General features: G+C 49.3%; 1 protein-coding gene and 1 non-coding gene across 2 annotated transcripts; both read right to left on the bottom strand.

Annotated features, from left to right (window-relative positions):
• Window positions 1-22,948: 22,948 nt before the first annotated feature.
• TRNAT-CGU (transfer RNA threonine (anticodon CGU)) lies at window positions 22,949-23,023 on the bottom strand. Its single transcript has one exon. It is a non-coding gene; the product is annotated as a tRNA-Thr (tRNA).
• A 16,116-nt stretch (window positions 23,024-39,139) lies between these two features.
• Window positions 39,140-64,969, bottom strand: LOC132567829 (zinc finger protein 420-like). Its single transcript, XM_060233512.1, has 7 exons — window positions 64,951-64,969; window positions 60,859-61,112; window positions 59,965-60,094; window positions 59,345-59,535; window positions 57,255-57,384; window positions 54,809-56,610; window positions 39,140-40,174 (listed from the first exon to the last, which is right to left on the bottom strand). Exons 1-7 carry the CDS (start codon window positions 64,967-64,969, stop codon window positions 39,140-39,142), a joined length of 3,561 nt encoding a protein of 1,186 aa, XP_060089495.1.
• Window positions 64,970-71,219: the final 6,250 nt, after the last annotated feature.

Raw genomic sequence — 71,219 nt, 5'->3', positions numbered from 1 at the left:
CTGGCTCCACCCCTAAAGTCTCCTGGCTCCACCCCCAAAGTCCCCAGATATTTTCTGAGTCAGACCTGGCAACACTCGCTCCGAGCTGAGCTGGTTTTTTTTGCGAAGAGCAGGAAGCCCTACAAACGGCCTTAAGTTTTGTGAAAGTTTGTGGAAAATCTTCAGCTTGCAAACATTGCTTCATGAACCAACTGAAATTCATCAGGAACTTTCATTTGTGGCTTGGCCCATGCCCACCCCAGTCAGTCAGCTTCCTGGCAGGGTGAAACTTTAGATCTGGTTCTCTGGCATCTGAGTCCAACACAACGTCTGATAGAAGAAGAAGAAGAAGAAGAAGAAGAAGAAGAAGAAGAAGAAGAAGAAGAAGAAGAAGAAGAAGAAGAAGAAGAAGAATGCAGATATATACCCCACCCTTCTTTCTGAATCAGAGACTCAGAGTGGCTTACAATCTTTCAGGGGTGGCTAACGGTAGCTCTCCAGATGTTTTTTGCCTACAACTCCCATCATCCCCAGACAGCATGGCCAATGGCTGGGGCCAATGGGAGTTGTAGGGAAAAAACATCTGGAGAGCTACCGTTGGCCACCCCTGTTCTATATCTTCTTCCCCCCACAACAGACACCCTGAGGTGGGTGGGGCTGAGAGGGATCTCACAGCAGTTCCCCTTTCAAGGACAACCTCTGTGAGACCTATGGCTGACGCAAGGCCATTCCAGCAGCTGCAAGTGGAGGAGTGGGGAATCAGACCTGGTTCTCCCAGATAAGAAGAAGAAGAATTGCAGATTTATACCCCGCCCTTCTCTCTGAATCAGAGACTCAGAGTGGCTCACTATCTCCTTTCCCTTCCTCCCCCACAACAGACACCCTGTGAGGTGGGTGGGCCTGAGAGGGCTCTCACAACAGCTGCCCTTTCAAGGACAACCTCTGCCAGAGCTCTGGCTGACCCAAGGCCATTCCAGCAGCTGCAAGTGGAGGAAGTGGGGAATCAAACTCGGTTCTCCCAGATAAGAGTCTGCGCACTTAACCACTGCACCAGACCGGCTCCCATCAACACCATGCTGGACAGGCTGCTAAGAGAAAAACCCACCAGGTGTTCTGCAGCTGGCCAGCATGGCTCCCCTGGGGAACTCTCCATGGCTCCGTCTCCCTCTCCTTCCTCTGAGGGTCTGGAGGTCACCTGTGGGGGGCAGGAGGGGGAATCCTACTGGGCATGCAGTGCCAAGGGCTCGTGGGCGGGGTCTCTGCTCAGGTCTCTTTGGAGAAACCTGACCTGATTATCCTGGGGGCCCCTCTGCATTGGGCCAAAAGAGATGCCCACCCCAACTTGCAGGTGTGTCCAGGTGGGGTTTAGGAGAAGCCTCCCTGCTGGATGAGGGACTGTCTGGGCTGTTCTGGAATGAAGAGGTCTTTGGAGAAAGGGGATGCTGGCTGGATGAGAGGGGGGCAGTCCCTAAAAGGGGTAGGGGGACTGGGATGGTCTGCAGTTGCAGCCCCAGGGGAGTGGGGCTGGGCTAGTGGCATGGGGAGTTCAGGAGATCCTCCTGGGTGCCAAAGCCCATGGGAACTGCCCGACATCTGCTCAGTTGGTGGGTGAACCGGGAATCGATAGACTGGCTTATGAATGGGAGCAATATGCATGGGTTTGCCAACCCCCTGCTTTCTGCTCCCCACCGCTTTTGGCGGGGAGCAGAAAGCAGGGGGTTAAAGGGTTCCAGGCAGGGCTTCTCTTCCCAGAAAGTGTCTCTGGGCCATGAAGTTGTTCTGTGTTGCAGAAAGGCCTGGAAGATGTCCCAAAGCACCGCCAGATGTCGTCACCACATGCATCTCCAACTGCGACACAGACTCACAGTGCGCTGAGCCTCGCAAGTGCTGCACCTGGGGGTGCAAGAGAGACTGCCTCATGCCCGTCTATGGTGAGTCACCCCATTGCTGCTGGAAGCCCTGGGGCAGGGGGAGGGGGCACTCTAAGAACAGAAGAGAAGCCCTGTTGGGTCAGGCCAGTGGCCCCTCCAGTCCAACACTCTGTGTCACATAAGAACATAAGAGAAGCCCTGTTGGATCAGGCCAGTGGCCCCTCCAGTCCAACACTCTGTGTCACATAAGAACATAAGAGAAGCCATGTTTGATCAGGCCAGTGGCCCCTCCAGTCCAACACTCTGTGTCACATAAGAACCTAAGAGAAACCATGTTGGATCAGGCCAGTGGCCCATCCAGTCCAACACTCTGCGTCACATAAGAACATAAGAGAAGCCCTGTTGGATCAGGCCAATGGCCCCTCCAGTCCAACACTCTGTGTCACATAAGAACATAAGAGAAGCCATGTTGGATCAGGCCAGTGGCCCCTCCAGTCCAACACTCTGTGTCACATAAGAACATAAGAGAAGCCATGTTGGATCAGGCCAATGGCCCCTCCAGTCCAACACTCTGTGTCACATAAGAACATAAGAGAAGCCATGTTGGATCAGGCCAGTGGCCCCTCCAGTCCAACACTCTGTGTCACATAAGAACATAAGAGAAGCCCTGTTGGATCAGGCCAATGGCCCATCCAGTCCAGCACTCTGTGTCACATAAGAGAAGCCCTGTTGGATCAGGACAAAGGCCCATCCAGTCCAACACTCTGTGTCACATAAGAACATAAGAGAAGCCCTGTTGGATCAGGCCAGTGGCCCCTCCAGTCCAACACTCTGTGTCACATAAGAACATAAGAGAAGCCAGGTTGGATCAGGCCAGTGGCCCATCCAGTCCAACACTCTGTGTCACATAAGAACCTAAGAGAAGCCCTGTTGGATCAGGCCAGTGGCCCCTCCAGTCCAACACTCTGTGTCACATAAGAACCTAAGAGAAGCCCTGTTGGATCAGGCCAGTGGCCCCTCCAGTCCAACACTCTGTGTCACATAAGAACATAAGAGAAGCCATGTTGGATCAGGCCAGTGGCCCCTCCAGTCCAACACTCTGTGTCACATAAGAACATAAGAGAAGCCATGTTGGATCAGGCCAGTGGCCCCTCCAGTCCAACACTCTGTGTCACATAAGAACATAAGAGAAGCCCTGTTGGATCAGGCCAGTGGCCCCTCCAGTCCAACACTCTGTGTCACATAAGAACATAAGAGAAGCCCTGTTGGATCAGGCCAGTGGCCCCTCCAGTCCAACACTCTGTGTCACATAAGAACATAAGAGAAGCCCTGTTGGATCAGGCCAGTGGCCCCTCCAGTCCAACACTCTGTCACGTAAGAACACAAGAGAAGCCCTGTTGGATCAGGCCAGTGGCCCCTCCAGTCCAACACTCTGTGTCTCATAAGAGCATAAGAGAAGCCCTGTTGGATCAGGCCAGTGGCCCCTCCAGTCCAACACTCTGTGTCTCATAAGAGCATAAGAGAAGCCCTGTTGGATCAGGCCAGTGGCCCCTCCAGTCCAACACTCTGTGTCTCATAAGAGCATAAGAGAAGCCCTGTTGGATCAGGCCAGTGGCCCCTCCAGTCCAACACTCTGTGTCACATAAGAACATAAGAGAAGCCCTGTTGGATCAGGCCAGTGGCCCCTCCAGTCCAACACTCTGTGTCACATAAGAACATAAGAGAAGCCATGTTGGATCAGGCCAATGGCCCCTCCAGTCCAACACTCTGTGTCACATAAGAACATAAGGGAAGCCCTGTTGGATCAGGCCAGTGGCCCCTCCAGTCCAACACTCTGTGTCACATAAGAACATAAGGGAAGCCCTGTTGGATCAGGCCAGTGGCCCCTCCAGTCCAACACTCTGTGTCACATAAGAACATAAGATAAGCCCTGTTGGATCAGGCCAGTGGCCCCTCCAGTCCAACACTCTGTGTCACATAAGAACATAAGAGAAGCCCTGTTGGATCAGGCCAGTGGCCCCTCCAGTCCAACACTCTGTCACGTAAGAACACAAGAGAAGCCCTGTTGGATCAGGCCAGTGGCCCCTCCAGTCCAACACTCTGTGTCACATAAGAACCTAAGAGAAGCCCTGTTGGATCAGGCCAGTGGCCCCTCCAGTCCAACACTCTGTGTCACATAAGAACATAAGAGAAGCCATGTTGGATCAGGCCAGTAGCCCCTCCAGTCCAACACTCTGTGTCACATAAGAACATAAGAGAAGCCATGTTGGATCAGGCCAGTGGCCCCTCCAGTCCAACACTCTGTGTCACATAAGAACATAAGAGAAGCCCTGTTGGATCAGGCCAGTGGCCCCTCCAGTCCAACACTCTGTGTCACATAAGAACATAAGAGTAGCCCTGTTGGATCAGGCCAGTGGCCCCTCCTGTCCAACACTCTGTGTCACATAAGAACATAAGAGAAGCCCTGTTGGATCAGGCCAGTGGCCCCTCCAGTCCAACACTCTGTCACGTAAGAACACAAGAGAAGCCCTGTTGGATCAGGCCAGTGGCCCCTCCAGTCCAACACTCTGTGTCTCATAAGAGCATAAGAGAAGCCCTGTTGGATCAGGCCAGTGGCCCCTCCAGTCCAACACTCTGTGTCTCATAAGAGCATAAGAGAAGCCCTGTTGGATCAGGCCAGTGGCCCCTCCAGTCCAACACTCTGTGTCTCATAAGAGCATAAGAGAAGCCCTGTTGGATCAGGCCAGTGGCCCCTCCAGTCCAACACTCTGTGTCACATAAGAACATAAGAGAAGCCCTGTTGGATCAGGCCAGTGGCCCCTCCAGTCCAACACTCTGTGTCACATAAGAACATAAGAGAAGCCATGTTGGATCAGGCCAATGGCCCCTCCAGTCCAACACTCTGTGTCACATAAGAACATAAGGGAAGCCCTGTTGGATCAGGCCAGTGGCCCCTCCAGTCCAACACTCTGTGTCACATAAGAACATAAGGGAAGCCCTGTTGGATCAGGCCAGTGGCCCCTCCAGTCCAACACTCTGTGTCACATAAGAACATAAGAGAAGCCCTGTTGGATCAGGCCAGTGGCCCCTCCAGTCCAACACTCTGTGTCACATAAGAACATAAAAGAAGCCCTGTTGGATCAGGCCAGTGGCCCATCCAGTCCAACACTCTGTGTCACATAAGAACATAAGAGAAGCCCTGTTGGATCAGGCCAGTGGCCCCTCCAGTCCAACACTCTGTCACGTAAGAACACAAGAGAAGCCCTGTTGGATCAGGCCAGTGGCCCCTCCAGTCCAACACTCTGTGTCACATAAGAACCTAAGAGAAGCCCTGTTGGATCAGGCCAGTGGCCCCTCCAGTCCAACACTCTGTGTCACATAAGAACATAAGAGAAGCCATGTTGGATCAGGCCAGTAGCCCCTCCAGTCCAACACTCTGTGTCACATAAGAACATAAGAGAAGCCATGTTGGATCAGGCCAGTGGCCCCTCCAGTCCAACACTCTGTGTCACATAAGAACATAAGAGAAGCCCTGTTGGATCAGGCCAGTGGCCCCTCCAGTCCAACACTCTGTGTCACATAAGAACATAAGAGAAGCCCTGTTGGATCAGGCCAGTGGCCCCTCCTGTCCAACACTCTGTGTCACATAAGAACATAAGAGAAGCCCTGTTGGATCAGGCCAGTGGCCCCTCCAGTCCAACACTCTGTCACGTAAGAACACAAGAGAAGCCCTGTTGGATCAGGCCAGTGGCCCCTCCAGTCCAACACTCTGTGTCTCATAAGAGCATAAGAGAAGCCCTGTTGGATCAGGCCAGTGGCCCCTCCAGTCCAACACTCTGTGTCTCATAAGAGCATAAGAGAAGCCCTGTTGGATCAGGCCAGTGGCCCCTCCAGTCCAACACTCTGTGTCTCATAAGAGCATAAGAGAAGCCCTGTTGGATCAGGCCAGTGGCCCCTCCAGTCCAACACTCTGTGTCACATAAGAACATAAAAGAAGCCCTGTTGGATCAGGCCAGTGGCCCATCCAGTCCAACACTCTGAGTCACATAAGAACATAAGAGAAGCCCTGTGGGATCAGGCCAGTGGCCCCTCCAGTCCAACACTCTGTGTCACATAAGAACATAAGAGAAGCCCTGTTGGATCAGGCCAGTGGCCCCTCCAGTCCAACACTCTGTGTCACATAAGAACATAAAAGAAGCCCTGTTGGATCAGGCCAGTGGCCCCTCCAGTCCAACACTCTGTGTCACATAAGAACATAAGAGAAGCCCTGTTGGATCAGGCCAGTGGCCCCTCCAGTCCAACACTCTGTGTCACATAAGAACATAAGAGAAGCCCTGTTGGATCAGGCCAGTGGCCCCTCCAGTCCAACACTCTGTGTCACATAAGAACATCAGAGAAGCCCTGTTGGATCAGGCCAGTGGCCCCTCCAGTCCAACACTCTGTGTCACATAAGAACATCAGAGAAGCCCTGTTGGATCAGGCCAGTGGCCCCTCCAGTCCAACACTCTGTGTCACATAAGAACATAAGAGAAGCCCTGTTGGATCAGGCCAGTGGCCCCTCCAGTCCAACACTCTGAGTCACATAAGAACATCAGAGAAGCCCTGTTGGATCAGGCCAGTGGCCCCTCCAGTCCAACACTCTGTGTCACATAAGAACATCAGAGAAGCCCTGTTGGATCAGGCTATTGGCCCCTCCAGTCCAATACTCTGTGTCACATAAGAACATCAGAGAAGCCCTGTTGGATCAGGCCAGTGGCCCCTCCAGTCCAACACTCTGAGTCACATAAGAACATAAGAGAAGCCCTGTTGGATCAGGCCAGTGGCCCCTCCAGTCCAACACTCTGTGTCACATAAGAACATAAGAGAAGCCCTGTTGGATCAGGCCAGTGGCCCCTCCAGTCCAACACTCTGTGTCACATAAGAACATAAGAGAAGCCCTGTTGGATCAGGCCAGTGGCCCCTCCAGTCCAACATTCTGTGTCACATAAGAACATAAGAGAAGCCCTGTTGGATCAGGCCAGTGGCCCCTCCAGTCCAACACTCTGTGTCACATAAGAACATAAGAGAAGCCCTGTTGGATCAGGCCAGTGGCCCCTCCAGTCCAACACTCTGTGTCACATAAGAACATAAGAGAAGCCCTGTTGGATCAGGCCAGTGGCCCCTCCAGTCCAACACTCTGTGTCACATAAGAACATAAAAGAAGCCCTGTTGGATCAGGCCAGTGGCCCCTCCAGTCCAACACTCTGTGTCACATAAGAACATAAGAGAAGCCCTGTTGGATCAGGCCAGTGGCCCCTCCAGTCCAACACTCTGTGTCACATAAGAACATAAGAGAAGCCCTGTTGGATCAGGCCAGTGGCCCCTCCAGTCCAACACTCTGTGTCACATAAGAACATAAGAGAAGCCCTGTTGGATCAGGCCAGTGGCCCCTCCAGTCCAACACTCTGTGTCACATAAGAACATAAGAGAAGCCCTGTTGGGTCAGGCCAGTGGCCCCTCCAGTCCAACACTGTGTGTCACATAAGAACATAAGAGAAGCCCTGTTGGGTCAGGCCAGTGGCCCCTCCAGTCCAACACTGTGTGTCACATAAGAACATAAGAGAAGCCCTGTTGGATCAGGCCAGTGGCCCCTCCAGTCCAACACTCTGTGTCACATAAGAACATCAGAGAAGCCCTGTTGGGTCAGGCCAGTGGCCCCTCCAGTCCAACACTGTGTGTCACATAAGAACATAAGAGAAGCCCTGTTGGGTCAGGCCAGTGGCCCCTCCAGTCCAACACTGTGTGTCACATAAGAACATAAGAGAAGCCCTGTTGGATCAGGCCAGTGGCCCCTCCAGTCCAACACTCTGTGTCACATAAGAACATAAGAGAAGCCATGTTGGATCAGGCCAATGGCCCATCCAGTCCAACACTCTGTGTCACATAAGAACATAAGAGAAGCCATGTTGGATCAGGCCATTGGCCCATCCAGTCCAACACTCTGTGTCACATAAGAACAAAAGAGAAGCCCTGTTGGATCAGGCCATTGGCCCATCCAGTCCAACACTCTGTGTCACATAAGAACATAAGAGAAGCCCTGTTGGATCAGGCCATTGGCCCATCCAGTCCAACACTCTGTGTCACATAAGAACATAAGAGAAGCCCTGTTGGATCCGGCCAGTGGCCCATCCAGTCCAACACTCTGTGTCACATAAGAACATAAGAGAAGCCCTGTTGGATCAGGCCAACACTCTGTGTCACATAAGAACATAAGAGAAGCCCTGTTGGATCAGGCCAGTGGCCCATCCAGTCCAACACTCTGTGTCACATAAGAACATAAGAGAAGCCCTGTTGGATCAGGCCAGTGACCCCTCCAGTCCAACACTGTGTGTCACATAAGAACATAAGAGAAGCCCTGTTGGATCAGGCCAGTGGCCCCTCCAGTCCAACACTCTGTGTCACATAAGAACATAAGAGAAGCCCTGTTGGATCAGGCCATTGGCCCATCCAGTCCAACACTCTGTGTCACATAAGAACATAAGAGAAGCCCTGTTGGATCAGGCCATTGGCCCATCCAGTCCAACACTCTGTGTCACATAAGAACATAAGAGAAGCCCTGTTGGATGAGGCCAGTGGCCCCTCCAGTCCAACACTCTGTGTCACATAAGAACATAAGAGAAGCCCTGTTGGATCAGGCCAACACTCTGTGTCACATAAGAACATAAGAGAAGCCCTGTTGGATCAGGCCAGTGGCCCATCCAGTCCAACACTCTGTGTCACATAAGAACATAAGAGAAGCCATGTTGGACCAGGCCAGTGGCCCCTCCAGTCCAACACTCTGTGTCACATAAGAACATAAGAGAAGCCCTGTTGGATCAGACCAGTGGCACATCCAGTCCAACACTCTGTGTCACATAAGAACATAAGAGAAGCCCTGTTGGATCAGGCCAGTGGCCCCTCCAGTCCAACACTCTGTGCCACATAAGAACATAAGAGAAGCCCTGTTGGATCAGACCAGTGGCCCCTCCAGTCCAACACTCTGTGTCACATAAGAACATAAGTGAAGCCCTGTTGGATCAGGCCAATGGCCCCTCCAGTCCAACACTCTGTGTCACATAAGAACATAAGGGAAGCCATGTTGGATCAGGCCAGTGGCCCCTCCAGTCCAACACTCTGTGTCACATAAGAGAAGCCATTTTGGATCAGGCCAGTGGCCCATCCAGTCCAACACTCTGTGTCACATAAGAGAAGCCATTTTGGATCAGGCCAGTGGCCCCTCCAGTCCAACACTCTGTGTCACATAAGAACAGAAGAGAAGCCCTGTTGGATCAGGCCAGTGGCCCCTCCAGTCCAGCACTCTGTGTCACATAAGAGAAGCCCTGTTGGATCAGGCCAGTGGCCCATCCAGTCCAACACTCTGTGTCACACAGTGGCCCAAACACCAGGGACAACCAGGAGTTCCACTAGTGGGGCAGGACACTAGAAGTCCCTCCTACTGTTGCCCCCCAAGCACCAAGAATACAGACCATCACTGCCCTAGACATAAGAACATAAGAGAAGCCATTTTGGATCAGGCCAATGGCCCCTCCAGTCCAACCCTCTGTGTCACATAAGAGAAGCCATCTTGGATCAGGCCAGTGGCCCATCCAGTCCAACACTCTGTGTCACATAAGAGAAGCCATTTTGGATCAGGCCAATGGCCCATCCAGTCCAACATTCTGTATAGAGTTGCCAATCTCCAGGTGGGGGCAGCGGATCCCCCCGTTTGGAGGCCCTCCCCCCACTTCAGGGTAATCAGAAGGTGGGGGGAGTGGAGGGAAATATCTGCTGGGTACTCATGATTCCCTATGGAGACTTCTTCCCATAGAAAATAATGAAGTATTGATCTGTGGGTATCTGGGGCTCTGAGGTAGAGGCACCACATTTTCAGTATAGCATCCAGTGGCTTCCCCAAAAATAATCCCTAAGTTTCAAAAAGATTGGACCAGGGGGTCCAATTCTATGAGCCCCCAAAGAAGGTGCCCCTATACTTCATTATATCCTATGGAAGGAAGGCATTTAAAAGGTGTGCCGTCCCTTGATATGTGATGGCCAGAACTCCCTTTGGAGTTCAGTTATGCTTGTTACACCCTTGCCCAATGTCTCCTGTCTCCACCCCTAAAATCTCCTGGCTCCACCCCCAAAGTCCCCAGATATTTCTTGAATTGGACTTGGCAACCCTAACTCTGTCACACAGTGGCCAAAAAAACCAGGTGCCATCAGGAGGTCCGCCAGTGGGGCTAGGTGCCCTCCCTCTGTGGCCCCCAAGCACCAAGAATACAAACCATCGCTTTCCCGAGACAAAGAGTTCCATCTAGACCAGGGGTGTCGAACCCATTTGTTATTAGGGCCAGATCTGACACGAGACCTTGCTGGGCCGAGCCATGTTGGGCCAGGCCATGTGTGTATCTATTTAAGATTAGGTAGCAGAGATATAAACGAAAATGGCCGCAGAGCACAATAATTTATGCAGTGGCCTGCGCTGTCCACATAAGAACCCGTGGGAAGGCACTCAACCATCTCATCCTCCACTGTTGCTAACAGGGTTGCCAACTCCCACTTGGGATATCCCTGGAGATTTGGGTGCGGGGGGTGGGTGGAGTTTGGGGAAGGGAGGGGGCTCAGAAGGGACATGATCCCGTAAGCGTCCATCCCCTCAAGCTTCCGTTTCCATCAGAGGAAATGATCTCTGCGACCGAGAGGCCAGTCGCAGTTGCTGGAGAGCTCTAGTTCCCCTCTACAGCTTCGCAGCATGAGCTCAGAGCAAAGAAGAACTTCCTTTCAGCAAGGAAGATATTTTGCGTAGGAAACTAACACCCTGGTTTTGCATCAAAGAGGTTTACGAGATCACATTAGCAATGGTTTAAAAGGGCTTTGAGGGACTGTTTATGTCATAGAACGTACACGTGGAGTGTTTCGACGGTCAGCGGAGACGTTGGTGGGAGGGGAGGGAGTAGGGTTGCCAATCCCCAGGTGGGGGCAGGGGATCCCCCGGTTTGGAGGCCCTCCCCCCGCTTAAGGGTCATCAGAAAGCGGGGGGAGGGGAGGGAAATGTCTGCTGCGAACTCTGTTATTCCCTATGGAGATTTATTCCCCTAGAAAATCATGGAGAATTGATCTGCAGGTATCTGGGGCTCTGGGGGGGCCTGTTTTTGGGGGTAGAGGCACCAAATTTTCAGTATAGCATCTAGTGCCCCTTCCCAAAATACCCCCCCCAAGTTTCAAAAATATTGGACCAGGGGGTCCAATTCTATGAGCCCCAAAAGAAGGTGCCCCTATCCTTCATTATTTCCTATGGAAGGAAGGAATTGAAAAGGTGTGCAGTGGTCCCTTTAAATGTGATGGCCAGAACTCCCTTTGGAGTTCAATGATACTTGATCTTGGCTCCACCCCTAATGTCTCCCGGCTCCACCCCCAAAGTCCCAGATATTTCTTGAATTGGACTTGGCAACCCTAGGAGGGAGGGGTCAACGGTAGCTACACAAAGAGGGTCCCGTATCTCGATAAGCTGATTTCACTGCCAGGCAACTGTGTGCTCCTGGATCTCTCACTCTCGCTTCTTTTTTTGTAGAATAACCTGCTCTGAAACCCAGAATCCGTGCAGAAGAACTGCTTCTGTCAAGACTCCATGCACCAGCTTGGGCCCTGAACCTCTCCCACTGAGCCGTAATTCCTTCTTCCTTCTCTCATCTTCCCGCTCTCCGCCCCCCCGCCCCCAAGGCCCACCAAGATGACTTCATTCTCTCCTTACTCCGACGGGCCATGCTGGAGGGGCGCCGTGATTAAAGCAACCCTTGCAAGTTCCAAACGTGTCGAGATCATTTCATAGAGTCCAAGAAGGACCCAATTGACCATTCTAGAGTCTCCCCCGGTTTCCAAGTAGCCCCACACTGTTTCTGGCATCAAAGTGGTAGCCCCTCTCAGGGGCAATAATACCTTTTTTGAGAATCAGGACCTGCCTAGGCCCTAGAGCAGGGGTAGGGAACGTTGCCTCTCCAGATGTTTTTTTTGCCTACAACTCCCATCAGCTCTAGCCATTGGCCGTGCTGGATAGGGGTTGATGGGAGTTGTAGGCAAAAAAAACCTGGAGAGCCAACGTTCCCTACCCCTGCCCTAGAGCGTCCCTGACAAGTGCCTGTACAGCTGCTGCTTGGAGACTGCCAATGAAGGGGCGCTCCCCACCTCCCCAGGGAGCTGATTCCACTGTTGAACATCTCTTAATGTAAAAAAGTTCTTCCTAGTATCCAGCTGGTACCTTCCTCCCCATAATTTAGGCCCATTGTGAGTCCTCCCCTCTGCCTCCTCTTCTCCAGACTGAACATTCCCAAGTCCCTCAGCCAGTGCAGAAAAGGGCAACGAGAATGATTAAAGGTTTGGAACACTTTCCCTATGAAGAAAGGTTAAAACGCTTGGGGCTCTTTAGCTTGGAGAAACATCGACTGCGGGGTGACATGATAGAGGTTTACAAGATTATGCATAGGATGGAGAAGGTAGAGAAAGAAGTCCCTTTCTCGCAATACAAGAACTCGTGGGCATTCGATGAAATTGCTGAGCAGTCGGGTTAGAACGGATAAAAGGAAGTCCTTCTTCACCCAAAGAGTGATTAACATTTAGAATTCACCGCCACAGGAGGTGGTGGCGGCTACAAGCATAGCCAGCTTTAAGAGGGGATTGGATAAAAATATGGAGCAGAGGTCCATCAGTGGCTATTAGCCACAGTATGTATATCAGTGGCTAGTAGCCACATATATATATATATATATGTGTGTGTGTGTGTGTGTGTGTGTGTGTGTACACACATATATATATATGTGTGTGTGTGTGTGTGTATGTGTACACACATATATTGGCCACTGTGTGATACAGAGTGTTGGACTGGATGGGCCATTGCCCTTTCAAGGACAACTCCTGCAACAGCTATGGCTGACCCAAGGCCATTCCAACAGGTGCAAGTGGGGGAGGGGGGAATCAAACCAGGCACTCCCAGATAAAAGTCCGCACACTTCACCACTACACCAAACTGGCTGAACTTTGAGCTCTGTTGAGCCATTTTGATTTTTGTTTAATGATTGCCTTTGTTTAGTTCCAATGAATTGGCTATATAAAGTGTTTATGTGCATTTGCTTCAAAGTTTCTTAATTTCACAGTGTTATTTTCCTAGTTGACCTAAATTGTACACTGTGGTTTCCTGTTTGCTCTCAATCCCCAGGTGGGGGCAGGGGGATCCCCTGGTTTGGAGGCCGTCCCCCCGCTTCAGGGTCTTCAGAAAGCACAGGGAGGGGGGGATGTCTCTTGGGCACTCCATTATTCCCTATGAAGACTTATTTCCATAGGAAATAATGGAGAATTGATTCGCAGGTATCTGGGGTTTGGGGGGAGCTGTTTTTTGAGGTAGAGGCACCACATTTTCAGCATAGTATCTGGTGCCTCTCCCCAACCCCCCCCCCCAAAAAAAAGTTTCAAAAATATTGGACCAGGGGATCCAATTCTATGAGCCTCCAAAGAGGGTGCCCCTATCCTTTCATTATTTCCAATGGAAGGAAGGCATTTTAAAAGGTGTGCCGTCCCTTTAAATGTGATGGCCAGAACTCCCTTTGGAATTCAATTATGCTTGTCTCAACCTTGCTCCTGGCTCCACCCCCAATGTCTCTTGGCTCCACCCCCAAAGTCTCCTGGCTTCACCCCCAAAGTCCCCAGATATTTCTTGAATTGGACTTGGCAATCCTAAGCGTGGCACACCCGGATCCAACTCCCTCCTTAGCCCACCGTCTCTGGCCCAGTCGCTTTAGAAGAAGAGGCAGGATATCAATCAAAGGAGAAGGAAGGGAATGAGCAGGTGCCTGGTTTATTAAGACAGCATCCCCAGCAGAAGAAGGTCAGGCTGAAAGGAGCGCTCTGGCGCAGGAGGTCGGTGCCTCGGCCTTGTCAGAGGGCGGAACCAGGCATCCTTCAGGACGGCTCTCCTAGGCCATCTCTGCCTCCATGACCGGTGAATCTTGGGGGGTCGGGGAAGCTGTGGAAGAGCAAATGCAGAGGAGTTAGAAGAGAGGGAGCCACTCAGTTGTCTGCCTCCCAAGGGCTCACCTCTAATGCTGGCAATCTCTGAGGGGGAGAGAGCAGGCGAGCGAGACAGCAGTAGGAAGAAGAAGAACTGAATTGCAGATTTATGCCTCTGCTCAAAAACAGCCCCCCCACAGAGCCCCAGATACCTGCAGATCAGTTCTCTATTATGCCCTATGGGAATCAGTCTCCTTAGGGAATAATGGAGTGTGCAGCGGACATCTCCCACCCCCTGCGGGGGGAGGGCCTCCAAACCAGGGGATCCTCTGCTCCCACCTGGGGATTGGCAACCCTGGAACATATGAACATATGAAGCTGCCTTCTACTGAATCAGACCCTTGGTCCATCAAAGTCAGTATTGTCTTCTCAGACTGGCAGCGGCTCTCCAGGGTCTCAAGCTGAGGTTTTTCACACCTATTTGCCTGGACCCTTTTTTGGAGATGCCAGGAATTGAACCTGAGACCTTCTGCTTCCCAAGCAGATGCTCTACCACTGAGCCACCATCCACCATCCACCAATAGCTTTGGTTGTGCACAGCGTGGGCCCTGAGCCACTCAGCTGTCCTTGGCCTTTGTCACCGGTGGAGCGCCCTTTGTTTCCTGATGTTGTTGGTGCCGGGGACCCTGAGCAGGTGTGGCATCTGACAAAGAGAGCTGTGTGTCTCGAAAGTTTACATGACAATAAAATCGCTACTGGCCTCTTTACTATTTTGGAGCAACAGATGAGCACGGGTAACTTTCCTGCCTTGTGCAGGGGGCTGGACTAGATGACCCTGGAGATCCCTTCCAACTCTTTGATTGTAGGATTCCTCTGGATCTCTGAGGGAGATCAGTGAAATTGGGTTGATTCCTGTCTTTGTGCATTAGGTATTGGTCTCTGGCCCCCAGCAGCTGCCCACAGAACGGTGTTTGCAGCTAGGCTTCCCAATCCCCAGGTCCCAGAGAGGGATCCCCCGGTTTTACAGGCTTCCCCCCTCTCCCAGCCAGCTGGCCGGCGGGGGAAGCCCCGCTCCCACAACCATCATGCACCTCCATGAACGATTCCCATAGGGAATGATGGGGAATTGATCCGCGGGTATCAGGGGCTCTGGGGGGGGCGCTGTTTTTTGAGATAGAGGCACCAAATTTTCAGTATAGCATCTAGTGCCTCTCCCCAAAATACCTCCCAAGTTTCAAAAAGATTGGACGGGGGGTCCAATTCTATGAACCCCAAAAGAAGGTGCCCCAATCCTTCATTATTTCCTATGGAAGGAAGGCATTTTAAAAGGTGTGCTGTTCCTTTAAATGTGATGGCCAGAACTCCCTTGGAGTTCAATTATGCTTGTCACAGCCTTGCTTTTGGCTCCACCCCAATGTCTCCTGGCTCCACCCCCAAAGTCTCCTGGCTCCACCCCGAAAGTCCCCAGATATTTCCTGAATTGGACTTGGCAACCCTATTGCAGCAACTCTGCTTGGAGAACGAATGTGCAAAGGAGGAGAGATGGCAGCACAAATGAGGACCCAGTTGGAAAAGCTCTCAAAGGGGAGCTTCTAATTCCCCCACCTTTGCAATGTCTGATGGTAAAGGGTGTGTGTGTGTGTGTGTGTGTGTGATTTTTTTCCTCCACAAGTTTTGCTCCTGGATGTGCTTAATGATTCTCTCTTTAGCAACAATTTCTGCTAATATTCCCAGAGCAGATGTTGGGCCAGCTGGCCTGTAAACTCCTGGATCCCCTGTGGACCCCTTTATGAAGGCCGGAGTGATATTTGCAACCTTCCAGTCGTCTGGCCTGGAGGTCAGGTTAGTGACAGGTTATGTTGCCTAGTTAGTAGATGAAGAGCTTGCTCTGTATGGCGAACTTTCCACCGGCCATCGAAATAGAGGGGCACCAAAGAAGAGGTACAAGGACTCCTTGAAGAAATCCCTTGGCACCTGTCACATCAACCATCACCAGTGGTCTGACCTAGCCTCAGATCGCAAAGCATGGAGGCACACCATCCACCAGGCTGTCTCTTCTTTTGAGAACGCACACATAGCTGGTCTTGAGGATAAAAGGAGATTGAGGAAGAATCGCACTGCTACAGCACCAACCCCAAATCAGACTTTTCCCTGCAGCCACTGTGGCCGGATCTGCCTGTCCCGCATCGGTCTTGTCAGCCACCAGCGAGCCTGCAGCAGACGTGGACTATTGCACCCTTCTTAAATCTTCGTTCGCGAAGTCAAGCCGAGAGAGAGAGATGAAGAGCTTCATATTTCAGTTCTGCAAGAACCATCAAGCATATGGAGACTTACTAGTTTTCCATTTGCATAGTTGCCCGAGAGCAGAGATGGCCAAACTGCAGCTCTTTCATGCATATTGTGTGGCTCTCAAAGCCCCCACCGACCTGTTGACCAGCTTGGAGAAGACATTTCTCTCTTTCAATCACTTATCTAATTTTGGTGTACTGGTTAAGCCAGTTTGGTGTAGTGGTGAAGTGTGCGGACTCTTATCTGGGAGAACCGGGTTTGATTCCACACTCCTCCACTTGCAGCTGCTGGAATGGCCTTGGGTAAACCATAACTCTGGCAGAGGCTGTCCTTGAAAGGCCAGCTGCTGTGAGTGCCCTCTCAGCCCCACCCACCTCACAGGGTGTCTGTTGTGGGGAGGAAGGGAAAGGAGATTGTAGGCCGCTCTGAGACTCTGTCCTTGAAAGGGCAGCTGCTGTGAGAGCCCTCTCAGCCCACCCACCTCACAGGGTGTCTGTTGTGGGGGGAGAAGATATAGAAGATTGTGAGCTGCTCTGAGACTCTTCGGAGTGAATTGCAGGGATATAAATCCAATATCTTCATCTACCTCACAGGGTGTCTGTTGTGGGGGAAAAAGGTAAAGGAGATTGTAAGCCACTCTGAGACTCTGTCCTTGAAAGGGCAGCTGCTGTGAGAGCCCTCTCCAGCCCCACCCACCTCACAGGGTGTCTGTTGTGGGGGAGGAAGGGAAAGGAGATTGTGAGCCGCTCTGAGACTCTTCGGAGTGGAGGGCGGGATATAAATCCAATATCATCATCATCTTCTTCTTCTTATCTGAGCCAAGCCAGCCAGAAGCTTAGAGAACGCATTTAAAGCAAGGCTTTTTTGGGGGTAGAAAATATTAGACCATACCCCCTGACACCAACAGTGCTGGAACTGCATTCCTGCTCAAAAAGAGCCGTGATTTAAAGTTAAATTACTTTATGTCCACCTCCACTTCCCTCGTCCCTCCCCCACCTATTTTCCTTCCTTCCTTCCTTCCTTCCTTCCTTCCTTCCTTCCTTCCTTCCTTCCTTCCTTCCTTCCTTCCTTCCTTCCTTCCTTCCTTCCTTCCTTCCTTCCTTCCTTCCTTCCTTCCTGTCTTGCAGCTCCCAAACATCTGATGTTCTTGTCTTGTGGCTCTCAAACATCTGACATTTATTCTCTGTGTCTCTTGTGTTAGGCAGGTTTGGACACTGCTGGCCAAGCGCTTCATTTCTTGTCACCTAGGTTCGATTCAGTTCTTCAGACACTCCTAAAACCAGTGGCTGCGGCGGAGGTCTTTCTCCCACATCTACAATAGATTTCTTTCTTCCTTTTTTCAAAAAAAGAATCAGTTTCTCTGCCATCGCCCCATCTTCCTCAAACTGTTCTTCGTCATCCAAGAGGGAAATCCGCTTCCTTGACTTGGGTCCTTAGCCACGCAGGCGTCCTTTGTAGCCGTGGTACTACCTGAGGCAGGCATTCTGTCAGGGGCTCTGTTGTAGCTCCAGTTTTCCGTAATGAGCCCCACTTATGTGGGGCTATTATCAAACAACCACCTGGAAACTCTTTAGCAACACACAAACCCTTAAATGACAGGACTAGAGTGGTGAGCAAACACGCCCTCTAGATATGTTGTCGGTCGGAGTTCATGAGCTGTTGTAAATTTTCTGGGCTGCGTGGCCGTGGTCTTGGCATAGGAGTACCTGAAGTAGGGTTGCCAATCCCCAGGTGAGGGCAGGGGATCCCCTGGTTTGGAGACCCTCCCCCCGCTTCAGGGTTGTCAGAAAGAGGGGGGAGGGGAGGGAAATGTCTATTATTCTCTATGGAGATTTATTCCCATAGAAAATCATGGAGAATTGATCCGCGGGTATCTGGGGCTCTGGGGGGGGGGGTTTGGGGTAGAGGCACCAAATTTTCAGTATAGCATCTAGTGCCTCTCCCCAAAATACCCCCCCAAGTTTCAAAAAGGTTGGACCAGGGGGTCCAATTCTATGAGCCCCAAAAGAAGGTGCCCCTATCCTTCATTATTTCCTATGGAAGGAAGGAATTGAAAAGGTGTGCCGTCCCTTTAAATGTGATGGCCAGAACTCCCTTAGAGTTCATTTATGCTTGTCACACCCTTGCTCCTGGCTCCGCCCCTAATGTCTCCGGCCTCCACCCCCAAAGTCCCCAGATATTTCTTGAATTGGACTTGGCAACCCTAACCTGAAGTTTCTCCAGCAGCTGTAACCGGCATCCTCAGAGGTATAACACAGTGTTATCCCTCTGAGGATGCCAGTCACAGCTGCTGGCGAAACGTCAGGTACTATTATGCCAAGACTGCAGCCATACAGCCCAGAAAATCCACAATTCTCCCTCTGGAACTGACCACTTTCTACAGCTCAGTCCTCTGATTTTAAGGGAAATATAGATGTTTCTTTCATGACATTCCTGTTCTACATGAGCTCGAGCAAATGAATTGAAGTTCGATGTCTCTGACCTGCCCACCCCCCCACAAGCATTTGTGGAAAAGGAGACCCCTCACGGAATCCTGGCCTGTCTGAGGACTTCACCTGCTACAGAATGCTGAGGGCTCTGGTTGGAGTGAGGAAGGATGGGGAAGCCCTGGTGGAAATTGCTTTGGGAAACCTGCTGATGGCAAAGTTCTGCCTGAGATCCCAGCACCCTTACCTGGCGGTGCTGGAGGCATGCACTGGTACCCACAGCCGTTGCTGCAACACTTCATGTCTCCAGTGCAGTCAAAATCAGAAAAACAATCCATTATACAGTGGCCAAAAGAATCTGGAGTGGAGCACTGGCCCGGCTTCCCTGCAAGAGAAGAGCCACACATCTGACAGACAAAGATGACCTTTTGGCCCCAGGCTCCCATTCACCAGCCCCATCCCTGCCTTCCTCCACACGCTATGCCAGCAGGTGGCATCCTCGCGGCAAGGGAGACGGGGACGCTGGGCTCTGCTGCCATGTTTGGTGAATAGAGCAAAGTTCTGCCCAGCCATAGAACCGTGATCCTGAGTGTTGTCAATAAATCTCCTGAGAGGCATCTCGCAAAAGTATATTATCAAACAACCACATGGAAACTCAACACCAAATAAACCCTGAAGTCACTGGGCTGAGTGGTGAGCGAACACTCCCTCTAGGTATGTTGTTGAAGACTTTCATGGCCGGAGTTCATTAGTTGTGGTAGGTTTTCCGGGCTGTATGGCCTTGGCACAGTACAAACTTTCGCCAGCAGATGTGACCAGCATTTGGAGAGATTTAAAACAGAGAGGGCTGTATCTTTCTGTGCCACAACTCTGAGAGTGCCAATCAGGGCTGGATCTGAAGGGTGGGCAGAGAGGGGTGCTTGCCCCACGCGACCCCAGAGGGGGCACGCCAAATTGGGTATGGAGTCCATTATCTTTTATGGGAAAGAGGAACATAAGAGAAGCCCTTTTGGATCAGACCAATGGCCCCTCCAGTCCAACACTCTGTGTCACATAAGAACATAAGAGAAGCCCTGTTAGATCAGGCCAATGGCCCCTCCAGTCCAACACTCTGTGTCACATAAGAACATAAGAGAAGCCCTGTTGGATCAGGCCAATGGCCCCTCCAGTCCAACACTCTGTGTCACATAAGAACATAAGAGAAACCCTGTTGGATCAGGCCAATGGCCCCTCCAGTCCAACACTCTGTGTCACATAAGAACATAAGAGAAGCCCTGTTGGATCAGGCCAGTGGCCCCTCCAGTCCAACACTCTGTGTCACATAAGAACATAAGAGAAGCCCTGTTGGATCAGGCCAAAGGCCCCTCCAGTCCAACACTCTGTGTCACATAAGAGAAGCCCTGTTGGATCAGGCCAATGGCCCCTCCAGTCCAACACTCTGTGTCACATAAGAACATAAGAGAAGCCCTGTTGGATCAGGCCAAAGGCCCCTCCAGTCCAACACACTGTGTCACATAAGAGAAGCCCTGTTGGATCAGGCCAATGGCCCCTCCAGTCCAACACTCTGTGTCACATAAGAACATAAGAGAAGCCATGTTGGATCAGGCCAATGGCCCCTCCAGTCCAACACTCTGTGTCACGTAAGAGCATAAGAGAAGCCCTGTTGGATCAGGCCAATGGCCCCTCCAGTCCAACACTCTGTGTCACATAAGAACATAAGAGAAGCCCTGTTGGATCAGGCCAGTGGCCCATCCAGTCCAACACTCTGTGTCACATACGAACATAAGAGAAGCCCTGTTGGATCAGGCCAATGGCCCCTCCAGTCCAACACTCTGTGTCACATAAGAACACAGGAGAAGCCCAGACTGCACAAACACCCCATGATAAGAACGTAAGAGAAGCCCTGTTGGATCAGGCCAATGGCCCCTCCAGTCTAACACTCTGTGTCACATAAGAACACAGGAGAAGCCCGGTTGGATCAGGCCAATAGCCCCTCCAGTCCAACACTCTGTGTCACAGAAGAACATAAGAGAAGCCATGTTGGATCAGGCCAATGGCCCCTCCAGTCCAGCACTCTGTGTCACATAAGAACATAAGAGAAGCCATGTTGGATCAGGCCAGTGGCCCATCCAGTCCAGCACTCTGTGTCACATAAGAACATAAGAGAAGCCATGTTGGATCAGGCCAGTGGCCCATCCAGTCCAACACTCTGTGTCACATAAGAACATAAGAGAAGCCCTGTTGGATCAGGCCAATGGCCCCTCCAGTCCAACACTCTGTGTCACATAAGAACACAGGAGAAGCCCAGACTGCACAAACACCCCATGATAAGAACGTAAGAGAAGCCCTGTTGGATCAGGCCAATGGCCCCTCCAGTCTAACACTCTGTGTCACGTAAGAGCATAAGAGAAGCCCGGTTGGATCAGGCCAATAGCCCCTCCAGTCCAACACTCTGTGTCACAGAAGAACATAAGAGAAGCCATGTTGGATCAGGCCAATGGCCCCTCCAGTCCAGCACTCTGTGTCACATAAGAACATAAGAGAAGCCATGTTGGATCAGGCCAGTGGCCCATCCAGTCCAACACTCTGTGTCACATAAGAACATAAGAGAAGCCATGTTGGATCAGGCCAATGGCCCCTCCAGTCCAGCACTCTGTGTCACATAAGAACATAAGAGAAGCCGTGTTGGATCAGGCCAGTGGCCCCTCCAGTCCAACACTCTGTGTCACATAAGAACATAAGAGAAGCCATGTTGGATCAGGCCAATGGCCCCTCCAGTCCAGCACTCTGTGTCACATAAAAACATAAGAGAAGCCCCATTGGATCAGGCCAGTGGCCCATCCAGTCCAACACTCTGTGTGACATAAGAACATAAGAGAAGCCGTGTTGGATCAGGCCAGTGGCCCCTCCAGTCCAACACTCTGTGTCACATAAGAACATAAGAGAAGCCATGTTGGATCAGGCCAATGGCCCCTCCAGTCCAGCACTCTGTGTCACATAAAAACATAAGAGAAGCCCCATTGGATCAGGCCAGTGGCCCATCCAGTCCAACACTCCTTGTGACATAAGAACATAAGAGAAGCCCTGTTGGATCGGGCCAGTGGCCCCTCCAGTCCAACACTCTGTGTCACATAAGAACATAAGAGAAGCCATGTTGGATCAGGCCAATGGCCCCTCCAGTCCAGCACTCTGTGTCACATAAGAACATAAGAGAAGCCATGTTGGATCAGGCCAGTGGCCCCTCCAGTCCAGCACTCTGTGTCACATAAGAACATAAGAGAAGCCCTGTTGGATCAGGCCAGTGGCCCATCCAGTCCAACACTCTGTGTCACATAAGAACATAAGAGAAGCCATGTTGGATCAGGCCAGTGGCCCATCCAGTCCAACACTCTGTGTCACATAAGAACATAAGAGAAGCCATTTTGGATCAGACCAATGGCCCCTCCAGTCCAACACTCTGTGTCACAGCAGAACATACGAGAAGCCCTGTTGGATCAGGCCAGTGACCCGTCCAGTCCAACACTCTGTGTCACATAAGAACATAAGAGAAGCCATGTTGGATCAGGCCAGTGGCCCATCCAGTCCAACACTCTGTGTCACATAAGAACATAAGAGAAGCCATGTTGGATCAGGCCAGTGGCCCCTCCAGTCCAACACTCTGTGTCACATAAGAACATAAGAGAAGCCATGTTGGATCAGGCCAGTGGCCCCTCCAGTCCAACACTCTGTGTCACATAAGAACATAAGAGAAGCCATGTTGGATCAGGCCAGTGGCCCATCCAGTCCAACACTCTGTGTCACATAAGAACATAAGAGAAGCCATGTTGGATCAGGCCAGTGGCCCATCCAGTCCAACACTCTGTGTCACATAAGAACATAAGAGAAGCCATGTTGGATCAGGTCAGTGGCCCATCCAGTCCAACACTCTGTGTCACATAAGAACATAAGAGAACCCCTGTTGGATCAGGCCAGTGGCCCCTCCAGTCCAACACTCTGTGTCACATAAGAACATAAGAGAAGCCATGTTGTTTCAGGCCAGTGGCCCATCCAGTCCAACACTCTGTGTCACATAAGAACATAAGAGAAGCCCTGTTGGATCAGGCCAGTGGCCCATCCAGTCCAACACTCTGTGTCACATAGGAACATAAGAGAAGCCATGTTGGATCAGGCCAGTGGCCCCTCCAGTCCAACACTCTGTGTCACATAAGAACATAAGAGAAGCCATGTTGGATCAGGCCAGTGGCCCATCCAGTCCAACACTCTGTGTCACATAAGAACATAAGAGAAGCCATGTTGGATCAGACCAATGGCCCCTCCAGTCCAACACTCTGTGTCACATAAGAACGTAAGAGAAGCCATGATTTTAGTTGGAGATGCCGGGGATTGAACCTGGGACCTTCTGCTTACGAAGCAGATGCTCTACCACTGAGCTACCATCCCTCCCTTAAAGTTGCCTTCATTCCTTGTGAACATATGAAGCTGCCTTCTACTGAATCAGACCCTGGGTCCATCAAAGTCAGTATTGTCTACTCAGACAGGCAGCGGCTCTCCAGGGTCTCAAGCTGGATCCTTTTTAGTTGGAGATGCCGGGGATTGAACCTGGGACCTTCTGCTTACCAGGCAGATGCTCTACCACTGAGCCACTGTCCCTCCCATATAGTTTTTGCCTGGACCCTTTTTAGTTGGAGATGCTGGGGATTGAACCTGGGACCTTCTGCTTACCAAGCAGATGCTCTACCACTGAGCCACCATCCCACCAGGGAGAGAGGAGGGGTCCGAGGGCAGCTACAAGGTTGCCTGTTGTGCCGGACTTCTGGGGGTACCAAATTGGGCACCCCATCCCCCACGGGACGTTATCAGCGCAGGCGCCAGAAGTTGGCCTTCCGTAGTATGGCAGACAGTCTAGGGCCGGTTCTGGTTAAGATAAACGGTGCGTTCACACGACATTAAACAATGTGTTTTATATCCGGATTTTTACTGTGTAAGAATAGCAAAAATCTGGACGTAAAACACATTATTTAGACCGTTTTCGCACACAGCTTGCCACGCAGTCACGTTCCTGTTCTCTCCGCAGCGTCTGTCGGATTTCCCACTATCTGCGCCGGAGTTACAGGATGTGCTGCGGCTTTTGCGTAGCAAACGTAAACTGGGTTTCAGCGGTTTACATTTGCTACGCAAAGGCCGCGGGACTTCCTGTAACTTCGGCGCAGATAATGGGAAATCCGACAGACGCTGTGGAGAGAACAGGAACGTGACCCCGTGGTAAGCTGTGTGCGAAAACGGTCTATGTGTTGTGTGAATGCACCAAAAAAGAGACATTTCATTCAAGGAGATATCACCTATGCATACATTGTGTGATGTAACACACCTCCCCACCCCCCACCTCCCGAGCCATGACCAGGCCTGCTGAGTCACACACGCCAACAGTTTCAAGTGAGGAATATCTTGGTTGGGGAAGGACAGTGGCTCAGTGGTAGAGCATCTGCTTGGTAAGAAGAAGGTCCCAGGTTCAATCCCCGGCATCTCCAACTAAAAAGGGTCCAGGCAAGTAGATGTGAAAAGCCTCAGCTTGAGACCCTGGAGAGCCACTGGCAGTCTGAGGAAACAAGACTGACTTTAGGGATGGATGGTGGCTTAGTGGTAGAGCATCTGCTTAGTAAGCAGAAGGTCCCAGGTTCAATCCCCGGCATCTCCAACTAAAAAGGGCCCAGGAAAGTAGGTGTGAAAAACCTCAGCTGGAGACCCTGGAGAGACGCTGCCAGTCTGAGGAGACAAGACTGACTTTGATGGACCCAAGAGGGGATCTGATTCAGTAGAACAGGGTTGGCCAACGGTAGCTCTCCAGATGTTTTTTTTGCCTACATCTCCCATCAGCCCCAGCCAGCATGGCCAACGGCTGGGGCTGATGGGAGTTGTAGGCAAAAAACATCTGGAGACCTACCGTTCGCCACCCCTGCAGTAGAAGGCAGCTTCATACGTTCACATGTTCCATGAAAAAGCCCACAGGAAAAAAACTCACAGAAAAAAAAAACCCACGGCTATAAATGCTCACAGGAGAAAAAGCCCACATGGAAAGAAGCCCACGTGAAAAATACAATTTGAAGCACCATCAGTTTTTATAATTTTGGCATAACCATTCATCCCCATTTATGAGAATGAAGAAGAAGAAGAAGATATTGGATTTATATCCCGCCCTCCACTCCGAAGAGTCTCAGAGCGGCTCACAATCTCCTTTCCCTTCCTCCCCCACAGCAGACACCCTGTGAGGTAGATGAAGATATTGGATTTATATCCCACCCTCCACTCCGAAGAGTCTCAGATCGGCTCACAATCTCCTTTCCCTTCCTCCCCCACAGCAGACACCCTGTGAGGTAGATGAAGATATTGGATTTATATCCCACCCTCCACTCCGAAGAGTCTCAGATCGGCTCACAATCTCCTTTACCTTCCTCCCCCCACAACAGACACCCTGTGAGGTAGATGAAGATATTGGATTTATATCCCGCCCTCCACTCTGAAGAGTCTCAGAGCGGCTCACAATCTCCTTTCCCTTCCTCCCCCACAACAGACACCCTGTGAGGTAGATGAAGATATTGGATTTATATCCCACCCTCCACTCCGAAGAGTCTCAGAGCGGCTCGAAATCTCCTTTCCCTTCTCCCCCGCAACAGACACCCTGTGAGGTGGGTGGGGCTGGAGAGGGCTCTCACAGTAGCTGCCCTTTCAAGGACAGAGTCTCAGAGCGGCTCACAATCTCCTTTCCCTTCCTCCCCCACAACAGACACCTTGTGAGGTAGATGAAGATATTGGATTTGTATCCCGCCCTCCACTCCGAAGAGTCTCAGAGCGGCTCACAATCTCCTTTACCTTCCTCCCCCACAACAGACACCCTGTGAGGTAGATGAAGATATTGGATTTGTATCCCACCCTCCACTCCGAAGAGTCTCAGAGCGGCTCACAATCTCCTTTCCCTTCCTCCCCCACAACAGACACCCTGTGAGGTAGATGAAGATATTGGATTTATATCCCGCCCTCCACTCCGAAGAGTCTCAGAGTGGCTCACAATCTCCTTTCCCTCCCCCCCCCCCCACAACAGACACCCTGCGAGGTAGATGAAGATATTGGATTTATATCCCGCCCTCCACTCCGAAGAGTCTCAGAGCGGCTCACAATCTCCTTTCCCTCCCCCCCCCCACAACAGACACCCTGCGAGGTAGATGAAGATATTGGATTTATATCCCGCCCTCCACTCCGAAGAGTCTCAGAGCGGCTCACAATCTCCTTTACCTTCCTCCCCCACAACAGACACCCTGTGAGGTGGATGAAGATATTGGATTTATATCCCGCCCTCCACTCCGAAGAGTCTCAGAGCGGCTCACAATCTCCTTTCCCTTCCTCCCCCACAACAGACACCCTGTGAGGTAGATGAAGATATTGGATTTATATCCCGCCCTCCACTCCGAAGAGTCTCAGAGCGGCTCACAATCTCCTTTCCCTTCCTCCCCCACAACAGACACCCTGTGAGGTGGGTGGGGCTGAGAGGGCTCTCACAGCAGCTGCCCTTTCAAGGACAACTCTGCCAGAGCTATGGCTGACCCAAGGCCATTCCAGCAGGTGCAGGTGGAGGAGTGGGGAATCAAACCCGGTTCTCCCAGATAAGAGTCCGAACACTTAACCACTACACCAAACTGGCTCTCAGATACTACTTATATTTTCTGTTGTTGTTTTAGGATTAAAATACGGCATGTTCACATGCAACCAATTGTGTTGTGATCTTCCACCTGCTCATATTGCTGCACAGAAGTGGCAACCATGTCCTGCAGTGCCTCATATTTCCTCTGTTCCACCTGCCGGTGCATTAGCCAGCGTTACTTTGTGCCAAGTCCAGCACTAGGGCCTTGGGTGCCCCAGACCAGCAGAAGTATCCCTTGGATACCTTTTGCCAGGGCTTCTTTTGTAGCAGGAGCTCCTTTGCATATTAGGCCACACACCCCTGATGTAGCCAATCCTCCAAGAGCTTACAAGGCTCTCAGTGCAGGGCTTGCTGTAAGCTCCAGGAGGATTGGCTAACTCAGGGGTGTGTGGCCTAATATGCAAAGGAGTTCCTGCTACAAAAAAAAAAGCCCTGCCTTTTGCTCATGCCTTCTGGAGGTGGCAGAGCAGAGGGACTGCAGCGGGGGGCAGAGGAGAAGCCCCTCCCAGCTCCAATGCTGTACCTCCCAGACCAAGAGAGCGGATGAGGCCACTTGGTGCAGTGGTTAAGCGCGCAGGACTCTTATCTGAGAGAACCAGGTTTGATTCCTCACTCCTCCACTTGCACCTGCTGGAATGGCCTTGGGTTAGGCACAGCTCTCGCAGAGATGTCCTTGAAAAGGCAGCTTCTGTCAGAGCTCTCTCAGCCCCACCCACCTTGTGGGGGAAGAAGATAAAGGAGATTGTAAGCTGCTCTGAGATTCAGAGTATAGGGAGGGATATAAATCCAATACCATCATCACCTCTGGCTGTGCTCCTTACTTCTTGGGGGAGAAGGCTGCGGATTCCCCGATGCCCAGGGCAGCTCAGTCTGCAGAGCCAGGAGCCCCAGGAGGAGAAGGAGTGTGGATCTCATGGTGTGGCTGGAACCCAAGTCTGAGTGCTGAACCTTCAGTTTGCAGGGATATAAACCCTTCCTGGGAAGGATCTTGCCTAAGAAACACAGCCCAAACGGGACAGTTTTTCGTAATAACGCGATGACAATTTGCAGTAAGTGCTGAATCTTCCAGTTTGGGATGGAAACCAGTCCTTTCCCGGGGACACTGGCTACCTCTTGTGCACTGGCCAAGCTCTGCATGTCTTTGGCTGGGAGCCGACATCGCCTGCCTCTGGGGAGAAGGGGCCGAATCCATCTGTGGGGTTTGCGTGTCTCTTAACAGTGAGAAGTTGTGGCTGTGGCGTCCCCAAAGGAAGGGCTGCTTTTTGCCTCTGCACACCTAGGCACCACCTCCGCTTTCACGCTAACCCACCAGATGCAGAAGGGCCAGGAATCCCCATCAGGAAAAAAACCCCTCACTCCCCCCCCCCTCCACCCCCTCCTGAACCCTTCCCTGGAAATCCAGCCTCCTCCTCCCATAATTCAGGGAGCTTGCTGATGGACCTTCAGGCTCTTTTTTGCTGCATCTCTTATGGCCAGGCCTCAGCTTCAGCGGGTGCTCACAGGAGCACGGCTCCTGAACCTTTCTGATTGCTCCCTCTCTTCCTCCCCACCTACCTTGTTCATCAGTGGCTATTAGCCACAGTGTATGTGTGTATATAACATTTTTTGCCACTGTGTGACACAGAGTGTTGGACTTGATGGGCCGTTGGCCTGATCCAACATGGCTTCTCTTATGTTCTTATGTTCTTATTGAATAGGAGGTGCAGCTGCATAACAATCCCTGGATTGGGAGACTGGGCAGCCAGCCAGCCACCAGGGGTTTTTCCCATGCCCCCAGCAGCCGTCATGAACCCCCTGGAGAAGCCCGTGCCACCATTTCTCCACTTTTTATATGATTGTGGGCACTGGGTGGCTTGCTGGCCTTTTGACGGTGGAGGAGGGGGTGGCCAAGGAGAGCCCCAGGTGAGCGAGGCCTGCTTGGGCTGGCTGGATCCTTGCTCACCCGGGGCTCTCCTTTCTTGCATCGGGTTGCTTTTGACTGGGGGGCGGCAGCATATGCTAATGAGTGATGCTAATGAGCTCCACCTATTTTTCTACAAAAAACGACCCCTGCTTATGGCTGATGTTCGCTCTTTGGAGTCTTCCATGCCAGTCCTTGCATGCCACAGAGAAGCACGGTTTACTGGGATACGTGATGGAGGAAACGCTTCTGTGCAGCAGTGTGGGTAAAGCAGTGGGGAAAAACCAGGGGGAAGGGGAGTTGTGTTTCCTTAGAAAGAGCCCCGTGGCGCAGACTGGTAAAGCTGCAGTAGTGCAGTCCTAAACTCTGCTCATGACCTGAGTTCAATCCCAGAGGAAGCTGGGTTCAGGTAGCTGGCTCGAGGTTGACTTAGCCTTCCATCCTTCCAAGCTTGGTATAAATGAGTACTCAACTTGCTGGGGGGAAAGCGTAGGTGACTGGGAAGGCAATGGCAAACCACCCCGTAAAAAGTCTGCATGAAAACGTTGTGAAAGCAAACGTCACCCGAGAGTCAGAAATGACTGGTGCTTGCACAGGGTACTACCTTTACCTTTTTACCTTTTTTGTGTTCATTGGCACTTGTTTTTTTTTTTGCTACTGTGTGACACAGAGTGCTGGACTGGATGGGCCATGGCCTGATCCAACATGGCTTCTCTTATGTTCTTATGTGACTCAGAGTGTTGGACTGGATGGGCCTTTGGTCTGAACCAACAGGGCTTCTCTTATGTTCTTATGTCTGGGGCAAGTGATACTCTGTATTTTTTGTGCTTGGGTGGGGGGAGCACAGTAGGAGGGCTTCTAGTGTCCTGACCCCACTGATGGATCTCCTGATGGCACTTGGGTTTTTTTGGCCACTGCGTGACACAGAGTCTTGGACTGGATGAGCCATTGGCCAGATCCAACATGACTTCTCTTATGTTCTTATGTCTGGGGCAAGTAATACTCTGTATTCCTGGTGCTTGGGTGGGGGGGCACAGTGGAAGGGCTTCTAGTGTCCTGGCCCCACTGATGGACCTCCTGATGGCACTTGGGTTTTTTTGGGCCAGTGTGACACAGAGTGTTGGACTGGATGGACCACTGGCCTGATCCAACAGGGCTTCTCTTATGTTCTTATGTGACACAGAGTGTTGGACTGGATGGGCCCACTGGCCTGATCCAACAGGGCTTCTCTTATGTTCTTATGTGACACAGAGTGTTGGACTGGATGGGCCAGTGGCCTGATCCAACAGGGCATCTATTATGTTCTTATGTGACACAGAGTGTTGGACTGGATGGGCTATTGGCCTGATCCAACATGGCTTCTCTTATGTTCTTATGTCTGGGGCATGTGATACTCTGTATTCTTGGTGCTTGGGTGGGGGGGCACAGTGGAAGGGCTTCTAGTGTCCTGGCCCCACTGATGGACCTCTTGATGGCACTTGGGTTTTTTGGCCACTGTGTGGACACAGACTGGATGGGCCATTGGTCTGATCCAACATGGCTTCTCTTATGTTCGTACATTCATTATACTAACAACCTGGTATTTGTATCACCATTCTGAGAAAGCACAGTATGGACCCAAACCAGTTATTTTTTGTATATTTTTGGCTTCTCAATTTTGATATGTACACTACTGCTTCACACAAAGCAGTGTGTGACTGCAATAAAAAAGGTTGACACTGTGCTGGGAATTATTAGGAAGGGAATGGAAAACATATCAGCCAGTGCAATAGCACCCCTGTATAAATTGATGGTGTGGTCCCATTTGGAATACTGTGTGCAATTCTGGTCACCGCACCTCAAAAAGGATATTATAGCATTGGAGAAGCATTGGAGAAAATTCAGAAAAGGGCAACTAGAATGATTAAAGGTTTGGAACACTCCCTATGAAGAAAAGTTAAAACGCTTGGGGCTCTTTAGCTTGGAGAAACGTCGACTGCGGGGTGACATGATAGAGGTTTACAAGATAATGCATGGGTTGGAGAAAGCAGAGAAAGAAGTACTTTTCTCCCTTTCTCACAATACAAGAACTCGTGGGCATTCGATGAAATTGCTGAGCAGTCAGAATCAGAAGCTAAATAGGACTGACTCTGGCAAGTACTTGGATGGGAGACCTCCTTGGAATACCAGAGCTGGGAGGTAGGGGCAGCTTTATTCAGCCACCACCCTGAATATCCACCAGGCCCCCAGGAGGGGTCAGTCACCAGAAGTCACCTTGACTTCCAGGTGCAAAACCATACACACAATACAAAAATACCAAAAAGAATTGTGTGTATAGAAGAAGAATTACAGATTTATACCCCCGCCCTTCTCTCTGAATCAGAGACTCAGAGTGGCTTACAATCTCCTATATCTTCTCCCCCCACTACAGACACCCTGTGAGGGGGGTGGGGCTGAGAGGGCTCTCACAGCAGCTGCCCTTTCAAGGACAACTCCTATGAGAGCTCTGGCTGACCCAAGGCCATTCCAGCAGGTGCAAGTGGAGGAGGGGGGAATCAAACCCGGTTCTCCCAGATAAGAGAGCTATGACTGACCCAAGGCCATTCCAGCAGGTGCAAGTGGAGGAGGGGGGGAATCAAACCCGGTTCTCCCAGATAAGAGAGCTCTGGCTGACCCAAGGCCATTCCAGCAGGTGCAAGTGGAGGAGGGGGGAATCAAACCCGGTTCTCCCAGATAAGAGAGCTCTGGCTGACCCAAGGCCATTCCAGCAGCTGCAAGTGGAGGAGTGGGGTATCAAACCCGGTTCTCCCAGATAAGAGAGCTCTGGCTGACCCAAGGCCATTCCAGCAGGTGCAAGTGGAGGAGTGGGGAATCAAACCCGGTTCTCCCAGATAAGAGCGCTCTGGCTGACCCAAGGCCATTCCAGCAGGTGCAAGTGGAGGAGGGGGGAATCAAACCCGGTTCTCCCAGATAAGAGCGCTCTGGCTGACCCAAGGCCATTCCAGCAGGTGCAAGTGGAGGAGTGGGGTATCAAACCCGGTTCTCCCAGATAAGAGCGCTCTGGCTGACCCAAGGCCATTCCAGCAGGTGCAAGTGGAGGAGTGGGGAATCAAACCTGGTTCTCCCAGATAAGAGAGCTATGGCTGACCCAAGGCCATTCCAGCAGGTGCAAGTGGAGGAGTGGGGAATCAAACCCGGTTCTCCCAGATAAGAAAGCTCTGGCTGACCCAAGGACATTCCAGCAGGTGCAAGTGGAGGAGGGGGAAATCAAACCTGGTTCTCCCAGATAAGAGAGCTATGGGTGACCCAAGGCCATGCTAGCAGGTGCAAGTGGAGGAGGGGGGAATCAAACCCGGTTCTCCCAGATAAGAGAGCTCTGGCTGACCCAAGGCCATTCCAGCAGGTGCAAGTGGAGGAGGGGGGAATCAAACCCGGTTCTCCCAGATAAGAGCGCTCTGGCTGACCCAAGGCCATTCCAGCAGGTGCAAGTGGAGGAGTGGGGAATCCAACCCGGTTCTCCCAGATAAGAGCGCTCTGGCTGACCCAAGGCCATTCCAGCAGGTGCAAGTGGAGGAGGGGGGAATCAAACCCGGTTCTCCCAGATAAGAGCGCTCTGGCTGACCCAAGGCCATTCCAGCAGGTGCAAGTGGAGGAGTGGGGTATCAAACCCGGTTCTCCCAGATAAGAGCGCTCTGGCTGACCCAAGACCATTCCAGCAGGTGCAAGTGGAGGAGTGGGGAATCAAACCTGGTTCTCCCAGATAAGAGAGCTATGGCTGACCCAAGGCCACTCCAGCAGGTGCAAGTGGAGGAGTGGGGAATCAAACCCGGTTCTCCCAGATAAGAGAGCTATGGCTGACCCAAGGACATTCCAGCAGGTGCAAGTGGAGGAGTGGGGAATCAAACCTGGTTCTCCCAGATAAGAGAGCTATGGCTGACCCAAGGACATTCCAGCAGGTGCAAGTGGAGGAGTGGGGAATCAAACCCGGTTCTCCCAGAAAAGAGAGCTATGGCTGACCCAAGGACGTTCCAGCAGGTGAAAGTGGAGGAGGGGGAAATCAAACCTGGTTCTCCCAGATAAGAGAGCTATGGGTGACCCAAGGCCATGCTAGCAGGTGCAAGTGGAGGAGTGGGGAATCAAACCCGGTTCTCCCATATAAGAGAGTTCTGGCTGAGCCAAGGCCATTCCAGCAGCTGCAAGTGGAGGAGTGGGGAATCAAACCCGGTTCTCCCAGATAAGAGTCTGCGCACTTAACCACTACACCAAACTGGCTCTATACATGAAAGCTGACACCCAGAATAAAAATTTATTCCTCTCAAAGGTGCCCCTGACTGAAACTTTCTTCTGCTGTTTCAGACCAACACAGCCGCCCACCTGAATCTGTAGTAGCAAATATAAGCCCTTTGCACCAAAGACGCCTATTGATCGTGCGCATATCAAAACTGACAAGCCAAAAATATACAAAAAACCCCCCTGGTTTGGATCTATGCAGTGCTTCCTCCAAACAGCGATACAAATACCAGGTTGTTGGTGTCCTGAAACACAACCCCACCCCCTAAAAAATCTGCCTGCACCCTAAAATCTGGTTCACCAACACTGCTTCCTAGAAGTGTCTCCCCCACTCACCATCCAGTAAAGATGGTTCTCAATGGCATGCAAGGACCGGCACAGAAGTACGGGTGTCAAACTCATGAGGGACGGATCTGACATAGATAAGACCTTGTTGGGCTGGGCCATGTGTGTTCCTGTGTAAGATTAGGTAGCAGAGATATATATTTTATAAAGAACACATACTGTAAGAACATAAGAGAAGCCATGTTGGATCAGGCCAATGGCCCATCCAGTCCAACACTCTTTATCACACAGTGGCCAATTTTTTTTTTTATCTCTCTCTCTCTCTCTCTCGGCTTGACTTCGCGAACGAAGATTTAAGAAGGGTGCAGTAGTCCACGTCTGCTGCAGGCTCGCTGTTGGCTGACAAGACCAATGCGGGACAGGCAGATCCGGCCACAGTGGCTGCAGGGCTACACATATATATACACCCTGTGGCTAATAGCCACTGATGGACCTCTTCTCCATATTTTTATCTAACCCCCTCTTGAAGCTGGCTATGCTTGTGGCCGCCACCACCTCCGGTGGCAGTGAATTCCACATGTTAATCACCCTTTGGGTGAAGAAGTACCTCCTTTTATCCGTTCTAACCCGACTGCTCAGCAATTTCATCGAATCCCCACGAGTTCTTGTATTGTGAGAAAGGGAGAAAAATACTTCTTTCTCTACCTTCTCCATCCCATGCATAATCTTGTAAACCTCTATCATGTCACCCCGCAGTCGATGTTTCTCCAAGCTAAAGATTCTCCAAGCTCTCTCTCTCTCTCTCTCTATATATATATATAACTTAAAACATGCTTAAAACGTTAGCACTCATTGGTCTTTAAGATGCTTTCTTTGGCGCATAAGAACATAAGAGAAGCCATGTATCTCTCCCATGTGATCCAGGGAACTGGGCAAAGGAAGCTCTGGCTCTTTCCTTCCTTCTCCAGGGGACTGGGAGGAGGAGGAGCCTCAGCCAATGGAGAAAATAGAAGTTTTGCTCTGCAGCTGCTGTGCAATTGAGCAAGCCTGGCAAAGCAAGCTGTGATGCAGAAGGAAGCAAGATATGAGGAGAAGGAAGCATAATAATAATAATAATAATAATAATAATAATAATAATAATAATAATACCTTTATTTTTATACCCCGCCCTCCCCCGCCAAAGGCGGGCTCAGAAGACAGCCAGTTGCTCAAAGGCCTGATAGGAGCCTTCTGGGGACCTGATTCAGCCCCCGAACTGCACGTTTGACACCCCTGCTCTAAGAAGGACCATTGGCCACAACTGATGCAGCAAAAAGAGCCGGATGATCCGTCAGGCATGTCCCTGAATCATGGGAGGAGGGCTGGATTTCCAGGGAAGCGTTCAGGAACGGGGATGGGGACTGAGGGTCTCTGCTGATAGGGTTTCCTGGCCCTTCTGCATCTGGTGGGTTAGAGTGAAAGCGGAGGGAGTCCCTAAGTGCACAGAGGCTTTGGGGGCTCCACAGCCACAACTTCTCACTGTTGAGAGACACACAAACCACAGCCCCTTCTCCCCAGAGGCAGAAGCTGTTGGCTCCAACCCAAAGACACGCAGAGTCCCGGGAAGGGCTGGTTTCTCATCCCAAACTGGAAGGTTCAGAATTTCCTGTAAATTGTCATCTCATTATTACGACACCTGTCCTGTTTCGGTTCTGGGCCCTATGCAAGATCCTTTTTTTCCTGGCCTCCCTTCCCCACAAGCTGGGCTCGGGGTGGCTTACAACAGGATAAAAACAAAAGCATCCCAGTTAAATGAGATCATCCAAATTAAATCAGAGCAGCATCGAAACACAACACAGAGTCACAAGTGCAAAGCAAGGTGGCCAATGATTCGAAGAGAAACTTTCAGCTCCCCCAAGCCTCCAAGGGGAGGAGGCAGGAAACCTGAGAGCACCAGACCGTTGGCTGGCTGCCTTGTCTCCAGCCTCAGCCAAAAAGCCTGGCAGAACATCTCTGCCTTACAACCCCTGCGGAAAGGTCCTAAATCCTACAGGGCATGGATGTTCCCTGGCAGAGAATTCCATCAGGCAGGGCTCTGAACTCGGGTTGCCACATTTGACACAAAAAATATCTCGGGATTTTGGGGGTACAGCCAGGAGCAAAGGTGTGACAAGCACAATTGAACTCCAAAGAGAGATCTGGGCATCACATTTAAGAAGAAGACGACTTTGGATTTATATTCCGCCCTCCACTCAAGAGTCTCAGAGAGGCTCACAATCTCCTTTATCTCCCTCCCCCACAACAGACACCCTGTGAGGTGGGTGGGGCTGAGAGGGCTCTCACAGCAGCTGCCCTTTGAAGGACAGAATCTCAGAGCGGTCTACAATCTCCTTTACCTTCCTCCCCCACAACAGACACCCTGTGAGGTGGGTGGGGCTGGAGAGGGCTCTCGCAGCAGGTGCCCTTTCAGGGACAACCTCTGCCAGAGCTATGGCTGACCCAAGGCCATTCCAGCAGGTGCAAGTGGAGGAGTGGGGAATCAAACCTGGTTCTCCCAGATAAGAGTCCGCGCACTTAACCACTGCACCAAACTGGCCCCATCAACAGAGACCACATGCCTTTTGAATGCCTTCTCTCCATTTGGAAATAATGAAAGATTAAGGGAAAGAAAGAAGCTAAAGGTGCAAGCACCAGTCGTTTCCGACTCTGGGGTGACGTTGCTTTCATAATGTTTTCATGGCAGACTTTTTACGGGGTGGTTTGCCATTGCCTTCCCCAGTCATCTATGCTTTCCCCCCAGCAAGCTGGGGATTCCTTTGACCGACCTCGGAAGGAGGGAAGGCTGAGTCAACCTCAAGCTGGCTACTTGACCCCAGCTTCCACCGGGATCGAACTCAGGTCGTGAGCCGAGTTTGAGATGATGAAGCTGAAGCCCAAATCCTTTGGCCACCCAATGAGAAGGGAGCCCTCCCTGGAGAAGATCCTGATGCTGGGAAAGACAGAAGGCAAAAGATGAAGGGGACGGTAAAAGAGGAGATGGCTGGACAGCGTTACTGATGTAACAAACACGAATTTGAGCAGACTTCGGAGGATGGTGGAAGACAGGAGGGCCTGGCGTGACTTGGTCCAGGGGGTCGCAAAGAGTCGGACTCGACTGTGGGACTGAACATCAACAACAAACTGCAGCTTTACCGCTCTGCGCCACAGGGCCAGCAACGAAAGACAGGGGCAACTTATTTGGGGGCTCATAGAAATGGACCCCCTGGCCCAATCTTTTTGAAACTTGGGAGGGCCGTATTGAGGAGAGGCATCAAATGCTAGGTGGAAAATTCCGTGCCTCTACCTCAAAAAACAGTTCCCTGCAAACCCCACAGATGGACTCGGCCCCTTCTCCCCAGAGGCAGGCGATGCCGGCTCCCAGCCAAAGACATGCAGAGCTTGGCCAGTGCACAAGAGGCAGCCAGTGTCCCGGAAAGGACTGGTTTCCATCCCAAACTGGAAGATTCAGCACTTACTGCAAATTGTCATCGCATTATTACAAAAACTGTCCCGTTTGGGCTGTGTTTCTTAGGCAAGATCCTTCCCAGGAAGGGTTTATATCCCTGCAAACTGAAGGTTCAGCACTCAGACTTGGGTTCCAGCCACACCATGAGATCCACACTCCTTCTCCTCCTGGGGCTCCTGGCTCTGCAGACTGAGCTGCCCTGGGCATCGGGGAATCCGCAGCCTTCTCCCCCAGGAAGTAAGGAGCACAGCCAGAGGTGATGATGGTATTGGATTTATATCCCTCCCTATACTCTGAATCTCAGAGGCTCAGAGCGGCTCACAATCTCCTTTATCTTCTTCCCCCACAACAGACACACCCTGTGAGGTGGGTGGGGCTGAGAGACCTCTGACAGAAGCTGCCCTTTCAAGGACAGCTATGCGAGAGCTGTTCCTAACCCAAGGCCATTCCAGCAGCTGCAAGTGGAGTAGTGGTGAATCAAACCCGGTTCTCTCAGATAAGAGTCTGCATGCTTAACTACTGTACTCATCAGCTCTCTTGGTTTGGGAGGCACAGCATCGGAGCTGGGAGGGGCTTCTCCTCTGCCCCCGGTTGCAGTCGCTCTGCTCTGCCACCTCCAGAGGGCAGGAGCAAAAGGCAGGGCTTTTTTTGGAGCCGGAACTCCTTTGCATATTAGGCCACACCCTCTGAGGTAGCCAATTCTCCAGGAGCTTACAGCAGGCCCCAAACTGAGAGCCCTGTAAGCTGTTGGAGGATTGGCTACAACAGGGGCGTGTGGCCTAAAGGCGTTCCTGCTACAAAAGAAGCCCCGGCAAAAAGTATCCGAGGGTTCCACAACAGAGAACCATCCCGACGGAACTCCCTGACCTCGGTAACCCGGGATAGCATCATCTTGTCATATCTCAGAAGTGAAACTATGTCACCCTGGCGAGTATTGGATGGGGGATGTCGAAGGAATGACTGGAGGCAGGCAATGGCAGTGAACACCTTCTGTTAGGTGGAGAGCCAGTTTGGTGTAGTGGTTAAGTGCGTGGAAATGTAAGGGAAAATCTTGCCTCACTAACCTGTTACATTTCTTTGAGGGGGTGAACAAACATGTGGACAAAGGAGACGCGATAGATGTTGTTTACTTTGACTTCCAGAAAGCTTTTGATAAAGTTCCTCATCAAACGGTTCACTCGCACGATACAAAAAGTGTTTAAAACTAAACATCTGGCCCTGTTCGGAACTACATAGGTGGACATGTCACCAGGAGTGACTGTGGAGGGTTTGAATTAAGCCAAGTACACAAAATCAGACAATTGCTGGACAGGTATGGGATGTCAAGTGCACACAGTGCACATACACCAATGACTACTGGTTATTGCAGGGAAACAGATGATGAGGTATTTCCCCACAAGGCAGCATATCAATCATTAGTAGGTTCCCGACATATGTATTGCTGTTCATTGGTTGTGTCGAAAGAGTGCCTGCCCATACAGAAGAGATTGGGTAGCCGCGAAAAGAATCCTTCGATATCTAAAAGGAACTGTTAGCGATAATCTAGTGCTGAGTGCAGATAAGGAACATAAGAACATAAGAGAAGCCATGTTGGATCAGGCCAACGGCCCATCCAGTCCAACACTCTGTGTCACACAGCGGCAAAAAATTTTATATACATACATGCACTGTGGCTAATAGCCACTGATGGACCTGCGCTCCATATTTTTATCTAAACCCCTCTTGAAGGTGGCTATGCTTGTGGCCGCCACCACCTCCTGTGGCAGTGAATTCCACATGTTAATCACCCTTTGGGTGAAGAAGTACTTCCTTTTATCCGTTTTAACCTGTCTGCTCAGCAATTTCATCGAATGCCCACGAGTTCTTGTATTGTGAGAAAGGGAGAAAAATACTTCTTTCTCTACTTTCTCCATCCCATGCATTATCTTGTAAACCTCTATCATGTCACCCCGCAGTCGACGTTTCTCCAAGCTAAAGAGTCCCAAGCGTTTCAACCTTTCTTCATAGGGAAAGTGCTCCAGCCCTTTAATCATTCTAGTTGCCCTTCTCTGCACCTTCTCTAATGCTATAATATCCTTTTTGAGGTGCGGCGACCAGAACTGCACACAGTACTCCAAATGAGACCACACCGTGGATTTATACAGGGGCGTTATGATACTGGCTGATTTGTTTTCAATTCCCTTCCTCAGAATAGGGTACACCCATGCAAATCCAGAAAAATCGTCCACCAACACCAACACAAAACGTCGATTAGAATGACTGTGAGGATACGGCCCCACAACATCGAAGTGTACCAGAGCTAAGGGCTTCTCAGTTACCCTTACACTCTGCTTTGCTACTGGGTATGCTTTGGATTTGGATTGCTTACAAACATCACAATCCAAGAACGTTTTACACTCCTGTACTACCTCTTTGCCAATTAATGACAGAGTTTTGTTAATGGTGCTAAAACTAGCATGACCTAGACGTCTGTGCAAAACAGTGTGCTCACACACCACCAGAGGTTGGCACTACATACAAGTTTATTTACAAGATATATACACAGTCCATATAGTCAGTTACAGCTCTCACGACAAACTGCTTCGCCAGACACCTGATACCACAATGGCGTATACTGGCAAGTATAACACAGACTTATATACAAAGTCTACCCAATCATCACAAATATGCTGAGTCACTGAGACACCACCTGCAGGCTGATGCTATATACCCAGTCATGTGATCTTTACCTGTCAGATAGGTCACCATGCTCTGTCTACAAGCTGCTGTCTTGTTAAGGCAGTTCTCCATCATATGCCGATACGGTCAACCACTTTAACAGGTTTCCTACATGCTAACTGTGATTACAAGGCTCTTTGCCTGTGTGAATCCAGTAGTGGAAGGTAAGGCTTAGATTCTGACTGAACCGCTTTCCACCCTCCAGGCCATTTATACGGCTTCTCTCATGTGAACCTTTTGATGTCTCCGTAGTTCGCCACTCTGAGAGAAGCACTTTCCACACTCCAAGCATTTATATGGCTTCTCCCCTGTGTGGACCCTCTGATGTGCGTTTAGGGTGTCATTCCGAGAGAAGCACTTTCCACACTCCATGCATTTATATGTTTTCTCCCCAGTATGAATCTTTTGATGTGCATTTAGGCTGCCATTCCGAAAGAAGTACTTCCCACACTCTAAGCATTTATATGGTTTCTCTCCTGTATGAATGTTCTGATGTGCTTTTAGGCTGGCATTTTGAGAGAAGCACTTTCCGCACTCCAAGCATTTATATCGCATCCCTATTGTGTGAATTTTCTGATGTGTTTTTAGGTTGTCATTTCGAAAGAAGTACTTTCCACACTCCAAGCATTTATATGGCTTCTCTCCTGTATGAATGTTTTGGTGTGCTTTTAGGCTAACATTCTGAGAGAAACACTTTCCACACTCCAAGCATTTATATGGCTTAAAACCTGCATGAACATTTTGATGTGTTTTTAGGTTGCTGTTCCGAGAAAAGCACTTTCCACACACCAAGCATTTATATGGCTTCTCTCCTGAATGAATATTTTGATGCGTTTTCAGGTTGGCATTCCAATAGAAGCACTTTCCACACTCCAAGCATTTATATGGCTTCTCTCCTGTATGGATCTTTTGGTGTGCTTTTAGGCTACCATTCTGAAAGAAACACTTTCCGCACTCCAAGCATTTATATCGCTTATCACCTGCATGAACATTTTGATGTGTTTTTAGGTTGCCATTCCGAGAAAAGCACTTTCCACACACCAAACATTTATATGGCTTCTCTCCTGAATGAATATTTTGATGTGTTTTCAGGTTGGCATTCCAATAGAAGCACTTTCCACACTCCAAACATTTATATGGCTTCTCTCCAGTATGAATCCTTTGATGCGCAGTTAGGCTGTCTTTTCGAGAGAAGCACTTTCCACACTCTAAGCATTTATATGGCTTCTCTCCTGTATGTATGTTCTGATGTGCAATTAGTTTGCCATTATTGGAGAAGCACTTTCCACACTCCAAGCATTTATATGACTTTTCCCCTGTGTGAATTCTCTGATGCCTACTTCTCGCACTACTCCAACGGAAGCACTTTCCACATTCCATACATTTATACCTTTTCCAGCATGCTGCAATATTCTGATATGTTTTAAGACTGAATTTGCAGTTGAACCCTTTCTGGTTCATGGCACCATTAGGCCTTTCATTTCTCTTCCCCGTTTCATCTTGGGCTGAGACTGCAGGCTTATTTCTGCTCTGACCGGCTACCAATTCCTTCCTTTGCTTCTGTTTTGCTTCCCTTTTTCTTCTGTAATATCTCTTTAGTACCACTCGATCCCTGTATTTTGCTTCCGCCGGCGGGCTGTTGTCTTCCACAAATCTCCTTTCTGATTCTTTTTCATTACCCATCTTCCTCACATCTACAACTGCAAAAGAGAGACAGAAATCCTGTAAGAATCAAAAGGTACAAAAGCCAGTTAACAGGTAAAGTGAGTAGTGAATGGTATTTTCTACAGTGAGACCGTCAGCCATATTGAAACACAAAACAGGACGACTTGGAAAAGGAGAAATGAATGTCCAAAGGAAGAGGCGGGAGATGTCTTGCTTCTGTTGCAGAAAGCTGCCCTTCAAATTTGTGTGCTGGTAATTTAAAAAGTACAATGGGAGTAAAGTTGTATTATGAGAACTATAGTTCAAGAAACTGAGCTGATATAATTTAGTCCACCTTCCGGTGATGTCAGGGGGTGTGTGGCATATGCAAATAAGTTATAATAATAATAAATTTTATTTATATCCCGCCCTCCCCGCCGAGGCCGGCTCAGGGCGGCTAACAAGACATGGTGTGTACTATGATTATAGTACAATTCGTATGATACAATACAGTTAATAAATATGGTTAAAACAGTTACATAAAATTTAAAACCACAATAAATTAAAGGTGCTACATTTCAGTGAGATATATAACCAGATGGCTAGATGTCACTCTCAGGGTTCCTTATAGGCTTGTTCAAAGAGGGGAGTTTTGCAAGCCCTGCGGAACTGGTTAAAGTCCCGCAGGGCTCGCACTTCCTCCGGTAGCTGATTCCACCAGTGGGGGGGCATTATTGAGAAGGCCTGCTCCCTCGTTACTTTCTGTTTGGCCTCCTTTGGTCCAGGGATATTTAGGAGACTTTGGGAGCTGGATCTCAGTGCTCTCTGGGGAACATATGGAGAGAGGCGGTCCCTAAGGTAGGCAGGTCCTCAGCCATATAGGGCTTTAAAGGTAATAACCAGCACCTTGTAGCGAACTCGGAATACAACTGGAAGCCAGTGCGGCTCCCTCAGCCCAGGCTGCACGTGTTCCCACCAAGGTAGTCCCACTAGCAGTTATGCTAATGAGTTGTGCTAATGAGCTCTAGCACACCTTTTTCTACAAAATGACCTATGTTCTTCTTTACCAATCAGAGCCCTATTCAGCAATAGTTTCTTCTTTGCAGCATGAAAATGTTTTCAGTTTTCTTTGCAAGTGCCGCAACATTCCCGGGTGTGGGAGCTTCATTCCTTTCTCCGCAGCCAATGAGAGTCTGCCCTGAGATCAAAGGCTGTCCAAGGAAGACAATTCTCCCTCCCTTCTCTTCTGGGATCATAACGGAAGGGAAAAGATCCTTACCCAAAGAGGCCACGGTCTCAAAGTTTTCCTCTGCAACACCCCAGTAGAGTTTCTTTTGGTCCAGATCCAGCAGAGCCCATTCCTCCTCTGTGAACAACACAGTCACCTCCTCAAAGGACATGAAGGGTCTCTGGAAGAAGAAAATATGGCCCAGTTATTGTAAGAACATAAGAACATAAGAGAAGCCATGTTGGATCAGGCCAACGGCCCATCAAGTCCAACACTCCGTGTCACACAGTGGCAAAAAATTTTATATACACACATACACTGTGGCTAATAGCCACTGATGGACCTGTGCTCCATAGTTTTATCGAAACCCCTCTTAAAGGTGGCTATACTTGTGGCCGCCACCACTTCCTGTGGCAGTGAATTCCACATGTTAATCACCCTTTGGGTGAAGAAGTACTTCCTTTTATCCGTTTTAACCTGTCTGCTCAGCAATTTCATCGAATGCCCACGAGTTCTTGTATTGTGAGAAAGGGAGAAAAGTACTTCTTTCTCTACTTTCTCCATCCCATGCATTATCTTGTAAACTTCTATCATGTCACCCCTCAGTCGACGTTTCTCCAAGCTAAAGAGCCCTAAGCGTTTCAACCTTTCTTCATAGGGAAGGTGTTCCAGCCCTTTAATCATTCTAGTTGCCCTTCTCTGGACTTTCTCCAGTGCTATAATATCCTTTTTGAGGTGCGGCGACCAGAACTGCACACAGTACTCCAAATGAGACCGCACCATCGATTTATACAGGGGCATTATGATACTGGCTGATTTGTTTTCAATTCCCTTCCTAATAATTCCCAGCATGGCGTTGGCCTTTTTTATTGCAAACGCACACTGTCTTGACATTTTCAGTGAGTTATCTACCACGACCCCAAGATCTCTCTCTTTTGTCTATTCCTTTCTCCGATCAATCAAATAGGGCTGTCTTCTAGAGGATGGTGTGGAATTGTTTTCTGGGACAGCCAATTTGGTGTCGTGGTTAAGTGTGTGGACTCTTATCTGGGAGAACCGGGTTTGATTCCCCACTCCTCCACTTGCAACTGCTGGAATGGCCTTGTGTCAGCCATAGCTCTGGAAGAGGTTGTCCTTGAAAGGGCAGCTTCAGAGAGAGATCTCTCAGCCCCACCCACCTCACAGGGTGTCTGTTGTGGGGGAGGAAGATAAAGGAGATCGTGAGCCGCTGTGAGACTCTGATTCAGAGAGAAGGGCGGAGTATAAATCTGCAGTCTTCTTCTTCTGTGACCCCACAAGGTAGGACCACAACCAATGGGCTGAAATTAAATCAAAAGAGTTTCCAGCTCAACATTAGGTAGAACTTCCTGACCCTTAAAGTGGTTCTTCAGTGGAATGGGAGGTGGTGGGCTCTCCTTCCTTGGAGGTTTTTAAACAGAGGCTGGATGGCCATCTGACAGCAATGAAGATCCTGTGGTTTTAGGGGGAGGTGTTTGTGAGTTTCCTGCATTGTGCAGGGGGTTGATGACCCTGGAGGTCCCTTCCAACTCTGTGATTCTATGAGCTGCCTGACCGTTAGAACAATTCCTCAGTGGAACGGGCTTCCTCCTTGGGAGGTGGTGGGCTCTCCTTCCTTGGAGGTTTTTAAAGAGAGGCTAGATGGCCATCTGACAGCAGTGAATATCCTGTGAATTTAGGGGGAGGTGCTTGTGAGTTTGCTGCATTGTGCAGGGGGTTGGACTAGATGATCCTAGAGGTCCCTTCCAGCTCTATGATTCTTTGATTCTGTTTCTTCATATTCTGTCCTAAGAGCCCTCTCTTGTCTGGAGTGCAGGAAATGCATCAAAACCAAGGAAAAAATCACTGCAGAATGGAAGTTTTTGGGAATTACTATGAAACAGGATCTAACATGGGGGGCAAATACTTTAGCTCTAGAGAAAAAGGCCCAGCAACGACTATACTATTTAAGACTCTTAAGATCACAACAACTGTCAGGGAGTCTGCTGGTTGCCTTTTATCGTAGTTCCATTGAGAGCATTTTATCTTATTGCCTCTGCGCGTGGTTTGGGAGCTGCACGGAAGCAGAGAGAAGGGTGCTCCAAAGAATGATGGTGCGAGCACAGAAGATTTGTGGATGTTCTCTCCCCTCATTAGTGGATCTGTATGATATGGGATGTAGAAGGAAGATACAAATGATCTTAAGGGACCCTTCACATCCGGGCCACTTGCTATTTGAGATCTTACCGTCAGGTAGGCGATATAGACTGTTGAAGGCAAAGACAAATAGATTCAAGGGCAGCTTCTATCCAAGTGCCGTGGTTAAGCTAAATGCAGGGTTATGAATGGTTATGTGTTTTAGATGCATTTAAATGTCCTTTTGTGGGTGTTGATGCGTTGGTATGTTTGTGGAAGAGCACCTCATTTCATTGCTCTCATTTTCTTTTTTGAGAACAATGACAATAAATCAATCTATCTATCATCTATCTATCTATCTATCTATCTATCTATCTATCTATCTATCTATCTATCTATCTATCTATCTACCTATCTATCTATCTATCTATCTATCTATCTATCTATCTATCATCTATCTATCTATCTATCTATCTATCTATCTATCTATCTATCTATCTATCTATCTATCTATCTATCTATCTATCTATCATCTATCTATCTATCTATCTATCTATCTATCTATCACTAAGCTGGGGGAGGGAAATTATTTTTCTTTATAATAACAACACAAAAGTGAGGAGCTTCCAAACTGGCCACCAGCTTCTGCAATAATGAATAAACACACGGTGGCCCAGATCACCCCAGAACATCCCTGTGCTATTCTGCGAGGAAGCAACAAATTACCCGCAAGAAGTCAGCATGGATTGGAGCAGATCCCCCCTTTCACAGAACAAACACAGAGAGCAGTTTCCAATTCATAGGTCTTCCTGAGAGAAACAGTCAATGGAATCATACTCTAGAACAGGGGTGTCAAACATGCGGCCTGGGGGCCGAATCAGACACTCAGAGGGCTCCTATCAGGCCCGCAAGCAACTCAGTGTCGCCTGCTTCCTTCTCCCTCTCTTGCTTCCTTCTGCATCACAGCTTGCTTTGCCAGGCTTGCTCAATCGCACAGGAGCTACAGAGCAAAGCTCCTGCCTTGGAGAGGAAGTGGGGGAAGGAGAGCTTGCTTTGCCAGGCTCTCTCAATTGCATGGCAGAGCTACTGAGCCAAGCCTCTCTTCCTTCTGTTGGCTGAGGCTCAGCAAGCCAGTGAGATGGATTAGGCTGAGAAAGTGTGTGTGTTTGTCTGTATCCTTTATAAGGTTTATATCTGTCTGACCTGGCATTACATTTTATAATACACATGGCCCAGCCCAACAAGGTCAAGATTGTTGGGTTTCCCTCACAACAAACAAGTTCCACACTTCTGCTTTGGAAAAAGCAACATTTAAAATACCTCCATCGTTGGAGCAGAACGTGGCCAAATGTGTGTTTTGAGTTTCGCCTCTGCAGTATGCAAAAAACAAAACAGCAAGCACAGCAAACTATGGGGGAGAACAAGGAAGGAGAGAAGAGATGATGACCATCAAGATGGAGTCCATCTTCCTCCTCTGGTCCTGTTCCCACATATTTTCTTTCCCCTCCTGTCTTCTTCCCCAAGAGCTGTGGATGAAATCCTAAACTCACCTTTCCTGCAGACAAGCAAAGGCCAAATTCACCCGCCATCCAGGGGAAACAAGAAAGAAGAGAGGTCGCAGCGAACTGCATATCCCATACATGTCCATCTCCATCATGAGGAAAAACCTCATCTTTGATAGCTAATAAAGGCAGGGTTGATCCCTCCGGTGGTCGCAAGTCCTTCTGGGAAGCGTAGCTCCCTGCAACAGCAACACCCAAATGGAATTGAAAGACTGACGTATTGGGGAGTGTGGAAGAGAACATTTCTGGCTCGTTTGTGGCTCGGTGGGGCAGCCTCCTGCGTGTGTGAATAATTCTCTTTTTTTGTTTTCTCAAACACCCTTCTTGTGTGATCCCTGTCCTCCTCTTCAGGCTCACTACAAAACTTGCCTCACATCAGTGACCCAAAACATTTGCACTCACTGCCCTATGAACATCTTGTCACTGAGGGGAAGCCTTGTACCATGCATTGTGCAGGGGGTTGGACTAGATGACCCCAGAGGTCCCTTCCAACTCTGTGATTCCATTAAATAGAAATATTGTGAAAGTGCATTTGAACATTCAAGAGGGTCAAGGGAAATGCCACCCACCCCTTTCTGTGTCCATAATACAAAGGGAAAGGGCCTTACTCAGAGCGGCCACTGCCTCATAGTTTTCCTCCATCACTTCCCAAAAGATTTTTCTTTCTCTTGGATCAAGAAGGGCCCACTCCTCTTCTGTGAAGAACACAGCGACCTCCTCAAAGGACACCAGGGATCTCTGGAAGAGGAAAACATGGCCGAGTTGATCATCTATTTCAGTCCCCGCTCACTCAAGAAGAAAGATCTCATTGCCCACTTAATCAATTAAAAGAATTCAATACATTAAAGAGATGGCAAGAAACACTGCATTGGGGGTTTTTAAAGCCTCTGCCAGTTATAATATTCTGAAGGTCTTCAAGAAATACCAATTCAGAAAATTGCACAAACTGGCAATTTTGCAGAAACTGCATATTGCAGAAAACTGGCTTCTCTTACTCCAGTCCAATTAAATGAAAAAAGAACCCTAATTGATTGTAAAAAACTGTCTGCTATAGTATTGCACCGCTTGGAAGAAGTGACCGTAACGTTATTGATTTCACCATTTGCATAAATAGGGAGTTGCCCCAAAACGCCAGCACAACCACGTTTAACTTTAAAAGGGGTAACTTCTCTGAGATGCGGAGGCATGTGAAGAGGACACTGAAAGGAAAGGTAAATGCAGTCAAAACCCTTGGTGAAGCTCGGAGACTATTTAAAACTACAATCCTAGAAGCTCGGATAAAATATATACCACAAGTTAGGAAAGGCACAAACTGGTATAAGAAAAGGCCTGCGTGGTTAACAAACAAAGTTACAGAAGCCGTAAAAGGTAAGAAGGAATCCTTTAAGCGGTGGAAAGCTACTGCATGTGATAGTAATAAAAGGGAATACAGACTGTAGCAAATCAAATGCAAGACTGTGATCAGGCAGGCAAAAAGGGACCATGAGGAGCATATTGCAAAAAACATAAAGACCAACAATAAACATTTCTTCAAATATATTAGAAGTAGGAAACCAGCCAGGGAGGCCGTGGGGCACTTGGATGACCATGGGGTAAAAGGATTACTGAAGGAGGATAGGGAAATGGCTGAGAAGCTGGATGCATTTTTTGCCTCCGTCTTCACTGTGGAAGATGAGAAGTGTTTGCCTGCTCCAGAACCACTAATTTTGGGCGGGGTGTTGAAAGACTTGAGTCAGTCTGAGGTGACAAGAGAGGAGGTCCTACAACTGATAGACAAATTAAAAACTAATAAGTCACCAGATCTGGATGGCATACATCATAGAGTTCTGAAAGAACTCTAAGGTGAACTTGTGGATCTCCTGACAAAAATATGTAATCTTTCATTGAAATCTGCCTCCGCTCCTGAGGACTGGAAGGTAGCAAATGTCACCCCCATCTTTAAAAAGGGTTCCAGAAAAGATCCAGGAAATTACAGGCCAGTAAGTCTGACCTCAATACCGGGAAAGTTGGTAGAAAGCATTATCAAGGACAGAATGAGTAGGCACATTGATGAACATGAGTTACTGAGGAAGACTCAGCATGGGTTCTGCAGGGGAAGATCTTGCTTCACTAACTTGTTACAGTTCTTTGAGGGGGTGAACAAACATATGGAGAAAGGAGACCCGATAGATATTGTTTACCTTGACTTCCAGAAAGCTTTTGATAAAGTTCCTCATCAAGGGCTCCTTAGTAAGCTTGAGAGCCATGGAGTAAAAGGACAGGTCCTCTTGTGGACCAAAAACTGGCTAATTAATAGGAAGCAGAGAGTGAGTATAAATGGGCAGTCTTCGCAATGGAAGACAGTAAGCAGTGGGGTGCCGCAGGGCTCAGTACTGGGTCCCACGCTCTTTAACTTGTTCATAAATGATTTAGAGTTGGGAGTGAGCAGTGAAGTGGCCAAGTTTGCGGATGACACTAAATTGTTCAGGGTGGTGAGAACCAGAGAGGATTGTGAGGAACTCCAAAGGGATCTGTTGAGGCTGGGTGAGTGGGCGTCAACGTGGCAGATGCGGTTCAATGTGGCCAAGTGCAAAGTAATGCACATTGAGGCCAAAAATCCCAGCTACAAATACAAAGGTGTACGGCCTCTTAAAACGTGATGGGGCAGAACTCCCTTTGGTGTTCAAGGATGCTTGTCTCAACCTTGCTCCTGGCTCCACCCCAATGTCTCCTGGCTCCACCCCCAAAGTCCCCAGATATTTCTTGAATTGGACTTGGCAACCTTATATTCTACTAGTGTTAATACACTCTGCTTGCCTGCTATATAACAATGTGCTATAATAAGGGTTAAGGTTTATTGGATTTATATCCCGCCCTCTCCGCCGAAAGAGCTCCCTGGCGCAGTGTCAAAGCTGCAGTCCTGAGCTCTGCTCACGACCTGAGTTCGATCCCCGGTGGAAGCTGGATTTTCAAGTCGCCTGCTCGAGGTTGACGCAGCCTTCCATCATTCTGAGGTCGATCAAAGGAGTCCCCAGGCTGGGGGGAAAGTGCAGAGGACTGGGGAAGGCAATGGCAAACCACTCCATCAAAAGTCTGCCGTGGAAACGTTATAAAAGCAACGTCACCCCGGGGTCGGAAACGACTGGGGCTTGCACAGGGGCCCTTTCCTTTCCCGCCGAAGCGAGCTCAAGGCGGCTCACAACCAGCAAAGTAAGAACAATGTAACAATTAAACAAGTTAAGCAATTAAAATGGTTAAGAAAAATTAATAACATTGCAGCATGATTATATTTGCAATAAAACCTTTCCATACTTAAACAAACCCTAAACCCTAACCCAGCCCCGGGGGGGGGGCCGTGGGGGGTGCAGGGATCCTCTTGCAAGCGAAGCGGGGGGGGGGGGAGGGAAAGCAAGGTTCTCTTCCCACCCGCAGCGCGCAGGCGCAACTCTTCCCCGGGGCAGCCTCCCTCCCAGCCCTTTGCTCTGCCCTCGCGCGGAGCTCCGCTCACCTGCCCTGCAGACATGGTGCTGCAGAAGCCCGGGCGCCCTCCGGCCAGCTGAGAGGCGCTCTCCAGCCCCCCCTCCAGAAAAGCAGGGCGGAGTTAGGTGCTTGCAAGGCCTTCTGGGAACTGTAGTTCCCTCCCGCAACCGCAGCCCCGTGGAAGAGCCGCGCCGAAGGATTCCGCTGGGAAGCAGGAGGCGCGAGGAGCAGGCGCCTTCTCTCCTCTGGGGCGGCTCCCGGAGAGGCCGGCTGGGGAGATCCTGCGGAAGGGAGAGATGGGGAAGAAGGAGGGTTGCCAAGTCCAATTCAAGACATACCTGGGGACTTTGGGGGTGGAGCCAGGGGACGGGGGTGGAGCCAGGAGCAAGGGTGTGGCAAGCGCAATTGAACTCCAAAGGCCATCGCATTTAAAGAAATGTCAGCTGGGCATTACTTCCTATGGACACTAATTCCCATAGGTTATGATGGAGAATTGATCTGCAGGTATCTGAGGCTGGGGGTGGGGGGTTTTTTGAGATAGAGGCCCCAAATGTTCAGCACAGCTTCTGGTGCCTCTTCTCAAAAAGACCCTCCAAGTTTCAAAAAGATTGGACCAGGGGGTTCCAATTCTATGAGCTTCAAAATAAGGTGCCCCTATCCTTCATTGTTTCCAGTGGAGGGAAGGCATTTAGAAGGTGTACGGTCCCTTTTGATGTGATGCCCAGAACTCCCTTTGGAGTTCAATTATGGTTGCCACGCATGCTTCTGGCTCCACTCCCAAAGTCCCCAGATATTTCTTGAATTGGACCTGGAAACCCCCTATGAAGGCCTCAGTCTCTCTGCCCTTCTGTTGGCCCTCCAGAGGAACTGGGTGGCTTCTGTGTGAGACAGGAGGCTGGACTAGATGGACCCTCCCTGACCGGATCTTCGGTTGTTGACTGTCAAGAGGAACTGGGTAGCCCCTGTGTGAGACACGAGACTGGACTAGATGGACCCTCCCTGGTCTGATCCAGCAGAGCTCTTGTAATGTTCTTATGAAGGCCTCAGCCTCTCTGCCCTGCTGTTGGCCCTCCAGAGGAACTGGCTGACCACTGTGTGAGACAAGATGCTGGACTAGATGGACCTTTATTGGTCTGATCCAGCAGGGCTCTTCTGAGGTTCTTCTTAGGGGAAGGCCTCAGCTTCTCTGCCCTGTAGTTGGCCCTCCAGAGGAACTGGCTGGTCCCTGTGTGAGACAGGAGGCTGGACTAGATGGACTCTCACTGGCCTGATCCAGCAGGGCTCTTCTGAGGTTCTTCTCAGGGGGAGGCCTCGGCCTCTCTGCCCTGTAGTTGGCCCTCCAGAGGAACTGGCTGGCCCCTGTGTGAGATAGGAGGCTGGACTAGGTGGACCCTCCCTGGTCTGATTCAGAAAGGCGTTTTTGTTCATAAAGCCTGGAATTGGGACTGCAGAGTGAGAAAGCGGAGTTTGCAGGCAACAATGATTTGTTTAGAGTAGTGAAAACACAATTGGGATGCTTTATTCTTTAGGAGCCCCGTGGTGCGGATTAGTAAAGCTGCAGCGCTGCAGTCCTAAACTCTGCTCACGACCTGAGTTCGATCCCCGGCGGAAGCTGGGTTTTCAGGTAGCCGGCTCGAGGTTGACTCAGCCTTCCATCCCTCTGAGGTCGGTAAAAGGAGTCCCCAGCTTGCTGGGGGGAAGTGTAGATGACTGGGGAAGGCAATGGCAAACCACCCCGTAAAAAAATCTGCCATGCACTTTACCATGACCCTGAAGCGAGGGGAGGGCCTTCAACACGGGGGATCTCCTGCCCCCACCTGGGGATTGGGAACCCTAAGAGGGGGGTCTTAGGAGCTGCTGGCCGTTCTCCTTTGCTGCAGCCCACAATGACCACCCCCCCTTCCCCCCCCCCCAGCTTCGCCCCTGTCTTGCAAGAGAGGTCTTTCGCCCTGTTCTTCCCAAAGACCACAACACCCAGAATCCCCCACACTCAGAGGGCCACCGAGTTCTGCCGGACTGAGAGGCAGCGTCAGAGCGGCCCCTAGTGTCGGGAAGGCGACAGGGCCGATCAGAATATGTATCCTTTCCATTAGGACCGATCAAAACGTCCCAAAATAGCAAGCAAGGACATTTGAGTTTAGCAGAACGCTTCATCCCTCCAGAAGTTAAGCAAATAAACGAAATAAGCAAATCAAGAAGGAATGGGGGGAATGTTATGTTTCCACCTTAGCCGAAGAGTCTGACTTCACTTTGGAACTAGAGGATCCGAGAAAGCAGCAGCCATAGAATGGGCGGGGGGGGGGGTGGTGGCAAACACGACCTAATCCTCTCCTTCTGTAGGCAGGATATGTATCTATGTTGCATCTCTGCAGTCCTGCTGCTGAAGGCAGATCAAGATAGGAACAAGCCCTATGAGAACAAGCCAATGGACAAAGGGGCAAAAGAACTAGCCATACAAGGGAAGCGTAGAGCAACCAAGCAGAGTAACATGAAAAGGCAGAGCAAGAAGAGAGAGCCACACAAGCATTCATGTTGAATCAGCCTCAAATCCTTAGAAATTTATTTATTTATTTATTCTATAACTTATATCCCGCCCTTCCCGCAAAATGGCTCAGGGCGGCACACAGCAAATTCAATTTTTTATGTAACAAATCATTCATAGAAAACACGGTGTATCACAAAGTGCAAAGAAAAACTACTCCCGAAACAACCAGTCCTATGTCGATGTCCGACAGTTTGTTCCTTGAGAATGGAGTCAGGAAGTAGTGTGGGATGCCGTGAAAACAGAGCCGTCGATTGTCTTGTCAAATGTAGGAGCCTTGGTCTCCAATAAGAATGGCTTTAGTCGAAGCTCGTTGAAGCCTCGCGTGAAACAGCATTTAGCGCATACCTGTTGCGTCTTACTGCCTTGCTGCATTCCATCCAGATATTGGCTAACAGAGAAGAATTGGGGCACTGGGCGCCACTTCCCGACTCCATTCTCAAGAAGTAAACTGTCGGACATCAATATAGGACTGTTTCGGGAGTAGTTTCTCTTTGCACTTTGTGATACGCTGGGAGGGACGGTGGCTCAGTGGTACAGTATCTGCTTGGTAAGCAGAAGGTCCCAGGTTCAATCTCCGGCATCTCCAACTATAAGGGTCCAGGCAAATAGGTGTGAAAAACCTCAGCTTGGGACCCTGGAGAAAGAGCCGCTGCCAGTCTGAGTAGACAAGACTGACTTTGATGGACCGAGGGTCTGTTTCAGTAGAAGGCAGCTTCATATGTTCACTGTATTTTCTAGGAATGATTTGTTATATAAATAATTGAATTTCTAAGGATTTGAGGTTGATTTAACGTGAATGCCTGTGTGGCTCTCTCCTCCTGCTATACAATGGAAGCAAGCAGACCATTGGAAAAGCCGGCAAAATAACCCCCTGCATTAAAAAGCCAGGGTGAAAAGACGTGTTTTGGCCTGGCACCTAAGAGAATTAGGCACCAGGCAAGCCCCAAAGGGAGTGAGCATTCAAGACCTGAGGGGAGAGGGAGAGGGTGGGAGGGAGAGAGTGCCCTGTCTCACCTGGTTACATACAATTTGTTCACCGGAGCCAGATTTGTGTGTCTCCGAAGCCATCACATAATCCCATTCAACAAACTGGGTCTCCAGCTTAAAGCAAACTTTGGGCACAGTAATCCTTGTGCATTTGACAAAAGCTTTCAGCCCCCCTTCAAGACTTCCAGGAGAGTGACCAGAAAAGTCTGGTCTGCAATTCAAGAGACCGCAGCCCTTTCATACCACAGATAATGTGTCTAAATGGCAGAGGGGGTTATAAAACAAACAAACCAAAAAGATCGCAAGCTACAGCTGTGATTTATGAAGGTCCAGCTGTCAAAATAAATTATTACAAAACCACAAATATTTATTATGGCGTACACATTAGCAAAAGATAAAACAGGTTTTAAGAAACGGTCCAGATTTAATTGTTTTAATTTTCTGATGGAACCTGCCCTGAGCCCGCTTTGCGGGAAGGGTGGGCTAGAAGACTAAATAAATAAATAAAAATAAATCAGATTCTTGAAACTTTTTGCATAGAGATAACAGCTACGCATATACAACTGATGGATATGCCGTATGACCAATAGGCCGTTCACATTTGTAATGAATCATTTGGCTTTGTCCCCCTATCTCCCTTTTGATAATTCCAGAAATTAATACCTGGCTTTAAAGAAAATGTTTTTCATGAATTTACTCCTGGATGTGTGTTGTTTTAGAATAGAAATGTTGACCATTGAGGAAGGCCCTAGGAAGGCTGAAATGTGTAGTCATAAGAACATAAGAGAAGCCATGTTAGATCAGGCCAATGGCCCATTCAGTCCAACACTCTGTGTCACATAAGAGAAGCCCTGTTGGATCAGGCCAATGGCCCATTCAGTCCAACACTCTGTGTCACATAAGAACATAAGAGAAGCCCTGTTGGATCAGGCCAACGGCCCCTCCAGTACAACACTCTGTGCCACATAAGAGAAGCCATGTTGGATCAGGCCAACGGCCCATCCAGTCCAACACTCTGTGTCACATAAGAACATAAGAGAAGCCCTGTTAGATCAGGCCAGTGGCCCCTCCAGTCCAACACTCTGTGTCACATAAGAACATAAGAGAAGCCATGTTAAATCAGGCCAATGGCCCCTCCAGTCCAACACTCTGTGTCACATAAGAACATAAGAGAAGCCATGTTGGATCAGGCCAATGGCCCATTCAGTCCAACACTCTGTGTCACATAAGAACATAAGAGAAGCCCTGTTGGATCAGACCAATGGCCCATTCAGTCCAACACTCTGTGTCACACAGGGGCCAAAAATTTATATATAGTGACTGGGATGGGTAGACCTTATGACCAGTAGACAAATATATATATATATATATATATATATATATATATATATATATATATATATATATATATATATATATATATATATATATATATATATATATATATATATATTTGTCTACTGGTCATAAGGTCTACCCATCCCAGTCACTATACTGGCAGAGCTGGCCGTGGACTCTCGCCCTGTGCTGAGCCTTAGAAAATATACCAGGTCTTTTTTTTTGTTTGGGGGGGATCTCTTGCAGTCTCCTCCCCCACCCAGTGAATATGACAACCAGCATTACAGGTCAAGTATAACAGAGGAGGAGAATCATTGTCCGAACCTGGCCTAACCCAACAAACAGGAAACTGCCTAAATGTTAGCAACCTGCCCAAACTACTTAATTATTTAAATATTTAAACCCCACTTTTCGCTGTGACTCAAGGCAGCTTATAAAACGTACTGAAAAACATAGCAAGGGTGTGCAATAGAGATATGCTTTTCCTCAACTTCATTGTAGACTATGGGGAACATTATTGTCAATGGCCCCACGGGCTATAATGGAGAACCAATCTGGGGATGCTGTTTTTTGAGGTAGAGGGACCAAATTTGCAGCAGAGCTACTGGTACCTCTCCTCAAAAACCTCCCCCGTTTCACAAAGATTGGACCAATTCTATAGGCCCCAGGAGTTGTCCCCATCTTCCATTGTTTCCAGTGGAAGGGAAAATACCTTACGGGCTGACACAGAAATCCCTGAGCTGCCTGTTAATACTATGTGCATCAGCATCCCCTGGCGCAGCAACTTCTTCAAGGGCAGCTATCATAAAACCGTTCATACCCACAAATGGGCACAGTCAGCCACTTTAACAGGTTTCCTACATTCTAACTGTGATTAGAAGGCTCTTTCCCTGTGTGAATCCAGTAGCGGAAGGTAAGGCTTAGATTCTGATTGAACCGCTTTCCACAATCCAGGCCATTTATACGGCTTCTCTCATGTGAACCTTTTGATGTCTCCGTAGGTCGCCACTCCGAGAGAAGCACTTTCCACACTCCAAGCATTTATATGGCTTCTCCCCCGTGTGAACCCTCTGATGTGCATTTAGGGTGTCATTCCGAGTGTAGCACTTTCCACACTCCATGCATTTATATGGCTTCTCCCCAGTATGAGTCTTCTGATGCATATTTAGGTCACCATTTCGAAAGAAGCACTTTCCACACTGCAAACACTTATATGGCTTCTCACCAGTGTGAACCCTTCGATGTGCATTTAGGGTTTCATTCCTAGAAAAGCACTTTCCACACTCCAAGCATTTATGTGGCTTCTCACCAGTATGAATCTTTTGATGTACATTTAGGTCACCATTTCGAGAAAAGTACTTTCCACATTCCAAGCATTTATATGGCTTTTCCCCTGTGTGAATCTTTTGATGTGCATTCAGGATGGTACTCTGAGAGAAGCACTTTCCACACTCCAAGCATGTATATGGCTTCTCCCCACTGTGAATCTTCTGATGTCTTTTTCTGTCACTACTTCGAGAGAAGCACTTTCCACAATCTGAACATTTATATGGTTTCTCCCCTGCATGGATCTTTTGATGTCTCCTTAGGCTAACATTCAGTGAGAAGCACTTTCCACACTCCAAACATTTATATGGCTTCTCCATTGTGTGAACCTTTTGATGTATAGTTAGGTCACATTTCTGACAGAAGCGCTTTCCACACTCCATGCATTTATATGTTTTCTCCCCAGTATGAATCTTTTGATGTGCATTTAGGCTGCCATTCCGACAGAAGTACTTTCCACACTCTAAGCATTTATATGGTTTCTCTCCTGTATGAATGTTTTGATGTGCTTTTAGGCTGTCATTTCGAGAGAAGCACTTTCCGCACTCCAAGCATTTATATCGCTTCCCTATTGTGTGAACCTTTTGATGTGTTTTTAGGTTGTCATTTCGAAAGAAGTACTTTCCACACTCCAAACACTTATATGGCTTCTTTCCTGTATGAATGTTTTGGTGTGCTTTTAGGCTAAAATTCTGAGAGAAACACTTTCCACACTCCAAGCATTTATATGGCTTATCACCTGCATGAACATTTTGATGTGTTTTTAGGTTGTCGTTCCGAGAAAAGCACTTTCCACACTCTAAGCATTTATACGGCTTCTCTCCTGAATGAATATTTTGATGTGTTTTCAGGTTGTCATTCCGATAGAAGCACTTTCCACACTCCAAACATTTATACGGCTTCTCTCCAGTATGAATCTTTTGATGCGCAGTTAGGCTGCCGTTCCGAAAGAAGCACTTTCCACACTCTAAGCATTTATACGGCTTCTCCCCTGTATGTATGTTCTGATGCGCAATTCGTTGGCCATTATTGGAGAAGCACTTTCCACACTCCAAGCATTTATATGACTTTTCCCCTGTGTGAATTCTCTGATGCCTACTTCTCGCACTACTCCAACGGAAGCACTTTCCACATTCCACACATTTATACCTTTTCCAGCATGCTGCAACATTCTGAGATGTTTTAAGACTGAATTTGCAGTTGAACCCTTTCTGGTTCATGGCACCATTAGGCCTTTCATTTCTCTTCCCTGTTTCATCTTGGGCTGAGACTGCAGGCTTATTTCTGCTCTGACCGGCTACCAATTCCTTCCTTTGCTTCTGTTTTGCTTCCCTTTTTCTTCTGTAATATCTCTTTAGTACCACTCGATCCCTGTATTTTGCTTCCGCCGATGGGCTGTTGTCTTCCACAAATCTCCTTTCTGATTCTTTTTCATTACCCATCTTCCTCACATCTACAACTGCAAAAGAGAGACAGAAATCCTGTAAGAATCAAAAGGTACAAAAGCCAGTTAACAGGTAAAGTGAGTAGTGAATGGTATTTTCTACAGTGAGACCGTCAGCCATATTGAAACACAAAACAGGAGGACTTGGAAAAGGAGAAATGAATGTCCAAAGGAAGAGGCGGGAGATGTCTTGCTTCTGTTGCAGAAAGCTGCTCTTCAAATTTGTGTGCTGGTAATTTAAAACGTACAATGGGAGTAAAGTTGTATTATGACAACTATAGTTCAAGAAACTGAGCTGATATAATTTAGTCCACCTTCCGGTGATGTCAGGGGGTGTGTAGCATATGCAAATAAGTTATAATAATAATAATAAAATAATAATAAATAAGTTATGCTAATGAGTTGTGCTAATGATCTCCAGCACCTCTTTTTCTACAAAATGACCTCTGTTCTTCTTTACCAATCAGAGCCCTATTCATCAATAGTTTCCTCCTTGCAGCATGAAAATGTTTTCAGTTTTCTTTGCAAGTGCTGAAAGATCCCCAGGTGTGGGAGCTTCACACTCAATGAAAGTGTGCCCTGAGATCAAAGGCTGTAAAGCAAGACAATTCTCCCTCCCTTCTCTTCTGGGATCATAACGGAAGGGAAAAGATCCTTACCCAAAGAGGCCACGGTCTCAAAGTTTTCCTCTGCAACACCCCAGTAGAGTTTCTTTTGGTCCAGATCCAGCAGAGCCCATTCCTCCTCTGTGAACAACACAGTCACCTCCTCAAAGGACATGAAGGGTCTCTGGAAGAAGAAAATATGGCCCAGTTATTGTCTATTCCTTTCCCCGATCAATCAAATAGGGCTGTCTTTTAGACGATGGGGTGGAATCGTTTTCTGGGAGAGCCAATTTGGTGTCGTGGTTAAGTGTGCGGACTCTTATCTGGGAGAACCGGGTTTGATTCCCCACTCCTCCATTTGCAACTGCTGGAATGGCCTTGGGTCAGCCATAGCTCTGGCAGAGGTTGTCCTTGAAAGCGCAGCTTCAGAGAGAGATGTCTCAGCCCCAACCACCTCACAGGGTGTCTGTTGTGGGGAAGGAAGATAAAGGAGATCGTGAGCCGCTGTGAGACTCTGATTCAGAGAAAAGGGCGGAGTATAAAACTGCAGTCTTGTTCTTCTGTGGCCCCACAATGTAGGACCAGAACCAATGGGCTGAAATTAAATCAGAAGAGTTTCCAGCTCAACATTAGGTAGAACTTCCTGACCCTTAAAGCGGTTCTTCAGTGGAACAGGCTTCCTCCTTGGGAGGTGGTGGGCTCTCCTTCCTTGGAGGTTTTAAAACAGAGGCTAAATGGCCATCTGACAGCAATGAAGATCCTGTGGATTTAGGGGGAGGTGTTTGTGAGCTTCCTGCATTATGCAGGGGGTTGGACTAGATGACCCTGGAGGTCCCTTCCAACTCTGTGATTTTATGAACTGCCGGACTGTTAGAACAATTCCTCAGTGGAACAGGCTTCCTCGGGAGGTGGTGGGCTCTCCTTCCTTGGAGGTTTCTACACAGAGACCAGATGGCCATCTGACAGCAGTGAAGATTCTGTGATTTAGGGGGAGGTGCTTGTGAGTTTCTTACATTGTGCAGGGGGTTGGACTAGATGACCCTGGAGGTGCCTTCCAGCTCTAGGATTCCTTGATTCTGTTTCTTCATAGTCTGTCCTAAGAGCCCTCTCTTGTCTGGAGAGCAGGACATGCATCAAAACCAAGAAAAAAAGCACTGCAGAAGCATTACTAAGCTGGGGGAGGGAAATTATTTTTCTTTATAATAACAACACAAAAGTGAGGAGCTTCAAAACTGGCCACCAGCTTCTGCAATAATGAATAACACACGGTGGCCCAGATCCACCCCAGAACATCCCTGTGCTATTCTGCGAGGGAAGCAACAAATTTACCCCAAAGAAGTCAGCATGGATTGGAGCAGATCCCCCCTTTCACAGAACAAACACAGAGAGCAGTTTCCAATTCATAGGTCTTCCTGAGAGAAACAGTCAATGGAATCATACTCTAGAACAGGGGTGTCAAACATGCGGCCTGGGGGCCGAATCAGACACTCAGAGGGCTCCTATCAGGCCCGCAAGCAACTCAGAGTCGTCTGCTTCCTTCTCCCTCTCTTGCTTCCTTCTGCATCACTGCTTGCTTTGCCAGGCTTGCTCAATCGCACAGGAGCTACAGAGCAAAGCTCCTGCCTTGGAGAGGAAGTGGGGAAAGCAGAGCTTGCTTTGCCAAGCTCTCTCAATCGCACAGCAGAGCTACTGAGCCAAGCCTCTCTTCCTTCTGTTGGCTGAGGCTCAGCAAGCCAGTGAGGTGGATTAGGCCGAGAAAGTGTGTGTGTTTGTCTGTATCCTTTATAAGGTTTATATCTGTCTGACCTGGCATTACATTTTATAACACACACGGCCCAGCCCAACAAGGTCAAGATTGTTGGGTTTCCCTCACAGCAAACACCTCTGCTCTGGAGAAAGCAACATTTAAAATACCTCCATCGTAGGAGCAGAACGTGGCCAAATGTGTGTTTTGAGTTTCGCCCACGCAGTATGCAAAAAACAAAACAGCAAGCACAGCAAACTATGGGGGAGAACAAGGAAGGAGAGAAGAGATGATGACCATCAAGATGGAGTCCATCTTCCTCCTCTGGTCCTGTTCCCACATATTTTCTTTCCCCTCCTGTCTTCTTCCCCAAGAGCTGTGGATGAAATCCTAAACTCACCTTTCCTGCAGACAAGCAAAGGCCAAATTCACCCGCCATCCACGGGAAACAAGAAAGAAGAGAGGTCGCAGCGAACTGCATATCCCATACATTTCCATGTCCATCATGAGGAAAAACCTCATCTTTGATAGCTAATAAAGTCAGGGTTGATCCCTCCGGTGCTCGCAAGTCTTTCTGGGAAGCGTAGACCCCTGCAACAGCAACACCCAAATGGAATTTAAAGACTGAAGTATTGGGGAGAGTGGAATAGAACATTTCTGGCTCGTTTGTGGCTCGGTGGGGCAGCCTCCTGCGTGTGTGAATAATTATCCTTTTTTGTTTTCTCAAACAATCTCCTTCTGTGATCCCTGTCCTCCTCTTCAGGCTCACTACAAAACTTGCCTCACATCAGTGACCCAAAACATTCGCACTCACTGCGTTATGAACGTCTTGTCACTGAGGGGAAGCCTTGTACCATGCATTGTGCAGGGGGTTGGACTAGATGACCCCAGAGATCCCTTCCAACTCTGTGATTCCATTAAATAGAAATATTGTGAAAGTGCATTTGAAAATTCAAGAGGGTCAAGGGAAATGCCACCCACCCCTTTCTGTGTCTATAATATAAAGGGAAAGGGCCTTACTTAGAGAGGCCACCGTCTCATAGTTTTCCTCCATCACTTCCCAAAAGATTTTTCTTTCTCTTGGCTCAAGAAGGGCCCATTCCTCTTCTGTGAAGGACATGGCGACCTCCTCAAAGGACACCGGGCATCTCTGGAAGAGGAAAACATGGCCGAGTTGACCATCTCTTTCAGTCCCCGCTCACTCAAGAAGAAAGATCTCATTGCCCACTTAATCAATCAAAAGAACGCAATACATCAAACCGACGGCAAGAAACACTGCATTTGGGTTTTCTAAAGCCTCTGCCAGTTATAATATACTGAAGGTCTCCAAGAAATACCAATTCAGAAAATCGCACAAAATTGGCTTCTTACTCCAGTCCAATTAAATGAAACAAGAACCCTAAGTGATTGTAAAAAACCGTCTGCTAGATTATTTCACGTATATAAAGCCAGAACTACAACAGGATTGTGTTTACAGAGACTGTGCAGATGACTGGGGAAGGCAATGGCAAACCACCCCGTAAAAAGTCTGCCATGAAAACGTCGTGAAAGCAACGTCACCCCGGAGTCGGAAACGACTGGGGCTTGCACAGGGGCCCTTTCCTTTCCCGCCGAAGCGAGCTCAAGGCGGCTCACAACCAGCAAAGTAAGAGCAATTTAACAATTAAACAAGTTAAGCAATTAAAATGGTTAAGAAAAATTAATAACATTGCAGCATGATTATATTTGCAATAAAATCTTTCCATACTTAAACAAACAAACCCTAAACCCAAAACCAGCCCCGGGGAGGGGGGGGTGCAGGGAACCTCTTGCAAGCGAGGCGGGGGGGGGGGGGAAGCAAGGTTCTCTGCCCACCCGCAGCGCGCAGGCGCAACTCTTCCCCAGGGCAGCCTCCCTCCCCGGAGCTCCGCTCACCTGCCCTGCAGACATGGTGCTGCAGAAGCCCGGGCGCCCTCCGGCCAGCTGAGAGGCGCTCTCCAGCCCCCCCCTCCAGAAAAGCAGGGCGGAGTTAGGTGCCTGCAAGGCCTTCTGGGAACTGTAGTTCCCTCCCGCAACCGCAGCCCCGTGGAAGAGCCGCGCCGAAGGACTTCGCGGGGAAGCAGGAGGCGCGAGGAGCAGGCGCCTTCTCTCCTCTGGGGCGGCTCCGGGAGAGGCCGGCTGGGGAGATCCTGCGGAAGGGAGAGACGGGGAAGAAGGAGGGTTGCCAAGTCCAATTCAAGACATACCTGGGGACTTTGGGGGTGGAGCCAGGAGCAAGGGTGTGGCAAGCACAATTGAACTCCAAAGGCCATCGCATTTAAAGAAATGTCAGGTGGGCATTACTTCCTATGGACACTAATTCCCATAGGTTATGATGGAGAATTGATCTGCAGGTATCTGAGGCTGCGGGTGGGGGGTGTTTTGAGATAGAGGCACCAAATGTTCAGCACAGCGTCTGGTGCCTCTTCTCAAAAAGACCCTCCAAGTTTCAAAACGATTGGACCAGGGGGTCCAATTCTATGAGCTTCAAAATAAGGTGTCCCTATCCTTCATTGTTTCCAGTGGAGGGAAGGCATTTAGGAGTTGTGCCATCCCTTTCAATGTGATGCCAGAACTCCCTTTGCAGTTCAATGATTCTTTTTACACCCTTGCTCCTGGCTCCACCCCCAAAGTCCCCAGATATTTCTTGAATTGGACCTGGAAACCCTCTATGAAGGCCTCAGTCTCTCTGCCCTTCTGTTGCCCCTCCAGAGGAACTGGGTGGCTTCTGTGTGAGACAGGAGGCTGGACTAGATGGACCCTCCCTGACCGGATCTTCGGTTTTTGACTGTCAAGAGGAACTGGGTAGCCCCTGTGTGAGACATGAGACTGGACTAGATGGACCCTCCCTGGTCTGATCCAGCAGGGCTCTTCTGATGTACCTATGAAGGCCTTGGCTTCTCTGCCCTGTTGTTGGCCCTCCAGAGAAACTGGTTGGCCACTGAGTGAGACACGAGGCTGGACTAGATGGCCCCTCCCTGGTCTGATCCAGCAAGGCTCTTCTGAGTTTCTCCTCAGGGGAAGGCCTCGGCCTCTCTGCCCTGCTATTGACCCTCCAGAGGAACTGGTTGGCCACTGAGTGAGACACAAGGCTGGACTAGATGGACCCTCCCTGGTCTGATCCAGCAGGGCTCTTCTGAGGTTCTCCTCAGGGGAAGGCCTCAGCCTCTCTGCCCTGCTATTGACCCTCCAGAGGAACTGGTTGGCTACTGAGTGAGACACGAGGCTAGACTAGATGGACCCTTCCTGGTCTGATCCAGCAGAGCTCATCTGATTCTCTTCTCAGGGGAAGGTCTCATCCTCTCTGCCCTGTTGTTGGCCCTCCAAAGGAATTGGTTGGCCACTGAGTGAGACACGAGGCTGGACTAGATGGACCCTCCCTGGTCTGATCCAGCAGGGCTCTTCTGAGGTTCTCCTCAGGGGAAGGCCTCAGCCTCTCTGCCCTGCTATTGACCCTCCAGAGGAACTGGTTGGCCACTGAGTGAGACACGAGGCTGGACTAGATGGACCCTCCCTGGTCTGATCCAGCAGAGCTCTTCCGATGTTCTTCTCAGGGGAAGGCCTCAGCCTCTCTGCCCTGTTGTTGGCCCTCCAGAGGAACTGGCTGGCCCCTGTGTGAGACAGGAGGCTGGACTAGATGGACCCTCCCTGGTCTGATCCAGCAGGGCTCTTCTGAGGTTCTCCTCAGGGGAAGGCCTCAGCCTCTCTGCCCTGCTATTGACCCTCCAGAGGAACTGGTTGGCCACTGAGTGAGACACGAGGCTGGACTAGATGGACCCTCCCTGGTCTGATCCAGCAGGGCTCTTCTGATGCTCTTCTCAGGGGAAGGCCTCAGCCTCTCTGCCTTGTTGCTGGCCCTCCAGAGGAACTGGTTGGCCCCTGTGTGAGACAGGAGGCTGGACTGGATGGACCCTCCCTGGTCTGACCCAGCAGGGCTCTTCTGATGCTCTTCTCAGGGGAAGTCCTCAGCCTCTCTGCCCTGTTGTGGGCCCTCCAGAGGAACAGGCTGGCCCCTGTGTAAGACAGGAGGCTGGACTAGATGGACCCTCCCTGGTCTGATCCAGCAGGGCTCTTCTGATGTCCTTATGAAGGTCTTGGCCTCTCTGCCCTGTTGTGACCCTCCAGAGGAACTGGCTGACCACTGAGTGAGACAGGAGGCTGGACTAGATGGACCCTCACTGGTCTGATCCAGCAGGGCTTTTTTGTTCATATAGGCTGGTATTGGGACTGCAGAGTGAGAAAGCGGAGTTTGCAGGCAACAACGATTTGTTTAGAGCAGTGAAAGCACAATTGGGATGCTTTATTCTTTAGGAGCCCCGTGGTGCGGAATGGTAAAGCTGCAGCGCTGCAGTCCTAAGCTCTGCTCACGACCTGAGTTCGATCCCCGGCGGAAGCTGGGTTTTCAGGTAGCCGGCTCAAGGTGGACTCAGCCTTCCATCCTTCCGAGGTCGGTCAAATGAGTCCCCAGCTTGCTGGGGGGGAAAGTGTAAAAGACTGGGGAAGGCAATGGCAAACCACCCCGTAAAAAGCCTGCCGTGAAAACATTGTGAAAGCAACGTCACCCCAGAGTCGGAAACGACTGGTGCTTGCACAGGGGACTCCCTTTACCTTTTTATTCTTTTACTGGGATTTCTCTGACTTGGTATGTTGTCTTTGTGTGGGTGGGTGTGGCTTTCCTTGCATGAGCTGCTGAAACCCAAGCAACCAAGCACAGCTGTCCCGGCAAGAAGGTGCCCTTGTGGGAACTGAAGTGCTTCCGATTGACTCCTCCTCCTTCTCTTCTGGAGTTTGCTACATTTGGTTTCCCCCGGGGCACTTTCACAGGATTGTTTCTTAATCCCCTCTGCAAAGGCACTCCCTGCCTGGTGGTAGAAACACAGCCTTGTTTACTCTCTGGAGCTCGAGGTTTCGGCTACGCTGGCCCTTGATCGAGCCAGCCAGCCCTCGAGAGCTGGCCCCCCAGGTGACCAGTCTCACCTTGAACAATCCTGGATCTGCCACTTATTATATAACTCTGGAAATGTATCCTGGACACACACGGCACATAGCAGCAGCAGGAACAAAGAATGACTTTGGGTTGAGATCAAAAGGGCCTGCGACTGCGGTGTTTTGCTTTGGAAACCAGTTGCCTGTCCACATCTTCTGAAAAGCAGGCTCTGCGGTTTGCAGGCGGGGAGAGGAAGGTGTAGGGTATAGGCAGAGAAATCCAAAGCACAAGGCTTTCCGTGAAAACCAGCCTCCGTACAACCAACAAACTGTCAAGTCTGCTTCTACTCTGGACAAGCCTGTGTGACATCGTTGGTTCAGGGGAGAGCATTCTGGGTAAAAGCCATACTGTATGCCAATGCTGCTAGCTCTCTCCCTCCCCCCTCCCGTCTTCCTGTCTTTTGTTATGTAGTTTGCTCTGCAATGGAAGCACGTGAAAGAGATAATAGTGCCTTCTCAGACTGGGCAATGGGGGAGAGGCGCCTTGCCCAAGGCCAGCCAGCTTGAGAACTATTTGTAACATCAATGTGTGAATGTGCCCTGCATAGTACCCCCTCCCTAAAGAATTCCTTTGAAGAACACCTTATATGATTATCCTTACTGTATGTTCCTCAGTCTCGCAATCTCTTAGCTGTTGGATACAATGATTTCAATAAACTAGAAACTTTTTATCAAAAGGTCTCGTTATTGAGTCAGCCGACTTGACACAAACTCACCAAACAATTCAACGATTACAAAAGCATATATTAGTTCACGACAGACCATAGAATTAGTCCTTAGCAAAATAGGGAATGTGTTCACCAAGGGTCAATCCAGTCTTTATAGCAATCCTTGCTCAGTTCATTCCAAGGAATCCTGGTGAAATAGTTGTGAAATTGATCCATGCCTCTCAATATTTGCAGCCAGCAATCCAAAAGGTTGAAAAGAACAAGGTCGTACTGGAACCCTTTTTCGCACAGGCTTCTTCAAGCTGCAAAAATCCTTTTTACAGCATTTTCATACCCTGGGCAAAAAACGCCATTCCATTACAGCCTTGGTTGTACAGAGGCTGGTTTTCACGGAAAGCCTTGTGCTTTGGATTTCTCTGCCTATAATTGCCGTTATTCTCTTTGTTTGGAGGCCCTCCTCCTGCTTCAGGGTCATCAGAAAGCGGGGGGAGAGGGGACTTCCGGGGTTGGAAAATGCCGAGCTGAATTGCTTCTCAGAAGGGGAGCAGGCTGGGGCTTCTGTTCGGGGTAGTGGAGGGCAATTTAATGCCTACTGCCTACTTTTCTCAGTCAGAGATCAGTCCAAGATATGCACAGGAAACTCTGAGGAGATTTACCTTGGCTAAAAGGGAGTCCCGGGGGGGGGGGCTGCTTTGAGGGGTCTCCAGAGACGAGTTGCATATTCATCATCTGCAGAAGTTTCCAGAGTCATTTATTTGACATAAGCTCGACAGGATCCTAACCTTCTTTGAGCAACATCTAAACATCTAAAGCTATACAAGACCGGTGTTGGATCTGGATAACTGCAAAAAAAGGTACTGATGACTATCTTCATTCTGGGACTATTTAAAGTTAAACAAAATAAAATCAGAAGGTGGGAAATAGAGATTCAGAAAGCTTGGAAGAAGAAGGGGAGAAGGGGCGAAATTTGAACTTTGTAAATTTAAAGGACAGTGCTAAAAAGTGGAAAGGAATTTATTTTGTCTACTTGCGGTTTTGGTGAAAAAGCCCCATCGTCACAGATTTGCAGCTCTCACAGTCAACACAGGAAATACATCAAACATCGCGAGATCTTTTTACCAGTGAAAACGGGATTTGGTGGCAAGAAAAGCAGGAAGCGTCAGATGGAAGAGGGGAATCATTGAAGCAGCTAGCCTACTCTAGGACTATAATATCATAGAAAAACATCGGCGGCTATTGCTAGGAGGTCAAAATTTAAACAAAGTTTTTAAAGTCTTTGGGACATTAAAAATTGGTGAAGCTGACAGTGGTGACAATTATAAGGTAAATACTATTGGACACTATCGCTGATAATTATTTTAGAAGCCTTTTGAAGGAAAATTTTTTTAAAGGGAAGCAGAAAGTCGCGACCGCCATTTTGGAGGAAATACAAACTTCAGAAATTAATATCTGAGCCCAGGAGGCTCTGAGGACGGTGAAATTAGGCTTATTGAAAAGGGTAAGCCTTACTCTTTCAAACCTGATAGTTTAAATTTAATTTGGAGAGGTCAAAATTTTCGGTGTTCTTTTAAAATGTCAGAGCATAAGTTAACCCGTGCAAGGACTGCCTCAATGGAGAAAATGCAAGAGCAAATAGAAGCAATGGAAGCCAGGATGATGAAAGGGGTGAGAGACATGATAACTGCTTCTAAAAAAGAAAAGACATTGAAGAGCTAAGGGAAGATATAGAAGATCTCAGAAATGAGACTGTGGTAACATCAAAGAAAGTGCAAGAGGTGGAAGAGAGAGTGAAAGTACATGATTCCACCTTGCTAAAAATGCAAGAAAAGGTGGCAATTCATGACTGCAAATTGATGGAAACCCAGATACGTCTGAGAGGAGTACCTGGGGATGAAGAGACTGATTTGAAAGGATATATAATAAGAATAATTGCAGAATTTTTGGAGGAAGATCCTGAAGGAACTAGAAGCATGTATGACTATATGTATAGAATGAACTCACTATATGCCAAGAAAAATAATCTACCAAAAGATGTGGTTATAAGATATATGACAAAAGAAATGGTGGGAAAAATCTTGAATAAAAATTTTGAAAAGACATTGCTAGTGGGAGGCAGCAGAGTAAGAATCATGAAAGAATTGCCAAGACAAGTGATAAATGACAGAAAAGCATACAAAAAATTGACAGAAAAACTCTCTCTCGGCTTGGTTTCGCGAACGAAGATTTAAGAAGGGTGCAGTAGTCCATGTCTGCTGCAGGCTCGCTGGTGGCTGACAAGACCAATGCGGGACAGGCAGATCCGGCCACAGTGGCTGCAGGGAAAAGTCTGATTTAGGGTTGGTGCTGTAGCAGTGCGATTCTTCCTCAATCTCCTTTTGTCCTCAAGACCAGCTATGCGTGCGTTCTCAAAGGAAGAGACAGCCTGGTGGATGGTGTGCCTCCATGCTTTGCGATCTGAGGCTAGGTCAGACCACTGGTGATGGTTGATGCGACAGGTGCCAAGGGATTTCTTCAAGGAGTCCTTGTACCTCTTTTTTGGTGCCCCTCTATTTCGATGGCCGGTGGAGAGTTCGCCATACAGGGCAATCTTGGAAAGGCGGTGGTTTTCCATCCTAGAAATATGCCCTGCCCAGCGCAGCTGCGTCTTCAACAGCAGTGCCTCGATGCTGGTAACCTCCGCCCGCTTGAGAACTTCAGTGTTGGTCACAAAGTCACTCCAGTGGATGTTGAGGATGGTGCGAAGGCAGCGCTGATGAAAGCGCTCAAGAAGTCGCAGGTGATGACGGTATAAAACCCACGATTCGGAGCCGTAGATGAGGGTTGTCATCACAACCGCTTTGTAAACATTGATCTTTGTGCCTTTTTTCAGATGCTTGTTGCTCCACACTCTTTTGTGCAGTCGGCCAAAGGCACGGTTTGCCTTTGCCAGCCTGTTGTCGATCTCCTTGTCGATCTTAGCATCTGAGGAGATGATGCACCCCAGGTAGCTGAACTGCTGGACTGTCTTCAGAACTGATTCACCCACAGTGATGCAGGGAGGGTGATAATCTTCCTGGGGTGCAGGCTGGTGGAGAACTTCTGTCTTCTTCAGACTAACTTCTAGGCCGAATAGCTTGGCAGCCTCTGCATAGCAGGACGTCATATGCTGCAGAGCTGATACCGAGTGGGAGACGAGTGCAGCATCATCAGCAAACAGTAGCTCTCGGATGAGTTTTTCCATTGTCTTGGAGTGGGCCTTTAGTCGCCTCAGGTTGAACAGGCTGCCATCGGTGCGATAGCAGATGTAGACACCATCGTCATCATCTAGATCTACTGCGGCTCTTTGAAGCATCATGCTAAAGAAGATCGTAAAGAGAGTTGGCGCGAGAACGCAGCCTTGCTTTACACCTGTGCCTATTGGGAAGGGCTCCGAGAGGTCGTTACAGTGTCTGAATTGGCCTCGCTGGTCTTCGTGTAGCTGGATGATCATGCTGAGGAACCTTGGGGGACATCCTAAACGTTCCAAGATTTGCCACAGGCCTTTCCTGCTAACGGTATCGAAAGCTTTGGTAAGGTCGACAAAAGTCACATACAGGGCCTTGTTTTGTTCCCTGCATTTCTCTTGGAGCTGCCTGAGAACAAATACCATGTCGGTGGTGCTCCTGTTAGCTCTGAAGCCGCACTGGCTCTCTGGGAGGAGTTCTTCTGTAATGGCGGGCACCAGTCTGTTCAGGAGTATTCTGGCAAGGATTTTGCCTGCGATGGAGAGCAGGGTTATCCCCCGGTAGTTGGAGCAGTCTGATTTTTCCCCTTTGTTCTTGTATAGGGTGATGATGATTGCATCGCGAAAGTCCTGTGGTAATTTGCCTTGTTCCCAGCAGGTGACAAGTACTTTGTGAAGTGAGCTATGTAGTACTGTGCCCCCATGCTTCCAGATCTCTGGTGGAATTCCATCAACTCCTGCTGCCTTGCCACTTTTCAGTTGCTTGATGGCTTTAACAGTCTCTTCTAGAGTGGGGATCTCATCCAACTCTGTTTTCACTGGTTGAAGTGGGGTGAGGTGAATTGCTGAATCTTGAACTACGCGGTTGGCACTGAAGAGAACCTGAAAATACTCCGACCACCGGTTCAATATGGATGCCTTGTCTGTGAGGAGCACTTGGCCGTCTGCACTACGCAAGGGACTCTGAGTCTGATATGATGGACCATATACTGCCTTTAGGGCTTCGTAGAACCCTCTTAAATCACCAGTGTCTGCACACAGCTGGGTTCTCTCAGCAAGCTTGGTCTATCACTCGTTCTGAATGTCTCGAAGCTTGCACTGGAGGTTGCTACATACAGCGCGAAAGGTTGCTTTTTTCCCAGGACAGGAGGGCTGAGCAAGATGTGCTTGATAGGTAGATCTCTTTTTCGCCAGTAAATCTTGGATCTCTTGATTGTTCTCATCAAACCAGTCCTTGTTCTTCCTTGTGGAGAACCCGAGGACTTCTTCAGAGATCTGCAGGACGGTAGTTTTTAGGTGTTCCCAGAGTGCTTCTGGAGAAGGGTCTGTGGGGCAACTGGGGTCCTCAATTCTTGACTGGAGTTTTGCCTGGAAGGCAGCTTTAACTTTGGCTGACTGGAGACTGCCAACCTGAAACTTCCTCCGAGGGATACCTCCTCTCCTGGGTGTGGGTTTAAAGTGAAGATGGAGATTGCAGCGTACAAGACGATGATCCGTATGACATTCTGCACTGGGCATTACTCGGGTGTGTAAGACATCTCGAAGGTCTCTCTGGCGCACCAGAATGTAGTCGATAAGGTGCCAGTGCTTGGACCGTGGGTGCATCCAGGTTGTCTTCAGACTGTTCTTCTGCTGGAAGATAGTGTTGGTGATGGTGAGCTGGTGCTCCATGCAGAATTCTAGCAGGAGGCGCCCGTTGTCATTGCAGTTGCCAATGCCGTGTTTGCCAAGTACTCCTTTCCAGGCTTCCGAGTCTTTACCTACTCTGGCATTGAAGTCGCCAAGGATGATCACCTTTTCCTCTGTAGGGGTCTTCCGTACGAGGTTGCGTAGATCAGCATAGAACTTGTTCTTTTCTGCAGGATCTGCTTGAAGGGGTTGGGGCATACACACTGAAGAGTGTTGCATGCTGCTTGTTTTGAAGTGGGAGGCGCATGGACATGATGCGATCTGAGTGACCTGTTGGAAGGTTTTCGAGTTTGAAGGCAATGGAGTTCCTGACCATGAAGCCAACGCCAGAAAGGCGGCTCTCAGCCTTTGACTTACCTGACCAGTAGAGGGTATAGCCAGCACCGTGTTCTTGAAGACTACCTTCCTCAGGGAAACGGACCTCACTGAGAGCTGCTATGTCGATATTCAACCTGAGAAGTTCGTGGGCAACTAGAGCAGAGCGTCGTTCAGGGCGACCACTGTCTACTGTGTCAAGCATGGTTCTGATGTTCCAACACGCAAGCTTTAGTCTTTGCACACTTTGTGAGGCAGGTGCATGCCTTTTCTTTGTTGTTATTTTTTGACCGCAAGTAAGGATGCCCGTTGACCGCGGCTAGCCAATTGGGGTGGAGGAGACGAGCTTTGTTTAGGCCACCTTTTCTAGGCCCCTCTCCGTGTGGAGCAAGCAGTGCTGTCCCTAGATAAGGCTGCTTGGTCGTTCAGGGTGCTGCCGAAAAATGCTTTCGTCTCCGGGTTAGCATCAGGCGACCAATACCCTGAACCGCCTACATGCAGGATCGGGACTGCGGCTTCCAGTGGCACCTTCCACCTGCTGTTTCGCCCCTTGCCCATCGCTGCAGGACTTGATGCGTTGTGGGTTGTGTATGTGGATATGCCCTTCAGGCCTGCGCAGAGGAATTTTTTAGGTGAAGCCCAGTGTGCGCGGTACTGGCTCCACCCTTTCACCTGGGGGTCATCTGCCATGGCCCAGTAAGCCTGGACGCCGGCAGCGAGTCCTCCAGGTGGTAGGTGTTACATTAACGAGCTCTATCTGCCCGGGTTTGATGTTAGAGTTTTCCTTCTCTTAGGCTGGCAGTTGATGGGCCCAGCCTGCCCATCCGGTTATACCGCCGGACAATTCGGTCGCACCATGACGTAGCAAACTCTGTGAAAAACGGGGGGGACCAGCGAGAAGGTGTTGCTACGGATGCAGTAATGCAGGAGAGGCCATTGCAGTGACCATCTGCCAGGCATAGCCAGACAGTGACCACGCGGCATTCACTACACCGGGAGAGGAGAGGCTATGCATTGCGCATACACTTTCCCTGGGGGGGTAGGATACCCAGAGGGAGCCCACCCCCCCACCCCCCCAACAGAAAAACTATGTGACAATGAAATGAGGTATAGATGGATAATACCTGAAGGTCTGAGGTTTGAGCTGCAAGGAAAAAGGATTACAGTTACAAGCACACAGGAACTGCGCAGGTTTTATAAAGAACATAAAGAATTTGCACCATGATGGATTACAAATTATTATCTTGGAATGTAAATGGACTAAATTCACCACAAAAAAGAAAGGCAACGTTTCATTGGATTAAAAAGCAAAATTGTAATATAGTTTGTTTACAAGAAGTGCATATCAAACAAAAGGATTACAAATTTTTATGGAATAAACAACTGGGACTAGAATT

This window comes from Heteronotia binoei, chromosome 2 (genome assembly GCF_032191835.1).
Source record: "Heteronotia binoei isolate CCM8104 ecotype False Entrance Well chromosome 2, APGP_CSIRO_Hbin_v1, whole genome shotgun sequence".
NCBI lineage: Eukaryota > Metazoa > Chordata > Lepidosauria > Squamata > Gekkonidae > Heteronotia > Heteronotia binoei.
Note: the sequence above shows the minus strand (reverse complement) of the source record. Positions and strands in the feature narration are given on the sequence as shown.

Coding starts and splice junctions, on each gene's coding strand:
- LOC132567829 (XM_060233512.1), bottom strand. Junction 59,536..59,964: donor TGAGACGGTGGCCTCTCTAA/GTAAGGCCCTTT, acceptor TTGCTGTTGCAG/GGGTCTACGCTTCCCAGAAA. Junction 40,175..54,808: donor ACCTACGGAGACATCAAAAG/GTTCACATGAGA, acceptor ATTGCACATCAG/AACATACATACAGGAGAGAA.